Here is a 72,089-nt window from a genome sequence, read left to right on the forward strand (position 1 = left end):
AAAAAATACCAGTTTTAATATTAAGGTTCACACGAACGTCCCGTTTGCAGTGTCACGCAAAAAGCCGATCCGTTCGAATTTGTAATTTTAATTTCAAACACAAAGGCTGGATTCAGGATTGCACCATTTTACTTTAACAGTAGGTAACTATAAGTAAAACCGGTGTTTTTCATATGAAATTTGATAGGTTTTTGTCGTTTGTTAAAGTCTAAGGCTGAGTTGCATCATCTTACTTTAACTTTGACAAACGTGAAAAATGTGTCAAACTCAAACTCCATACAAAAAGCACCGGTTATTGTTATTGTTACGGTTAAAATAAGGTGGTGCAATTCAGACATAATGTGTGTGCTTACGCGATAGTCTAGTTTTGCTGGTTCCTGCATTACTAGACGCAAAATTGTATTTCCATAGGAACGATCCCTAATACTGCGTGAGCGCAAGAATAAACAGTCATAATCCTTTAGACAAGCAGGCGCATAGCATTAAGCAAATCCTTCAAATAACCCACTAAGAAAAGCCGACATGTCTCTGTCAACACTCAAGAACGCGATTTCCTTCGAGCGAAGTTCCCTGCGTATTTACATTTTCGCACATAAAGTAAATTCCGCGTATCCACAACTTGGAGTGCGGGTAAACGAAAATAGCGATTCATCACAAGTTTTAATCTGTTCCAGAGTTTGGCCCACTTGGTGGTGGGTTGAGGTAGACGGGCGGCTGAACCGCAGACCGCAACTGCAGCGACTTGCGGACGGAACGCGACAACAGTAAGTAAAATAATCTTTAATTACTTCGGAATATGTTAGCCAGTTGCGAACCTTCCAATTTACTCTTCTATCCACTCACCGTCTTCTGCATTAATTAAATAAATAAATCTTTAGACAATTTCACACAGCGCCAGCTAGCCCCAAAGTAAGCAACTTAAATATATGCTTGTGTTATGGGCTTTGTTCTAGCTTAAAGTAAGCAACTTAAATATATGCTTGTGTTATGGGCTTTGTTCTAGCTTAACGGATATACTACTTAAACATTTTTTAAATACGTACATAGTAACATTGCTTAATAATTGTCCTAATTAAACAGTCTAACTTACTCGGTCTGCTAAAAAGTACACAATATTAGAAGTTACATACCTCTAATACTCTAACATACCTTACTGAAATATCAATAAAATCAAACGTTTTTTAGCAATATTACAATAGGCAGCCGCCTTTATAAAGTTCGACATATTTGTTACAAAGTTAGTTTATTGTATTACAGCTGCTTTAAAAAAAAATTGTGTCTCCATACATTTTAGTTACAATTGCGCATTCCAGGACACTATCAGCTTTGCAACTCTGTTACAGATACTTAAGCTCCATTAGAGAGCACTGAATGTCACTACCGTTCTATGGCGCCGTATAAATGTCAAAATATTGTTATGTCTACCAGTTAACGTGGGATGCAATCTTGGTTTTACTATTCAGTTGATAACTCTATGGAACTCGTTCAGTGTTTAGTGGTTCTTGAAAATGTGTATAGATTGTTGATTAGACAAAATGTAACTGTAAATTAGTTTATTTAAGTAAATTAGTCTTTAGTCTTTCTTCTAGGGTGTAAAAGACATGCTAACAAACAAATAATTAGTTTAGATTAGTGTGCCTTACTTGAGGAAATAATACACTAGACCGCAAAGAAAGATCGAAAGAAAGAAAGGTCGGTTAGAAAATCTTCCGACATTTAGTTGGCCCATTGTGTCGGGCTGTTAATCAGTATGGAGATGTATGAAAGTGCGCACATTACACCGATTGATTGTTCATACAAATTAGAATCAGGCCTAGACTTTGATACGGTCCTATTCCCACCTCTCGTTCCCACCACTGCAACTCCTGTGTAGCCAGGATCTACAGCTTGACCGTCATAAAAACCCAACCAATGAAGGTCAAGTTTGTCCCGAGGGAAAGTTAAACTGTCATTGGACCCGCAACGAAATTAATCAGAAGAACATAGTAGGAGTTCGAAATTAAGGTTCGACTTCCCTCCATTGCAAAGCGGACTTACTTTGATCATAAATTGAAGATTTTCTAACCGAAATTTTTTCTTAGCCATCCAGCAATGATTATCAAAAAACCGCTCGTCTGTCCTGCCAGGGCCCCGCAATATTCGGACTCCGTGGTTGCTGTGGCTCACCTATGAAACAGTAAGTACAAACATATTTCACCTCACTGCACCAAAGAAGAAAACAACTTGGATTCATTTAAATTTATTAGTGCGCAAAACATATTCAAGTGGGATATTAAATTGTAGCAGGTTTTGAATATAGTGTTAATTCTTTTACTTTAGACATACCTAGTATGATATTGAGTATTGCTTTAGTGTTGGATGTAACAACTGATGTCAGACTCATGGGCCCTTTATTGGCGTCTGATTATATCTGACAGATTCATTATGACTCGATCAAATCGATGACGTCACCACGTTCCAATCATGTAATATTATCCTGAAAAGGTTTTGAATACTTAATTCATACTGGCCATTTTTATCTAGTTGAGAATATTTTAAATGGGGTAAATGGGGAGTAACATGGAAAGCATTGGGGGAGGCCCATGTTCAGCAGTGGACGTCCTATGGCTGAGATGATGAATATTTTAAATATTAATTATTTGGCAGAAAAAGTAACCCACCCAGTCCGTCCTGAATGGTTCTATTATTTTTTATACAAGGAAATCACGAAAAATCTTTTTGACAAAATATTTTTTCCACATTAACAGTAAACTATTTGTACACAGTAATAGTCGCAACAACAGCGTTAAAATTCCAAAGGTGTGAAATTACTATTTTGGTCTACTATAAAAAAATATTGAACTGTTTACTAAAACTAAATATTTTCCACTTTGCGTGACGCCGTGCTGGCACGCAACGGAGTATTATAAATGTGACGCATTTTTAAGTCAGGTATTTGTTGTATTTTGCAGGTTGGCCACCTAATTAGGATTATGAATTCTGGTTTGTTGTTTAATCAATGTGTAACTTTAGTTATTTATGTAGCTATACTTGTTAGTACAATGGAAAATGTGTATTTTTTTTTTCGCCATTTAAGTATATTACAGACTTTACATTAAGTACATCATTCATAATAACATCATAACCTATCTTCTGTTTTTCTTTTTTGTTTAACAATGTATTTTCGCCAGTAACACAAATAGGTGAAACAAATGACGAATCCGAGCTTCTTTCGAGTAGAAATCAAATAATCAAAAGGTACGAGTATCTTGATAAGTGCCCGATCGAAATGAATACTTTTTTGTCTATTTCAACTAATTCAAAACGTATTCGAGTTCGCTATTTGCCCCCTAGGTACGAATAATTTCACTGGAAACTGGACTTTTAGTTGCTTTCATAGAAACTGAACTGACCAGTCCTACCATATTATCATTATAGAGCACGTTCAAGATAACTATCGCACAGTAAACACATAACATGCTATCAGATTTTGTTTACTCAAACTAACGTTAACATAAAATCGGAGGCGGTCTATAGCAAACAATTTTCTTAGGCTGGGTTGCACCATCTTACTTTAACTTTGACAAACGTCAAAATCTGTCAAATTTAATACAAAAAGCATCGGTTATCGTTAAAGTTACGGTCAAAGTTAGGTGGTGCAACTCACCCTTAGTTTCGCATACGAGAAACCACGTAATGACTATGTTTACGCTTATTCAAACTGGAACTTAGTAATAGCTCTAAATAATGTTTCATGTGTTGAAATATAAACAGTTTTGTTGAAACTGTGCTGACGGGAACATGGGTAGTTGGTGTAAGCTGGTAGGTGTTGGAATATGAAGTTGTTTACGGATTTGCATTAAGTACTTAATATAATAGTTAAGTAAATAACGTAATTTATGTAAATAAGTGTAAGTAGGTATGCTTGGAAACAGTGTCAGTTGGGATTAGTCTATCTACAAAATTATTAATTAATTTAATTACTCACGCCGTAATCTTAGAAGAAACATTTTATACTTTGAACTGGTATTACGAAAATGTTTCTCTCCATAGGAAGGTAACAAAAATGCAGGTATGTTATGTTAAAGGAGCGATATCAATAAATTCAAAGGCAGAGAATATGTCTGACACTAATTCTCCAAGACCCATACAAAGAAACAAAAGACAATCGCCCAAAATGGATAAGCTTCGAAACTGACTGACGTCACAATCAATTTACGCTGCTCAAAATAACGTTAATTTCCCATAGCACGCGCCTTAAAAATGCCTCATTTAATATTAATAGTCCATTACTGTAAGCTTCCATCGGCTCTTTGTAATACGACACCGCCCGACAACTTTTAATTGATCCCGTCAGTCAATATGAGATGCTTTAACAATAACTCAGGGTATCCGTTTGATAGTCCCTTGAGAATGCGCCGGGTCGATTAGACTCACTTTCGCTCAGCCATGCCCTTTACAATATTGTAGCGTTAAAATCAATGGGATAGAAAGGCCATCGGAAAGTTTCCAATTGTTTTCTTTTGTTGTTGACCCCAGATGGCCAGTTTGTAATTGGAAATCGAACATGATTTGGTTATAGTTCCAAAATACTGGACTGTCCTGTCGATGACATTGACAGTGGGGCGCCACCGTCAATACCGGATCGCTGGTTCAGATTTTTGCCATGTTAGAAACCATATAGTTGAACGATGGTAGCGCCCCCCTGTCATTGAGTTTGGCGGGACAGTTCAGCGTGGGTCATCTATAGCAAATCTGCATCCAAATAAATTACCAAATAACTGTCATTCTTTCTTTCTTTCTTGGTAAAAACTTCCGTGGTCTTGTGATTAAGAAATTCTCTTGGCTTTGAGTATCTGGTTTTGATTCCTAAGTTAGACACACAAAGTGACAAGTAACTTTCAAATCATAGGCTGCGTTGCGAAAGTACTAAATTATTTCTTGGAAGTCTTCAATAGGAATAGTTAAAGCTCGTAAAATAATAAATAGAAATACTCAATAGTCATTTCCCGCTATTGTTTTAGACGTGGTTTTCTAACAAAAATGCCTCGAGAAATTATGAGAAAGAATTTTCTAATTCCCAAAAAGAAACAAAAGAAAACGTTTACGTTCATCAAAGATATAAAAGAAAAGTCCTCTGGGCATGAAACTACTGGGCCTTGGATCTGTCTTAATCCCTTATTTGCCGGTCAATTAAACTTGTGATTTATTACAAATCGAAAAGACTGTTGTTCTGTCTTATTCTGATAGGGGTGCTTGTCTGTAGTCTCTTGTTTTACGATATGGCCTGTTAAAGTTTGTGAGCATTTTTTTCGGATTTAGAAGTTTCAGATTATTCGCCAACTGTTTTGGCGATTGTCTTTTGTTTTTGTTTTAGGAAATAATTGGATCGTTTAACTTATCTTGATCCTTTAATGATGATGATGACTTTGATGGTGTCTTAACTCTTAGGCTGAGTTGCATTACTTAAACTTTAACCGTAATTATAACCAGTGTTTCGTATGGATTTTGATACACTTTTGACGTTTGTTATAGTTCATGTAAAATGGTGCAACCCAGGTAGCAGAATTTAATCAAAGCTAAATGTTGATCAGAATTTTTGTCCCTTGACCACTCAATACTTTTGTGTGTGTAGTTGTAGCTGACATGATTGGTCATCTAGTTTCGAAGTAGGCACTCCTTATTTCTTCTGGTAATGACATTTCGAGTCCAATGACAGATTAACTTTCCATTGGACCTAACATAATACTTATCCTTCAAATAAGCCTTGTGCTGTACGTGTTTTATTGTATTTATTCTCTATTTTGTTACATAAAGTAAATTCCAAATATTTTGGATTTTAACTCCCAATCCTGAAGGTATCCAATTTGAACGTTTTATTACCGAAATAAAACCAGCCTGTTTACACATCGGGCTCTCTACTAATAATGGCATTAAAATGTACGAATATAACAAGGCACCATACAAACGGCGTAACGATGTATGTTTTCAAACACCGGGGTCATATAATTTTATAATACCATGACGACAACATTCTGATGCGGCTACAAAAGTGTACCCATGAAAAAAGGTTTCAATCTTGAACTTTATTGTAAAGGTAATAAAGTAGTATGCAATGCAATGTAGAGTCAGTAACAGTAATGTTAAGTTTGTAAAATTTAGACAGTGGCTCAGCCATCTTTGTCAAAACCCAATCAACTAATCCTCTCCACAGTTTAAATGGACACGCACTTGTGCTATAAAACATCGGCATTCGTGTGCTTTAAAATCCATAATAAAATATTTATTATCCGTTTAAATTTGATATCAAAAGCGATAAAATTAAAGAAAGGCATGTGTTATAAATGAATGTATCTGTAGTAAAAAATGTAGTTTTGTATGTTTTTGCAAGCGTGTATGTATACGTTTCAAATAATGAAACAGGCTAAGTTGCACCACCTTATTTTAACCGTGACTTTAACCATAACCGGAGTTTTTTGTACAGAGTTTGAAAGACGTTTGTTAAAGTCAAAGTAAGTTGGTGCAACCCAGCCTTAATAGGCAAATATGTAGTCTACTAGAATACTCTAACATAGGGGATCCCAAACTGTGCGTCGCAATGTCCTGCGTCGCCAAAAAGGGCAAATCCCCAAGGGCATCACAGTAAAAAAACTTTGGGAAGCCCTGCTTTAACTAGTTAAGCATCATTACTTATAGGAATGATCCCAAGAAGATGATGTGCATACAAATTATGTACTCTGATCTCTCTCTAATTCCCAAAATCTTAAATGTATTTCATAATCCCCATATTTGTACAAAAAATAAACACTCACAGTAAATTGGATAGTTATATCCTTTAAAAAGAAAAAAAAACAAAATTAATATTCATTATTATAAAAGGCATTGTATAATTTACAAACAGACGAATTTCAATGGCTTAGCCATAATCAAGGCTCTTAAAATTTCCTTTCATAAAAGTAATAATAGTTATTTATTATAAAGGCGAGTGCATACACGGCATCAAGACGCAGCGTGTCGTCCGCGTGACAAATCCATAATCGCTGTGGACGAGTATGCTTTACACAGCCCAAAAAGAACAGTCAGGTCATAAACGGTTTACGACTATATTTATGAATTTTGATTCATAAATATAGTCGTAAACCGTTTATGTATTATTTATATAAATATAGTTATAAATGCACGTTAAGAATCTATAAAGTACTAACTTTTGTCCGCGGCTTCACCAGCGTGAAATTTCGTATCACAGATCGTCATAAATTATAGCCTATATGTTATTCTGGGTTATCTTCTATACTTATAATAAATCTGTAGAGAGGTCAATTCTGTACATTAAATATATTTTCAAAATAACTATCAGGGGGTGATTAGTGATCGATACTGATGCCAAAAATGTAATCAGTAAAATTTTTGTCTGTCTGTCTGTCTGTCTGTATGTTCCTTATAGAAACAAAAACTACTCGACGGATTTTAACGAAACTTGGTACAATTATTCTTCATACTCCTGGGCAGGTTATAGTATACTTAAGAATTCCCAAGGGAACGGGAATTAGCGGGAAAATCCTTTTGTATGAAAAATCTCAACCACTTAAGTTAGACGCTTGAAATTTGGCATGCAGGTACCTTAGTAAACTTAAAGCTTAGTTACAACAGGATATTGCATAATTCCCACGGAAATGGGAGTTAGCGGGAAAAACATTTGTATGAAAAAATCTAAACCGCGTAAGATAGATGAAGAGGGTAAAACGGGATCCACGCGTACGAAGTCGCGGGCGGCCGCTAGTAAACAATAATACTGTAAAGTTTCATCAAAATCCGTTCAGTAATTTTTGCGTGAAAGAGTAACAAACATCCAGACATCCAAACTTTCGCATTTATAATATTAGTAGGATATTTTATATTTTATCTTACCAACGACTTCATAAAGGTAGCAGGAAAGCGCTGGATGCAGACCCACAGGTCATTATGGAAATCACTGGGGGAGGCCTATGTTCAGCAGTGGACGTCCTGTGACTGAAATGATGATGATACTACATCTTTGTATTGAATCTGGACTCCATTATTACGAAACTCAAACATTCAAGAACGTTCACAGTTTTCATGATAAATGTAATAGCATTTTGCATATTTTGTTTACCAGGTCAGTACTGTGACCGACTTAATATCAGAGAGACCATTAGTTACACCTTCATATTAGATATTTGTTAACGTACGTTACTGCTTAAAACTTGTCTGATGTGGCTCATACCCACGAGCTGTGTCTTCGTATTAAGTATGGAATTTATGAGCGTCTAATCGTGCGTTTGCCGTCGAAACATCTCAATTAGGGGCCGATACACGCATGTGTATTTAAATGCGATTTTTACGACTGTGTGTAAGCTCCTTAGCGCTGGCATAATACGGGCCAAGTACACTTCAGTGCATGTGGTGCCGTAAAATCTGGGATAAAGTAAAGTTAATCTTTACTACCCACGACATCCGTACCATCAGGTCTTTAGATGCTTATAAAAGTTAGTAAACATAACCGCTAGAGGAACAGGATATTGCTTTAATTCACTCAGTAAATAGATGGAAGGAATAAAAATTAAATGTCATTGGTAAGATTACTTTCAATAATTTACTGGTCCGCTTAAATGCGAGTTTTTTTTAGTAATAAGTAAATGCATGTTTCTTAATTGAAGTAAATACATTTCTACTAACTTGTAAGAGGAAAGTTAAATCGTGTCAAGGTGTAATATTACACACAGAACAAAACCTCGGACAGACAGACAGACTGACAGACATCTCGAAACTATAAGGGTTCCTTGTCAGGACTACGGAACCCTAAAAAAGAGTCACATAGAGTCATCATATTGAAAATTTATAGAACTATGTACTACTTAGGGCTGATTTTTCAACAGTCAATTCATCTTTCAACTGCAGAATAAACTTGTCATTTTGACATTTATTTGCCATACTGAAACTGTCAATGTGCCAAACTTATCTGCAGTTAAAAGTTATCCGACGATTAAAAAAGCAGCCCTTAGTAGCTTTCATTTTCCTAGTGCTTCCTCATGGTGTGAATCATACAGACCATTTTATTAGTACAGCCTACGCCATAAATGTAACTGGTACATTTTATATCTTATCTAAGAACTTATCTAAAATAAAACCCGCTGTTTACGACGTAGTCACTACGTAAGTATCATTTGACGTCATATTTCCCGGTAAGATCATGAAGTCGTTAGCATTTTTAGTGTTCATTTTGTACCTAATGACACCGAGCTTGCGAATCAGCCCATGCCGACGTTAGGACTGTGTTTATACACAAGCGGAGCGTGGAGCGTAGGCGGAACACGTGATATAAACTGTGACAACTTCTTCTTCTTCTTGTCGTGTCGACAAAAACCTATACAATGTCAGCCCAAAACTCCGCTACAAGAGTGGCGTTGTCAGTAACAATCATTAATTCTTCCTTCGTGCAGTTATTTGGGCATGCAGGGCACGACAACATGTGCTTCATAGACTGGGGAACAAAACTGCACTTGCACTCCAATAATTTTACTTAAAAACGCCTCAAGCCCCCCGCCTATGCCTGTCAGTGAACGTAGCCTAAAACGATATCATGCTAAGTGCTTTTTTATTGGCACCACGAAGCTTGCCCGTTGATACACTAATTATCTTTTAACTTCGTTACTGGTATGTTTTTAATTCGTTAATGTTGGTTTAGGGCGAAATAAAATGTGAGGATGTAAATGCCTTGTGCATAATCCTTTTGAAGATTTTAATGTGCTGCTGTAGTACAATTAAGGCTGAGTTGCACCACCTAACTTTGACCGTGACTATAACGATAACCGACGTTTTTCGTATGGAGTTTGACAGATGTTTGACGTTTGTCAAAGTTAAAGTAAGTGATACAACCCAGCCTTAATGGTATGTTTCATCATAATATTTTATAAAAGGAGGGAATTTCTTAAACTCTAACTTGATGTGACGAAAACATTTTGTAATATTTGAAAAAAGGTTTTAAGGTATTAAGACGGGGAATCAAATGGGTACCTAATGTATTGTCTCAGCAGTTTTGACCATTTTATTATAAAAAAAACTGCTCCGATTGCTCCAAATAATAGAGTTCGGTAAAAAAAAAATAACTAGATTATTTTTACTTTCTAGAATAATCGTTTGACATGCTCGTAATCTTGTCAAGCGATTATTCTAGAAAAGAAAAATAATTTAGCTAATTATTTTTATGGACATTTTACAAGTGATTTGTTTTCTACCGAACTCCAATATTTACTATTTTTGGACCACAATTATTATCTGCCGCATTGACTGGTGGGCAAACCAAATCATCTAGATTTGTGTTTAATATAAAATTGGATTCTCTTTGTTTTGAAATATCTATAAAAAATATTACCAACTTACATACTTGTATAGTTATTAAGCCTTGCTTACGAGCTGGTTCTCATCGCTTAAAATATTTTCTGATGGGTGTTACTTGTTTTATGATCGAATAAAAGGTGATTGTACATAAAACGTCCGTCTTCAATCAGTGTGAACTATCAGTGGGTGAGTGATGCTGACGCGCGTCGCCTTTGACTCCGAGTCGCTCAAACGCCAGCCAGTACGGATCGGGCGGTATGTATAGACCGAGTTTCGTTTTATTGCAGATTGAATAAATTATTCGTGTACCACGATCTGGTGAAGGTAACCCAGCAGTAGACGTCATTTGGCTGAAACGAACGAACAAATAATAACATTTGGTATTTCATAATTAATACACTGCTAATCTGGAAATCATTGGGGGAGGCCTATGCTCAGCAGTGAACGTCCTGCGGCTGAAATAATGATGATGATGATACCCTGAAACTTTTAAACTACACTCGAGTATTTTTTCATTTGCGGGCTTCGTCTAATCAATCATATCAGGCAATTTTCAGTGCATTCATTGGCTCCAATTAATAAATGAGTGCTGCAAAATCACCTGTTTGGTGGTATTTTGTGGGGTTTACCTCGGTGACTGTACAGTACAAGCTCATAGCGCTCGTCATCACCATTACCCACTCAAACCGCGAAACTAACTATTTATAGCTTAGATCACGTCTCCTACATCTCTTGAGCGACATTTTAATTAATAGAACGTCAATATGAAAATAGTATTGGCGTAATTACTTACCTGCACAACTGCCTACGTAGTTGTAATAATTTCCCGATTGCGAGCAATGAAAGCCCGCGCTATGAATACGGGTCCATCACCCGTCGGGCAGCGCGCCGCCAGTAATGATTCATTAAGTGCCTCCCCGGGATTAGCTTTTTGTAATTGACCGATGATGCGAGAGTATCACTGCTTTTGTGAGTACAAGTTATGAGAAATTGATGGACAAAAATGCAGGTTTTTTGAAGGCTGATGGTGGAATATGGAAGTACTGTCAAAGCTACATGTTCATAATTCGTTTCAGCCAAATGACGTCCAATGCTGAAAAAAAGGCCTTCTCCAAGAAATTCCAATGCGCTGCATTCAGGCACTTCTCACGACCTTCACCAGATCTTCGGTCCACCTAGTGGGTGCCTGCCCACACTACGTCTTCTGGCCCGTGACTGCCATTAAAGAGCTTTCTGCCCCAGCGAGTATCAGTTCAGTTTCAGCTATGTTCCCCCTATATCGGTCGATTTGGAAACATCCTCGTTTAGTTTTACATACATTAATTGAGATCCTCTTACGCTTCTCACTTACGCCAATTATCTATATGCCTATCATAGCGTTCGTTGACCTTTCGTAAACTGCCTTGTATTAAAGTTCATTTTATTAAGGAAACATGTAGGTAATAAATAATAAATTGCAATAGGATATACTTATTTTTTGTCAAGTTGGAAAGTGTTTGGTATCCCTAACGTATCAAAAATATCAAAGACCCTGAACAAATTGATTATTAAACGCCCGTTTTCTCAAACGATACTTGCTTAAGTGAAGCAGCAAATCGAACGTTGAATAGAGCTCTGTGATTGGTTCCTGTGTCACCCTGTGCGTCCACACGCACTGTGAGACCTCATAGTAATGTTTGTGATTACGGGCGAAAATCATCTGATAATCGTCACCTGTGGGAATCAAATTCAGCACTTTTTCGGGTGTAAAGAATGGACAACGAAGATTCAATGAATCAATATAACCGCCTCTGTGGTCTAGTGGTAAGACCACCTGCTTCAGACGCAGAGGTCCCGGGTTCGATTCCCAGTGGGGGCAGATTTTTCTGTTCGGTTTGGTTGGTGGTAGGGCTTGTTCTAAGTCCGCCTGGCTAGCTACCACCATCTTACCTAAGTCTGTCGCCATAACAACAATGTTCACAGCATTATTGTGTTCCGGCAGTTAGAGGTAAGATAGCCAGTTCCTCCGTGGTTGAGGATTCCGGGTGAAGCTCGCTTCCACCTTCGGCCTGATCGTCACTTACCATCAGGTGAGATACAGGCCAAGAGCTTCCTCGTTGTGGATAAAAAAAAAAAAAATATTCTTAATATTATGTTGAACAAGACGTGTCACCCACATTCTTTTCTTTCTACAAAAAATATCTTAAAAGAAATATAGTTTCTTCTATCAGAACCGTTAAATGGCAATAAAATCCCGACAAAAGCAAAAAACAAAGAACTTGCTCGGCGTTGTTCACATAATAATTTTCATTTAACACATTTGTGAAACAAAATAAATCCATTTCACTTGCTTGCTGTATAAATTGATATATCAAACACTCTTAATCTGAACACAGCAATGCTTTTTATTTCACAAGCGGTACACGGGCGTAAGTAACAAATGCAGTAAAATTAGATAGAGTAGGCTTTCATACTTATTTCTCAACAGGTTTTACTATATTTTGAAACATTCGTGAAATGAAATAATATTTGTTTTATCTACTTACTCGTAAGTATAGAGATTGCAGAACTAATCTCTAAAACCTAGATCTTCATAAATAATGTTGCATAAGTACACACAACCTAATGTCACCCACTGCTGGACAAAGACCTTCCTCATGGATTTTTACAACGACCGATCCTGTGCTACTGTTCAAAAAGATTCTAAACGATTGGTGGTTTGTGCTGTTGCGTTTTTAATCATAATTCTGTCAGAACGAGAGTTTTGGTAAAGTTACTGGTATGTCTGAATTAATTTACAAGAGACGCTTATAACTACAGCTACTTATCATGCAAATTATTACCGTACACAGAAATTACATACAAGTATCAAGCACAGACTAAGTAATTGTTTCCATACTTATGACACTATATTTTAAAGTTTGATAGAGTCGAGTTAGCTTTTCTCTCAAAATTAGTATGACGTGTGGCACGAATCTTGAATGCTCGAATGCAAAGAGTTAGGAATGATGTACTTGATAAAAAATATAATTAATTGCTTCTGTAGTCTAGTAATCTTCTTACCCAGAGTTACCGGATTCGATTCTCACCAGGGGCAAAATTTTCTATGCGGATTCGGCTTAGTTGCTAGTAAAAAGACTATCTATATTAGCTAATGGAAACAGCATCAAAACATGCTACGCTTGTTTCCTCGGTACTCAAGATCCAAGTCTGGTGAAAATGACCCGGAACCCTTATATGGTTCCTCAAGAAAAGGGTTACAGGTCATTTTATGTCTAAGATGCGCGACTAACCCTAGGGTATAAAGGGTGTGCCACCGTCACATCTCGTGTCAATACCTACTATGGTCTCATCATAGAAACTACCGTGAAAGCTGGAGTAGCAGCGGCTCAAAATGGTAACCGGCACAAATGTAGGTATCAAGCCCTTTGGCGAAGAAACCTTCGACACTGTGGTACCAAATTCTAAAGGTTCGTGAATCTGGCAAAGATTGAACATTAATATATTGAATAAAATGGTCACAGGAATTGTTATTCTTTTGTTTTGTGCTGAAAAAGTTCCTTAAAGGCCTGCATAGAATTTTACCTACTTTACTGATTAGCAGTTAATTTTGTTTTCTAACGACGCCATCATTCATTTAAAATAAGCGTTACAGATTACTTAAATACCGAGATCTGCAAAAATGTTAAGTATACGAGAAATGTAAAAATAAAAACATTTTTCATCTCGCATCACGAAATTGCTTTGAATATTTATTTGCTAAGTAGAGCGCTACGGATCACGTTAATTCTTCGCTAAGCTGCGAGCCAAGGAGTTCAGAAAATCGTCGTGTAATTAATAATTTATCAAGCTTTTAAAGAAACGAACGACAGAGGTAATGAGCGTTTTTAAAACTCTCCAGCTCCTGTGGACGCGGGAGTAGACTTAAGAGCCCTTGTAATTCAGAGTAAACGTTCTCCGAAAGCCATTTTGTAAAAATATTTACTAACTTAACCAGCTCATGCAACGTAACGCGAAAAATCTACGCAAATTTCAACTTTGTGTCTTAAGAAATAAGGTCATTAGCTGAACGCGAGTTGTATCATACTTTTGCGCAAGAGCAGTAGCCTAAGGGTGTAAGCAAAACAGTCCAACGCATACTTTAAACGACGTTGTTATAAAACGATTAACTGAAAATCGTGTTCGTATGTCGGGAAGGAATAATATTATGAAAATTAGTTACACATACTGCTCATATTTCAGTTGCAACTTACGTGCTTTAAGTAATTTTGTGTTGAAGACACTTTGCATATGACACGACGCGTTGGTACAAATTTGAACCGTACATCTTCGAGATAGGGTCCAAAGAAGATTCTGAAACTTAGTAGTCATCATCTAAATTGCAAATTTATAATTTCACCGATCAGTTCAAGTCATGTAAGGTGTTGTCTTGAAATATCACTTATTTATGGGTTTAATTTATGTTTTTTTTTGGGTGCATATTTTTACCGCAGCGCCGTCATATTTTTTTCATATTTCGGCGTTTTGTGCATAACTTTATCATTTATTTCGTAATGAATAATGCACACAAACACGTTTTTGATAATTAGGTAGTTTGGTAACAGCTTTCTTTTTTTAATTAAGAATCAAACGAACTTACCTGGTAAAGTTTGATTCCAATTATGCGAGGGTCTCAACCGAAGACGATTAATAATTACTTGCAGCATTACATGAGATGATGCTATCTTCGTCACACCTTTAGAGTTATAATGTAAGAAAGCATTTTCTGTCCTACTCCCACCTTGCACCGACTGGCAGCCCCGCGTCACCTGATTTCATTATTTCAAAGTTTGTGTTATTACAAATATATTTTTTATTTTTGTTTATCTGTTTGGGTTGGGTGGGATAGGGCTGTAATCGTCTTCGGTTGAGACCCTCGCATAATTGGAATCAAACTTTACCAGGTAAGTTCGTTTGATTCTTAATTATACTTCGGGTCTCAACCGAAGACGATTAATAATTACTTGCAGATGTTTAGAGCAAAGTAATGTAAGAGATAAGAAAAATAAAAAATGTATGTGAGAAAAAGACGTGAAATTATTTAATTTCTCAATTTACCAAACAAGTTAAACAACCTTATTCTTAAATCATATTAAAGATAATGTTACATTTATCGTTCTCTTAACGATGTTAATAAAATAAATGCAATTAACCTTTTGTTTTATTTAACAAATCATGTACCAAATATGGCATTAACAAAATCATTTTCATTTGTATCGATTACTTCTCTTCGATAGTACTTAATAAAAACATTAGAGGAATTACTCCAACCCGCTGCCTTGCGAACCACTTCCAGACTAACCCCGGATCTGTGAGCGGCGGATGTAGATGCCGAGCGAGTACTATGTGCTCCAAATATAGAAATATCTAAACTATCTAGCAACACCTTTTTCACCCAATGTGCTAATGTTTGAGAACCAACTTTTTTGTGATGTTTTCGCACAGCAATAAAAAGATGTTCCTCCGCAGGGATCTGTCTCAAAGAAGAGGTGTTTGCTATGTAAGTTTCAACAGCCAACGCGGGACAAATACTGGGATTTTCACGGATATATGGCAATCTGATGAGTGGTTGGCAAGAACCGGGCCTCGATGTTTTTATCAAGTCGGTGATCTTAATAACAATGGCATTGACTTGTTTTGATATATTATTCAATTTGATTAAACTGATAGTTTGCATTCTTTGAGCGGAAGCAATAGCCAAAAGTGTGCAAGTTTTATGTGACAAATCAGCTAATGGGATATTATCGTAAGGATACATATTATGTTTGTGTCCCATGTTGAATTATATTTCGGATTTGGGGGAGCAAGTCTATAAACACCTTTAAGGAAACGGTTAATGTAATAATTAACAGTTACTTCCGTACCTAAAATTAGTGACAAAGCTGATCTATGAGTGTTTAAACTGCTGTAACTAGTATATTGCTCTTCAAATTTTGTGGTAAGGAATGATAATACTGTTGAACTATTAGCCTCGTAAACGTCTAAGTTATTCTCTTTGTAAAAATGCCACCAGGATTTTATGGAACTATTGTATTGATTCAATGTGTTTTTTGCAAGAGAAGCCATCATTATATTTAAGGATTCTTGAGGTACACCGCGTTTAATCATTGATTCCCTGATAATTTGGCTGCCACCAGGATAAGACTCGCGTGAAGAGGATGGCAGGTTCTGAAAGGAGAATATAATAGGAATTCATCAGGGCCAAAGAACAACTTTTCCGATAATACAAGCTTGGACCACAATGGATACCAAGGTTGTGATGGCCAGTAAGGCACCACTACTATCCCCGTTGCTTTGTCTGACAAAATTTTTTCCCAGGACTCTAGTAATTAAACAGAATGGGGGAAAGGCATAAAAGTTTATATTTCGCCAGCCAAATGTGAATGCATCTACAACTTCAGAATATGGATCGAGTTTCCATGAAGCATATCTACTACATTTATAGTTTTGAACGCTAGCGAAAAGGTCAAATTCGGGTTTTCCTAATGATGTGCTAATTCGCAAAAAGGCATTATCTGAGATTTCCCACTCTGTATCTATATTGATTCGTCGAGACTCGCGATCTGCTTTTATATTATCACAAGATCTAACGTAGGATGCGAACACAAAAATATTTCGGGACTCACACCACTGCCAAATCTTTCGTGCAAGATCATTCAAATGAGGATGTTGGACACCACCCATTTTATTTATGTATGATATGGCAGTGGTGTTGTCTATTCGTAGTAAAATATTACAATTCCGTAAATCAGTTGTAAATATTTTTAGTCCATAAAATGCGGCTTTTAATTCAAGTTCGTTAATATGAAGCACAAGTTCTGTCTCTGTCCAGTTTCCGTTGGCACTTTTACCACTGCATGCAGCGCCCCAGCCGGTATTTGAAGCATCAGTAAAAACTTCAAGTGAATACTCGTTATTTTTACGGATGTTAGCAAATGACGTCATTATGTTATCTCGCCACCATAAAAATTCATTTTTTAAATTTTGTCTTAATTTCATTTGTTTACTGTAATTCTCAGAGTAATTTAGGGCCAAAAACTTCTCTCTTTCAAACAGTTTAGTGTACATCTAACCGTAACTGACAGCTGGGCATGCGGCGGTCAAAAGTCCGATAAATTCAGCAAAAAATCTTATAGTACATTTGGTTTTACACATAAGCTCTGTAGCTCGACTTTTTATTCGTTGTTTCTTTTCCTCTGGTAGGGTAATTATCATGTTTCTAGTGTCAAACATAAATCCTAAAAACTTGCAAAGTTGACTTGGTATCATTACACTTTTATTTGTGTTTATTATGAACCCTAATGATTCTAAAAGGGATCTTGTAGTGTTAACATTTGACAGGCACTCGTTATATGAACTACCTAGGCATAAAAAATCGTCAAGATAATTTACTGATAAAAAACCTGACGTGCGTAAGTTTTCCAGAACGGGTTTTAGTAGTTTTGTAAAAACAAATGGGGCAGTGCAAAGGCCGAACGGAAGAACGTTAAATTCATATAATTGTGACCTCCAGCGAAACCGTAACTTTTTTCGGTCACCCTCATTTATAGAAATCAAAAAGTATGCGTCTTTAATATCAATAGTTGACATAAAATAGTCTTGGCTTAATAATCTAAGTGCAGTGCGATAATCTTCCATTTTAAAATGATCTGTTTTAACAAATTTATTGAGCTCTTTTAGGTTTAATATGAATCTATGTGTTCCGTTAGGCTTTGGCACTGTNGGCACTGTAAATATTGGTGAGACAAATTGTCCTTCACAAGATGTACAAGGTGATATAAATTTAAACTGTATTAATTCCAGGATACATTCATCAATAATCTCAATTTGAGACTGTGTGTTACACGCATTATTTTGAGGTTCATTTATTTGTACAGGCTCCTCGATAAAGGGGATTTTGTATCCTTGAACCCAATTTAAAATTGTACGATCATTAGTGAGCTCACACCATCTGTCATAAAAGTGAGTCAATCGACCAGCAACGCATACCTGAGGACTTTCTCCTATCGTCTCCTCGTCTGCTGCCGCGCGTGGTTGGTGGAGCGGCGGCCTCGCGGCGCTTCCAGGCGGCGATCCCTCGGCGGTCGGCGCGGTGCAGGGGTCGTCCGCGGCTCGACCGCTGCTGCTACGCGCGGCGGCGCCCCCCTCGAGTTTAAAGCGCCCCGAGGCTGTGTTGTTGTTGTCGGGGCCCTATACGTAGGACGTTGAATCTTTTGTTTGATTTCCGACCCCGTCTTGCTTATTGCCTTCGAAGACTTAATGTGATCTGATAATGCGGAACCAAAAAGATGTTCGTCAATAGTTGTATTTTTGACAGTATCTCTTATGTCCTTATTAAGAGTGCTCAGTGCCGCATAACGCCTGGATTGGGATTCTTTATAGTGGCTGTCGCATATGAGTCTGCCGGCGTCACTCAATGCCTTTATTATATCTTGAGGAACAGTACTATTTGATGCCAGGGCCCAATTCAAAACTCGTCCTATAGCAGAGAGACTACTAGCAAGTTGATTTTGCTTGCTTTGGCTGTATAAATCTTTTTTAATGTTCGTTTCCAACAGAGCTGCTTTGATTTCCAAATTGAAAGTCCTTGGGTTTTAATACAGTAACACATTTAAATTTTGTCCGACGTGTGTGCCTCAATTCCGTGATTTTTACTTTTGTGCTCCTATATCACTAACAACGCACAATACAAACACCCACGCCTGATTCCCATAAACTAGCAGTTGCACTCGAGTGGTCGAGCAGCATAAAAGAGGGATCAGTCGCTTTGAGGAGCATTTTTCAGAGGTTTGAAATCACTCAGAATTTTTGGTCACTGGTCATTTCTCAAAACGGTGTGCGACATTAATAATGTTCATTAAGTATTTATTGAGATTACTGCTGAATTAATTAAGTATTTAACTGATATCTGCCATTACGTTTGGTAGAAATCGTTGTAATTTATAATATTTTCGAGTAATTTGATGAAATGTGATTTTTCCTCAATTCCGTGGATCTCAATTCCGCGGAATATGGGGCATCGAATTGAGAAAACACGTACACCGAATTGATATTAAATGAAAATAGATACTTTTATTGTGCTATAAATTGTTTGTGTAACTTAAAATAATAATGAAATCAATAGAGCATAATAATAGGGTGAACTACCAATCATTGGACCGTACCAGTCATTGGACAGAAGACAATAAAACTAACTTTTTGAGGTTTCATTAAAAAAAATACACTGCTATTGCTATCTTATTAAAATAATTCTTCCAGGTTCTTCCCTCGACCTTCATCAGATCGTCGGTCTACCTAGTGGGGGCCTGCTCACTGGTCTGTGGTTTCCACTCGACAACTTTTCAGTCCCAACAGACATTATATCTGTACGAGCTATATGCCCCGCCCACTGCTACTTGATTTATCCAATTTTACGGGCTATGCCGGTCACTTTGGTTCTCTTGCCGATATTCACTTTTCTGATTCTTATCAGGCTCATAGTAAGCGACCAAGTTTCACATCCATACACCATCACTGGCAACTCACACTGGTAGAAGACTTTTGTCTTAAGACGCTGCGGTATTTCAGACGTAATAGCGAAGCTTCCCGATCGATGCTTAGCTGAGTTGAATTCAGCGATAGACCTCTTTCTCAAAGTTGGACCTAACTATCTGGACTCTTGTCCCAGGTATACACAATTGTCAACAACTTCGAGTGTAGTCTCCAACCTTCAGAGGAGTGGGTGCAACACGGACATTTGACATGGTTTTTGTCTTGTCCATGTTCATTTTGAGACCCACTTGTTGAAAGGCTCTACGGAGGCCATGACTCCGATATCATCCCCGATATCGCGACTCCTTGGTCTTCTGAATAATCTGCCGTAGCGTACCTGTGTGTGTACCATAATACTAAAGCCTTTTCGGAAACAAGCTTGTTCGGAAGACTGGAAGTCGTCGAGTCTGCGAGCGTGATGATTAGTAAGGACTCTAAAAATAGCTTGTAAACACGCCTCATAAGTGAGATGACTATAATGCTATAACCACACTTCTGTGCCATGCCGAAGGCGTTTTTTCTTCGAGAATGACGGAATTGAACTGCTTCTGTAGAGCCTTTAGTACCGGCGAAGCTCAGCTATAATGCCGTAACACCTGGTGCCTTGTTGTATTTCAGCTATTTGAGTGCCATTTTAATCGTGTACAAACTGACGTCTGATATAATATCTTCGGTATAGTGTCAGGTCAATCTAGCTCTTGGGTTTTGCAATATTTGTTTAATTTTTAAGGTTAAGGTTAAGAATAAATAAACAAAGAGACCCTGTGTTATGTATTTATTTGTTTTATTTAAATAAAATTAAAATAATATATAACAATTAAGAATTTATTATAGTTCCTTATTAAAAAATTAAACATATTGATTAGGATTTTTGTTTTATTCCATTGGTATTTCAGACACATAAACCTAAAATGAACCATCTAACTAATAGACCAGCAATCAGATATCAAAACGTTTTAAGTATTTATTATATTAATTATTGAAATACATTAGGTATTTCTTCATAATGTCATCAATTCTTAGTTTGCGGAACGATTTTTATGTTTGGAGATTCATTTCTCAATTCCGTGATTCATTTTCTCAATTCGGTGCTCTCTCAATTCGATGCTTAACATTTCTCATAAACCACTTCACAATATTTAGTGACAATGCTATTTTGACATTCAGAATGGAGTAACATTTATTTTTTTGTATTGAAACTACTTAAAAAACTAAATATAAATTTTAGCACCGAATTGAGAAAAAATACACCGTACAGTAGAAATGCCCTTATGATCATTATCATCATCATCATGTTATTTTGTATTCACAACCCTCTATAATTAAAGAAATAAGGCAGATGGAGGATGGGAGAGTAGGCCAGATCGTCTCTGGCCGGATTGCCACTACCCTGATGTTCCCATGTTAGGAGTCCATTTGTCCAAACTTCACAGGAGAAAATAAAAGCTGTTTATTTTTCACAGTTAAGGTACTAATTGAAATATAATGATGTAGGTACTAATAGAAATACAATGATTGATTAGATTTCAATTAGTAGGTACCTTAAAATTAAATATGAAAAATAAACAGTTTTTATTTCCTTCCTCCTGTAAAGTTTGCACAAATGGCCATAAGCAGTTTGAAAATTAGAGTGACGACATGTTTAGCAAGCAGCAGCTACTTCGCCCGGGTAAAAAAGTATTGCTTGTAGTACAAGTTATGAGCTGTTGGCTTAATCTAAAATAAATGGCGGAACAAAATTTAAACGACACAAATTGCGACATTGCGTGAGTAAATGTTACTTAATAGTGTTATTACTATAAAGTGTGTTAAAACAAACATACTGTATAAATAAACCTGAATCGTAAGTACACCCTTAGATTACAAGTACATATAGATGAGGTTTTATTTCTGCGTGTGTGTGTATGTATGCGATTGTCTACTTTTGAATAGGTAAATACCTTTTATATTTTATTTAATGAGTTGATATGAGTTTAACAGTTATTGAATTTTTAAGATATTCTCTGTTTGGGTAAAGTGCTAACAAACTTTTATTTTCTTTTAGTTTTGAGACGTGCCTTATTTAATTGAACAAATTGATATAAATCATTAAATTATAGAGGTACGGGCCCATGTAGGATAATTGAAGCCTACCGAATACAGTGTCTATAGTTTTAACTGGAGTTCTATGAAACAATCTAGCAAAAACTAACAATAATATTGGCAGATGACGCCGCAGTAATTAGCCAGTTTAAAATGAAAACGATAAGAGATACTTTAGTACTTTTGCTGTTCAACAGAAACTATTATCATCTAAAAAAGTGAGGTCACCCTTATCACGAATGTATAAAACTTTCGGACTTAGAGTTTGAGGTACAGTTGTCTTTCGTCGTCAACACGATGAGGACTGTCTTAGTTTTGGCGGCCCTTGTGGCCCTTTCTCTGGCCGGCACCGTCCCTAAGAAATTCGTGAAGACAAAACCTGGTAAGTTAAAGTACACTCTCTATCACAGCAATTAATATTAGTGGGTTATTTCTTCCCATTCCCTGAAAAGGTTCAACTGTCCTTGAAGACAATAGAGTCTTGATCTTCAGTCGTTAATGAGTTTGATGATGTGTTGTTAATTCTTTAAGATCACTTTTACTTTCCCCTGGGACGAGCTAGACCTTCACTGGTTGGGCTTTTATTGCCTGTCAAGATGTAGGTCCTAGACACATGGGAATTGATGCCATGGGAACGGGAATTGGAAATAGTTCCATTCTGAGTCGGTGAAGACTTATGTAAAGTCTTACTTCAAGTACTTACATAAGACCCAAACAACCTATGGACCCTGAACACTTTGTGGTACTATTGTTGTTTCATAGTACATATGTATAAGTTCGGTTTTCTTTAAATAACCGTTTGCTACCAATACACTTAAAATGTTATCTACTTAGTGAAAATTAACTAACGTCAAACATTTCCTTTACAGTGGATAAGGTGACTGTGGAACGCCAGTACAAAATCTTGGAGCTCTTCGAAGCCATCAAGCAAGTCAACCCTCACGCCGAATACTACAAAGTTGGCAAGGAATACGACATTCAAGCCCACGCTGCCAATTATGTAAGTAATATAAAATTACCTACTATCCGTAATATCATGCCTGTCTGTAATTTGCCAAAAAAAAAAAACTAAGCCTAGTCCCTACGAGTACATTAAACATTCAAACCATAAATAAAAATAACCGCAAAATAGAATTAAAACTCGATTTTCGAGATTTTTTCTAATCTGCTGTATTTCATTACATTACAGGAAAACCAAGCGGTTGAAACATTCTACCACTACTACAACAATGGTTACTACAAGAATCAATTTAGCTTCACCATCTTCAACGAGGAGATGAAGGAAGAAGCTAAGGCTCTCTATGATCTCTTCTTCTACGCTAAGGACTTCGAAACCTTCTACAACACAGCCGCTTGGGCTAGATTCCACGTGAACAAGAGCTTGTTCGCTTACACCTTCTACATTGCTGTCATTCAGCGAATTGACGCTGCTGGATTAGTTGTGCCTCCTTTCTACGAAGTTTGGCCCCAGTTCTTCGCCAACACCGATGTATTCGAGAAAATGTACTACACGAAGGCCAAAGGATTACCCTATGAGGAGTACCCCGAATACGGCATGTATGTGGAAGGTGACAACTACGTTGTTTATGCTAACTACTCAGACTACACTTACGGATACGGCAATGACGAATTCAAACTGTCGTACTTTACTGAGGACATTGGCTGGAACACATACTACAACTACTTCCACTCCGTCTTCCCCTTCTGGCAGAAGAGCGACAACATCGCTATGGGACCTTTAAAGGAAAGGCGCGGTGAAATATACTATTCCTTCTACCAGCAGCTGTTGGCCCGTTACTACCTGGAGAGACTTTCAAATGGTATGGGTAAAATCCCAACATTCTCATGGTACCAGCCCTTCAAGTACGGATACTACCCTCATATGGGCTACTACTACTACCCATTCGTCCAAAGGAGCGACCAGTACATTATGCAGACTGAGCAGAACCTGGATGACTTGAGATTCGTCCGCAACTACGAAAGCATGTTCTTGACTTTCCTTGAAAAGGGCAAGTTCGAAGCTGTAAGTAGCTAAGATATTACTTAATTTTTTTTTAGTCATCAAGCTTGAGTGATATTTATGAAGTTATTTTTACATTTCCAGTACAAGTACCAAGTCGACTTCCGTAACTCCAAGTCCATCAACTTCGTCGGAAACTTCTGGCAGACCAACGCCGACCTCTACGAGAAGATCCCCCACAGCAACTACTACCGCTCATACGAACAGGCGGCTCGCCGCATCTTGGGTGGATCGTCATGGTCATACAACAAGTGAGTTCAATATTATGTATTTTGAAGTTTAGTTCAGGCATCTGTTTAGTTGTAATAGACGCTATTTTGCTAGGCGCTAAAAATGTAGTCTGATGCCTGTCGACTATACTAACAATCATTATATACTAAAACCATGCTAACCACTATGGTGTTTGACACTACTGTTGCGATATTAGATATCTTATTCCAATAGTTAACTGGTAGAAAATGCTCTATGGCACTAAGTTAGCATCATCTACAAAAATTAAAGTGACAGTGAAGACTAGGACATGCATAGACTATATACATGTTCTAGCATAGACATGCACTAGAGAATCGTCTTTTGAAGGTGAACATACCCAGATTCAAAATAGACCAGGAATCGAACCTGAAACTTTATTTAATTTTACTTTTTTTTACTTTACAGTACCGTATTCAAGCCTTCGGCCCTGGACTTCTACCAGACGTCGCTGCGTGACCCAGCTTTCTACCAAATCTACAACAAGATCTTCAGCTTCATTTACAAGTACAAGCAGTATGTGCCCGCCTACACTCAGGACAATCTTCATTACGTTGGCGTTAAAGTCAAGGATGTCCAAGTTAGCAAGCTGACCACCTTCTTCGACTACTTCAAATTCAACGCATCCAACGCCGTCTACTATTCCGACGCTGAATTCACCGCTCCTAAGAAATCATTCTTGGTTGCTCAGCCACGTCTGAATCACGAACCCTTCACCTTCAAGATCACCGTTAAGTCTGACGTTGAAGAAGAAGCTACTTTCAAGATCTTCGTTGGACCTAAATACGATGAGAAGGGCTACCCTATCAACCTGAAAGACAACTGGTACAACTTTGTTGAATTAGACTGGTTCAAATACAAGCTTACAAAGGGCGAGACCGTTGTTGAGCGTAGCTCTGACGACTTCTTCCACTTCAAGGAAGATTCTTGCTCGATTCAGCAAATCTACAACCACTTGGCTAAGGGTGAGCTGCCATACGACATGATGGAGAAGTATGACGATCTCCCCAAGAGGCTTATGCTGCCTAAGGGTACAAAGTCTGGTTTCCCTCTGCAGTTCTTCGTCTTTATTTACAAGAGCGAGGCCCTTCCTAAGGAATGGGAGCCTATTAAGGACTACATGCTGGATGACAAGCCTTTTGGTTATCCATTCGACCGTCCCGTACCCTGGTATTTCGTGCAGCCTAACATGTACTTCAAGGATGTTGAGGTCTACCATGCCAACGAACAATACCCGTGGTACAACCATGTAGCTTACAAAAACTGAACTCGATAATTTTATAATTAAGTGATGCCAAAACTACAAACTATTAAATAAGTTACTTAAAAATATTCATTTGCAAGTTTAATTTACCTGACCCTAAATCTATTAATATGTTAGTTAATAGTCGTAGTAGGTATAAATAAAAATAGGTAACTATTATTATTTCATTCACAAGTACCTAAATATTCAATTAGGTAGCAAGTTGTAGCACTTAACTGCAGCACTTAGCTATTGGATTGGTTAACAATTTACTGTATCTCCAAAGTCCATATCGATGCAATCCCTACTGGTTTTATGAACACATTATACTTTTAAAGAGTGCAGCAAGGTTAACATACGTAGGTGGTGCCATTAGAAAATAATACCTTTGGTCAACAGTCAACACAAATGGTGAAGTGTATTACAGTAGACATTTAATACTCGTAAAATCCAGTAATCCATACAACTTAATATTTAATCAAATGGGCATGAAAACAAATAACAACTAAAATTTAAATAAAAACAATAACACACAATAGGTAGGTATTTAGTGTACCTATTTCTTAACATCATTTTATTTTTTCTTAAGCCAATTTGAAAACTAAACTGAAAGTGGAAACTTGGCAATCTTGCAAACTAAAAAACATTTCATAGTGAAATACTGTTGAGAATGTTGAGATCACTAAAACAGTTTATGTTTCCTTACAGTCACATTTACTTTACAAGACTGCCAAATCCTGTAGGCAAAGATTTTTCATTATCTAAGTTCAACTAGATGTTAAAATGTTCCTAAATTATAAAAATTTACAAATATATTTGAAATCAATATAAATGAGGCGAAAAGTAGCCATTAAAGTCAACATCTAAAGTCTTCATGTGATAAACAGTAACATTGAAAAATCTATAATTAGGTGCAGAGTCACTGTATGATTCAGCGTGTTTATGGAAAGGAAATCCTAATGGCTTACTATCGATCTCACTAGAGAATTGGTGATAAAGTACAGGAGTTATAGTTGCATCTTTTTCAGTCAAATTGTCGTCCTCAGTTATCATTACAAATACAGTCAAATTAAGACCAACCTCTGATCCTTTCGGTAGCACTAAGTTTCTGGGGAATTTATAAATGTTGTAACCATTCTCGTTATCATTTTCAAAATCATTTGCACTATAGTAGACATATCGCTCAGATGACTCAGGGTCCCAGATAATGTTGTTGATTCCTTCTGTCAAAGTGTAACGATAACTATCAAGTTCGAAAAATCTAGAATGTGAATCCCAGCAGCTGTATTTACAATGAGGTCCTAAGAACAATCTTATAATTACGTCTTTAGTAGCTGTTGATACTACTGTAAAATTAAAATTGAAAGGCAAATGGTTTAATTTTCTCTGCCGTGAATAAATGTTATTGTTAGAGATTCCATTATGGTTAGATGTGTCTCCCTGTAGAGCTTTGTTTAAGTTTATTAAATTATAGTCAAAAATTGTAACCAACTTGGAGGATTCAAATTGAAGAATTTCAAACTCATTAGTTTCGTACTTAGAAATATCAAGAGGTTCTGAGTTATTTGTGAATTCTGAGAAATAATCAAGTCCTCTTTCAATCAAGGACCAATAAACTGGATCTCTTAGCGTTGTTTGAGGGTGGTGAAGTAATGATGGAGTAGGGTTGTATCTGTAAAAAATAAAAAAGATGTACCATATTTATAATTTACCTGTGAAAAATTGGTTAAAGTAGAATTTGATAACTCACCTGTATAATGGGTATCCGTTGTTTCCATAGCCAAATATGGATCGCACAATTTTAGCTGACTTGACTCCATCCAAATTAGCTCTTATTAGTTTTGTCATTAAGCCTATGTAATTGTCACTGGACATTTTTATGAACGTCCCATTCTGCTGAAACAAATAAATCAGTTGAATAGAAATAAAAAGGTATTTAAATAAAGAAAGGAACTCTCAAGTTGTTGTGTTGATGTAAAAATTACAATCCCATAGGAAAATAATGATAAGATCAAAGGTAACGTACCAAAAATACAAGTCCTCTGTAAATACATTCTTTTATAGCAATATCAATGGATTTCAAATAGGTAATGTTTTCTTGCATATCACCAAGTATAGATGACCTCGTTGGAAAGGCTAGACCATTTTCGTAATATAAATATGGATTGTATTCTGGTTCACAGGTTTGTTTTGACGACTTTACGAATGCAGTTCCAAGGTGTTCTTTTTCCAAGCGGTATCTCGCCAATAGTTGTTGATGAATGTAGTAAAAATGCTCAGGGTGCTTCGGATTTATCTCATCTAGCTCTTCATTTGGCATCCAATATGGGTGACGAAGGTGAACTCCGTAATAATAGCTATTTAGAGTGGCATCATCTTTGAAATAGCTAATTTTTTCGTCACAGCCGTTCAGTGGAATGTTCCATCCAGAATAATTGCTGTTGATAATAATCCTCTTATCAATTCTGAATACTTGGTTTTTCAAGTTACTGTCACTAAATTGGCCATTATTATTTTTGATAAACATCGCTTTCATGATAGTTTCACCGTTGACGAAGTAGTTTGGTTTGAATATGAAAGGAGGCAGTAAAGTTTCTTCCGATCCACGACTGATGCTATACAACGATGTCAGGCGTTTTGCGTAGTCATACATATCGCTGTTTATATTTGCATTGGCCCATTTCTTTATTTTTTCATAGTCCACTCTATTGTATATTCTAGTATCACGAAGAAGACGAAACAAAGCGATTGCAGCATTTCTCATGTCATCATCGTAGATGTTGAATGTGAGTCCTTTTTCAGTCACACCTTTTTCTACGTAATCGTTGAATGTTATAAAGTGTTCGTTGTCCTGAAATTCAATAAAATCGTTATGATAATTTTCAACAATTACGACAGTAAAGAGTAATTTAAATAAAAAAGCTCAAAATTTTACCTTATTATCTATGTTTGGTATATGGGAGTCTGTGTTTTCATTTATGATTTGCGGCGAATATCCTGAAGGAATGATTTGTTTGAGCAATAAATCTGGAGAAAGGTCTGGAATAATAAATATTTATGCTGTGAATATTATAAAAATGTTGGTATGTACAATTTCAAATTATTCTCCAGACTACACTAGTTTTAATAATTGTACAAGTAGCAAGAATGTTTTCTTATGAACCGAATGAATTTAATAAAACTATAGCAGATAATTTATACTTTTCGTTTTTTTACTTAGATATTTTAACGCCATAAGCGCCTGATGTAGATAATCTATATTATTGCAAAATGTTACACCACACTCAAGCCAAACTACACCTTCATTGACATAAAAATACAAACGTACCTCCTTCATGAACAATCGCTCGAAATTCGTCCGTGGGGACCGCCAAAACAGTCCCCAAGTACAATAAACAAATCCACATTCTGTTTTGCAACAACACACTGACCGAGCTGGTCAACTAACAACAATGATTAGCAAACGTGGCTTATATCTGGATGAAACGTAGCTCTGTTTCTCCTTATCCAATTGAGATCCTGGTCCAATCGTTTAGAATGGGGATAACTTTGGATATTCGCATACAAAAGTACACTAATAATGAAAAATTTGCATATTGAATTATATAAAATAAAAACTAATGTTTATAGAAGAAGCTACCTTTCTAGAAAATGATATCGAAATTATATTAAATACAAATAAAGGTAACGAAACATAGATGACAGTAACTGCTGAGCTTTTCAATGCTACTGTAGAGGCTACAGTAAACATAGAAATTAATTCCTTCAAGAATATTCAACCAGTAACAAACGATTAGGAATTTTGAGCATAATAGTACCATATAATCTCAGGAAACAAAATGCAATTGGTCAATTTTCCAATTGCGCGCGGTACTAATTTTGGTTGGGATGAGCGGCGCTACGAATACTCGTACTTAGTACAGCTAAGAGACAATAAACATTCTCTGCATGAACAAAATAGATGATTCGCTTAATCCGGTCTTGTTAGTGTCTCTGTCATCCACATTAACTGCCTAGTAACTGATGACTTTAGCTTTAGAAAGCTGTGGTTTGTAGGCATATTTTGTAATGAATTTGAAGATAAGTTTTCAGGTAAGTTCTCCAAATTCAGAGTATTAGTCTTTGTTCGTGCTGACTCTGACATTGTATATGTGCTACAATCAAAGAAAAAATGTACATTTGATTAAACACAAAAACCTTTATTAGACACAGTGAGTTTGTACTCAACAGTTGCAGCAAAATATGAAAATAGGTTGGTCAACATTGCACCAACAGGCCCGCAATTATCGTGAGATGTTCTCAAAGAGCATGATATGTCAAGTCACTCTGGTGTTCCGCGGATACCCTTAATTGTTGGCATTGCGCATAATTTTTCGAGGGGACACCGACTTCAATTTTGAGTGTTTTATAGTAACTATTATGTAACCACGTTTGTTGGCTAGCTAGTGTACATGATTCCTTAACAAACTTACGTAACTATGCGGTTGCGGTGCACTGGGGTCTAGATTGTCGTATCCGTCTCGAAGCGTAAACTAATCATGCAGATACGAGAATAGACTTCGCAATTGAAAAAAATTGCTTCAGATTTGTTCTTGATTGTCTTTTCCTTAAAATTTTCCTCTGGCATGCACGTGTGAGGGACCCATGTATATTTATACAATAGTGCGGTCATTAGCTTCGAAAATGTCTTGATTTGGACAGTGGCAAGTGTTAACACCTGGTGCAGGTATTTCACAAAAAGAGGTATGTTTATGCCTGCTATCTATCTGATAGTAGATATCTATAGAAGTTTTGTTTAGTTTTCGAACTGTGTATGTTTTTACTCTCCGTGAAATTATGGTGTTCCACAAAATAAGAGATTATGATGTTGAATGAAGTGTCTCCCACAAAATCAAGCATAGTGTAAAACAAGAGAATCCCATGTTATAATACAAAAGGTACGCTCCTATTAAGTCATAGAAATAAAAAGCTATGTTATAAAATATTGCATTTAATGTAGAGTATAGTAAATTAATAAGTACTTTTATGGTTTTTTTAAGTGCAATGCGTTATAAATATTAGCATAAAATTGCGTACAAAAGAATCCGTTAAGTGTGAATTATTTGGCTAATAATTCATTGAAACGAACTCAAAAAGACCCTGGCCTCCTCAGGCTTATAACGAGATTATTTTAACAAGTCCCTATCTATAAGATAGATAACAATAGTAATAAAATTTCATTTTACAACCATGCTAATACCGCATTCAATTGTTTGTACTAATACTGAAGTCATAAAACTCCTTCAAAAGGTATACAATACAAAAATTAAATAATCTCTATCATAATACTAAAGTAGTATCGACAATGTGTTTAGTCTCCAGTCATCATCTCCATGAATTCTGAAAGGAAAGAAAAAATGTGGTCACAATATGGAAAATATGCATACAAAATTGAAACCATGTTCATTAATTGTTTTAGATAAATTATTTTTCTTGAAAAACACGCTTAATGCAATTTATTTCAATTGATTGATCAAACTAATCGAAACACTTTCAGTTTCAAATGCGTTCGGTAATAAAGCAATATACAAATTGTTATTGAAGAAAAATAATTGAATTTAGTTGAACTAGATTAGGTATGAACTAAGAAGACGCATTTTTAAAAATCTAACTCGCTCTATCATTCGTTGGGTTTGATTGGAGGCCAAACTGTAGATCCTGGCTACACAGGAAGTTGTGGAAACGAAAGCTTAAGCCCGTATTCACAAACATTACTATGAGGTCTCACAGTGCGCGTGGACGCACAGGGTGACACACGAACCAATCACAGAGCTCTTCTATTCAACTCTGTGCGTTCGATTTGCTGCTTCACTTATGCAAGCATCGTTTGTGAATACGGGCGTTAGTCCCGCAAGCGATCACGATCCGTGCAAGGGATGAAACCTCTGTTTTTTGTGCCAATGTCAAGTGGAAAGTCTTCTTTATTTTTATGGTCAAAGTATAAAATCAAATTACCATCGAAGTCGACGGTGCCGGAGCCGTCAGTGTCAATCTCAGCGATGATGCCGTCGAGGTCGGCGTTGCTGAGCTTGTCGTCCAGCGCGGCCAGGATCTCTTTGAGGGTGGAAGTGGTGATGTAGCCGTTACCTTCACGGTCGTATAACCTGGAATTGGAGAGAGACATGATGTTGAAAGAATGTTGGAAATACATCTGTCACATTTTAGAATAATAATCTCATCTCATTCGTAATGTGGGGTTACTTTCATTTTAATAACAATATTAAATATTTTGGTATCTACACTAAATATTGTATTAATATTAATTATTTATATTAATTGAGAAGGTTTTACTTTCAGCACAGTTTTGCCATGACACAATAAGATAATCATGAAAGTTCAAAACAATACCAATATTATTAAAATGTATTATACTTTTTGTATTCGTCAATGATTATGGTCTCATTTTATTTAAACCTCTATTCTTATACCACATCTTGGGACTGGTTCACTTTTATTTGTCAATTCAGTTAGACCTATTCAATGTCTTGTTTTTGTTGGTAATTGATGTGTTATTAATTCATTACCAACCTGAAAGCTTCTTTCAGTTCCTGTTGCATTGCCTCAGCGTCCTCTTCTTCCAAGAAGTGGGAGGCGATGTTGCAGAATCCGTCAAAGTTGATTTTGCCGGAATCTAGAATTAAGGAAAAAGTCATAGTATTAAACATCTGGAATATTAAGTAAAACAAAATCCAATTCCAATCAACTGGTAAATAAACTGCCAATGCCAGTGCAAAAGCACGTGTCAGTAATATCTATCAACATTTTCATGAAACGTTTCATGAATAGCCTTTACTCGAATAAAAGCACATCACAACCTCGCGCGTTGAAACTGTATAATCGCTGTAAACCTTGGCATTCCCTTATGCGATCGTTCCTTCTTTCAACGGTTTCTTCACAAATAGCTAAATCAAGGCAACTGACGCGACTCAAACACCGAGGGGAGACACGGTACGGAAATAACTTCATAAGCGCTTAGTGTGTCGCGAGAAAATATTTCAGAATATCCAGAAGTGTTTTGACGTGGCACGTGTATTTCACACTTTTATCGCCAATTCTCTTCAGTTTTATGTGTCGCGATGATCGATATACACTGAGCTGCGGGTACGAGCTTTTCTTGTTTTACGAGTGTTTAAACATTCAACGGAAAGGTCACATTATAAACAAGACGCATCTTCCCATCATCTTTAAAATATAGCACTTGACATACATCATACAGCCACTTCAAGAGTTTCTAGATTGACAGGCTTCAAAACGTTCAATGAAGATGCAACACTGTGATTTGCATCGGCACCGTAATGGAACCAGTTAGCCGTTATTGATGTTGCCTAGCCGTTTCATGTCTGAATATGATTGAGGATCCACATTCCTGCAGTTTTATACGAGCGGCATATTTAGCCTGATGAATTAGAGAAACGTCATTTTTTTTAAATTATTTTATGAATGCCGTTCTTTGAAGTGAATGCTTTGCGTTTGCATTTTGGAATCTCGGATTTCTATATTTGACACGCCAAAAAGCATGCATTACGCGTAAATGATTGTAATAATTAAAAATAGATGAAAAAGGAATCAGTCAGTACAAATCAATGACGCAAAATTTATTTAGGAAAAATTCGTATGAATTTCAATGAACTCTCTTTTTTTAGTTTCTTTTGATTAAAGCACTTTATAATTGTTAAGGTTAGTTTAATATTTTCTATTACTATTTATATCAATAAAGCCTATAATAAGAGAATGTTGTCTTACTTTCTGGGTCATTTTCATCGATTAGGGCCTGGAGTTCTGAGTCATCGAACAGCTGTCCCATGGTGTTGAGGATCGTGGAGATCTTCAATACGTCGATGTAGCCCGACTTGGTGGTGTCGAACATCTGGAAGGCTTTGCGGAGCATCGCCATCTTCTGATCGTCATCTGTGTCCTATGAACATGGGATGATGGTCAGTAATTGCCTTTTGAATTATTTTTCTAGGTATGGTATCCCAAATATCCTAGAGAGACGTGAATTATCATCTTAGCCACAAATAAAAAACTTAATTAAAGTGTTTCATTTTAAAGTTATTATAGTAAATTAATTATTAAACTGTAAGACACATTTTTACAGCACAAAAAGACTGGCACATTTCAATCTTTTCAAAATAAATTACTGGAGAAATAAAATTGAAAGAAACAAGCATTAAAATCCTTCAGATGAAAAAATCCTCATGAAGAGCTATTGTGTAGTCCTCAAATTTTACATCCATTTTCCGTCAACAATTTCACTTCACTTCACTTAAACTTAATCACTTAACACTGTTCCTCACCATTTTGGTTGTGTAGGGGTGGCAGTTGTAACAAGAACTGAACCTGAGTGCGAGTGCTGTTACACTGGATTTTGCGTTGGTTTGGCACCCTTATTTATAGAGCTTCCCGACGAAACGTGGGATTACAAAAATAAGTGAAAACAATCTCTCTCCATTCCGCCTGTGAGGTGACGACGTTTTGTCATCAGGACCTGTGTAGAACTTTTGCCAGAACTTGCCGTATTATTTACAGCATGCGTCGATAGATTTACTAAGTAATTGTTTGGGTGATCAACACCATGTTAATTTGGTCTAATATTGGGTAAATTAACGCGACATAGTAAGCACGTGGTATGCAAAGAAATAAATAAATAATATTTATTTGCTTTTGTAACCAACTAGTAAAAAAAGTTTTGTTTTGAAAAAGAAGTCACACTCTGTATCTTAATTTTTCAGTGTTTTTGTTTGTCTATTTGGTAAAAAATAAGACACAGTATCTGCAAAAGATGCATAATCTGCTAAACTCTTAATAGCTGAGCTATATTATTATTTATAAACTCGAGTTGGTCTTTATCTTGGATCTTAATTTGATCTAATTAACCGTAGACTATCCGGCGCCGAGGTGTCTTTCTTTTGCTACGATTAATATCGTTCACTAACCTCTTCGTCTAATTATAGCCACATTATACCGAGTATTAAGTAATTATGAGTTTTCAGTACGTAAAATATAGCTTTAGCAAAAGAATCATTCAAGAATTTTGTTAAATATTTTACAAATAATTTAAGAGAAAGTAAAGTATACTACGCTTATGTAACTACAGTCGAAGAAAGACCGAAGTGAAATAATCGTGCTAAATATTTGGCTGATAAGATGCAATGGTAATTACTAGTGCATCGCTACGTGGAGGTAGTTTATTTTGGGGTTCCTTAATGCTTTTTTGTTTTAATTATGAATACAAAAGTCATGATAACTAATTACCTATTTAAAATATTATATTTGCGTATCACGGTACCTAATTAAAAAAAAACATGGCTATGTCCTTAGACTATGTCGTTATTAATGTAATTTTACTCATCGTAGTGACAGAAAAAAGTTGTATTCCCTCAAATATGATTTTAGTTAGAAATATAATTTGTAGTAGAATGCCCGCCTTATCTGTCTCATTCAAACATCAATGCTTTAGATATTTTTAAAACCAGAAGCATTTTCGTATTACATCAATTTTGAGCCCTATTTTCACCACGTGGAATAGTTGGTATATAGATCAGTAGCACCAGGAAACCTCCATCGCCTGCTAACACGTGTAGAGTAGATACAGACTTGGCGATAATAGTTAATGTAAATACAAATAACATAAGGTATTTAGCATTGAATAAACATCAAATCAGCCAAATCGGAACCAATGACATGAAACGGAACATCTCTGAAACGTCCAATGTTATACTCTCCAGAAGCGCACGCGCGTTTAAGGCTCCTTGATTAAGAGCAGGAAATTCCTTTGAAGCGGCCGATTCACAACAATCCAGTGAAAATATTACGCGTGAGCACGTCACGGGCAGGGGTTGGCAGCATTTGGCTGCTCTGTGATTGTAAAATACTAATTTGTTCCTGATCTACTGCTGAATTATGTTAGAGTTTATCTTCTAGGTTTCATCTTTGTTCAAAGTAAAAAAGGTAATTAAGAAAAATAGGCAAACATTTATCATATTGTACACTTTTTTAAATATATTGAAAAAATTTAAGGTTCATACCAAAAGCATTATTCATGCAAATTGGCTTACAATTCGTCATAATAATAACGATACCTTTAGTGATGATGCTGACGATAGTGGCCTAGTAGGAATAGTAATAAAATAACTTATAGTCTAAATAATGTAATATTGAAAATGAACGGAATTCGTTAATTCGCTCTAAAATCCGTAACTCAACACTAATCTTAACATCAAAGCGAAACAACGACGTAAATAACAAAGTGTCTTAATAGGACAGACGTTAAGTTTCCGTCTAAACAGCATTAGTGGATCGCGAAACGCAAACGCGTCATCGATTGGCGACCACTGGCGCGTGAAACGGGTTATACGGCGCCCGCGCAGATATAGAATGTCGGTGATCGACTATAAATTTTTGTGTTCTCAACGAATGCCACAATGAGTGAAACGTCCGAACTGAGATTCTGACGATGTGTTGTCGAGCGGACGATCCGGAAATTGGGTCATATGTTAATTTAATTACGTAGTGATCCATTTGCAGTTTCTGCAGGTGGATTTTTGCTCGTAATATTGTAATTTTCAGTTTTGCTTTTCTCATTATTTTCCCGAAACTATGGAAGAGTTAATGTTAATAAAGTTTCGCTAGAACGCTTTTTAAAGCTACAAAAATAAATTTTCGTCCGTAGATATTTGTAACACTTGAATCTTGAGTATTAAATTTGATTCTTACTACAAGTATCTAGATAATTAATTTAACACTCATTACAATTTACTCTCGTTATGGTTTATAGATGACATATTGGCTCGTTATGTCATCTATCAAACATGCATTATGGCTGTGACATACAGGATAGAAGAAGAAGTAGACTCATTTCTATTATTCAGAAAAACTAGATGAATCACCACTACAGCTAGTTTTAAAGCAAGATCGTGAAAATGGGTCTTAAATAGCTGTATTTTCAAATAAATGTCACCTTTACAATAACAATTGCCTTGGTCTCTATGAAGAAAGCAGCAATTTACGACATGGGTGGTGTTAGTGGTTATGGTCACTCTTAATGACCAATAGTTAATAACGTGTACTAGGCTATAGTTTCTACACGTATTAAGCACGTGGTGTGAGTCATGGTCATACTCACAATTTATTTCTAACATGATATACGGTTCATTTGTTTTCAATAAAAACATCATAAAATGTAGTACAAGTAGAGTAACGTCATGGTATCTTGTATGTTTCCTCTACCGAAGTTTAGTGTAGGAAGCGTCCGTCAGAAACCTGCCTCGCTTTACGCGCAACTCGGAAACTGGCGGAGTCATCTAGTCGATGCTTTATTAGCATCTCAAAATACAAATTCCAGCGGTTTCAACTCCAATCGCTCGGAGCTGATTAAATTTATTCGTCGAACGGTGACCAGCGGGATTTACAGCGACTCGGAATTCCTTGATCAAAATAATTGGCCGCAACAGCCAAAAGCAATGTTTGGATAGTTCGCAATACGGTACCCAACAAACTGTGAATCATCGATGTCAATGAAGTAGAAATATAACTTCATTTTGGCACTGAACCGGCCGTTTTCTCTGCAGAATTCGCTAGTGATATCTGGACGCCAAATGGTAATGAATCTTTAAATAGGACATTATTTATTAATGTCTTTAACGCGTAAATGCAATAACTCGTGAAGATCCTATTTACGTTATTGCCTTACATTTTATTGACACTAATTGTGCGAGCGATCCACGTGCTGCAATTTCTGTTGTGATAATTTGCATGTTTAAGTGCTGCAGGAATTTTAATGAATGAAAAATTGGATCGGTACTTTACATTTAGAATTTTATCAGCACAGATTTTTAAATTCCTAAATCTTCAATGGAAGTCTAAGCCGAAATTACTGTTGGAGTTAAAAAGGCATAACGCGTTTTTTTATAAACAAATTGTTGTCTGATAGGTATCTTTAAAACTTAAAAGTGAAGAATGGTATGCTAATGAAACATCTGAACTGTCCGACTTTACGACAACTCGTAAAGTTTTATTTACACAAACACACACAACTGACAGCACATGCGGAAAACGATATGTTAGGAATTTACGAATCCAATGAAACAGTTATGTTACTATTGATTATAAAATGTTAGTTGTGTTTCATTTTTTTTGCGCCTATTCCAATAAATATATGGAAATCACTTGTCATTTAAGATTGTTTGGAAAAACCTTGTAATCGACTATAAAAATATTTCTATTTGTATTCTAGCCGTTGTCACAGTGGTGACCGATGGTTTTTAAATTTTCTGAGATGAAAATAGGGAAAGCGTAGCGTTTGTTGTAAAACATTTGGAACTTGTCCAAAAATAATGATAGAAACCGCTTGAAAGAGCATCAATGTGCATTGGTTTTTGTGGCTTCATCCACAGGCTTTGTTTTATAGTTGTTTGAAATGAAATATGACACTAATTTCGACGGAAAATGTAGTTGAATAGGTTAACTAAACTTGTAAGACAGGACGGTAAATGCCAAGTGTTTTTAGTTACAAATATAACTTTTCCCTTCTTTTGGAGAGATTATTATGACGTCATTCTTTCACGAGTTTCCTTCAATCTTAGTGAAGCAGATGCAGATTAGGTGCCATTTCTACATAATTATACTCGTTTAATAATCTTTAATAATCTTTGATTGTCAAATGAAAAAGTAATCACCAGACTCATTATTCTTTCTTCTAATTTTCATATCGTTGGAAATTGCATAAAGTCAAGCCAATCCATGATGTTCTATTTTCAAGTGTGTAGTAAGGATTTTGTTTCTTTTTCTCAGGATGACGGATAGAGATCTTATAACTATGAAAATAACAAAATAAGTGTACACAATTGTAAAATTAATTTATTTGCCTTTGTTATGTTGTTATTAACAATAACAACATAACAAAGGCTAAAAATCTAAAACTATATCATACAATTGGTAATTCCTTATTCGTAAACTCGCGAATCTTTGTCATCATAATTTATGGGGTTAAATATGAAATCGTACACACTTACACGCTTCTTGGTTCTCTCTGTAGTTACCGCAGGTGCATAAGGATTTAAATTTTCTCCGTATTTTTCGTATGGCATCTTTGATATATCTTTATTTTTATTATCCTTGTAAACAGTCTTGTCGTTTGATTCGTCCACTGTAATTGAAAAATGTTTGTTTTCGACAGAATCTGAATTATCCGTATCAATGTCGATTGTTGTATGCGTGTTTGGATCATATACATTAAAATGAACTTCTCGGGAGTCTTCCTTTGATTTTGAATCATGTTTTTTATTTTTCATATTAACGTCTTTGTTTTTATTTATAGTTTTATCGATCGTCTTAGATACTTGATCATAATTACGTAAATATGAGTCTATAGAGTCATCATCCTTTGAAGATGGGACCTTAATAATATCTTTATTTTTCACAATATCTTTATTGATTTTCTTGTTTCCATTAATGGACACATCTTTATAATCAGCATCACTACCAGTTCGTGTGTTACTGCCAATGTCTTTAAATATGGACTTGTTGTTCAAATCTTTAATAACTTTATCAACGCCAACATCCTTGTTAATCGTTTTGTTCATATTTTTTATGATTTTGTTTTCTAATACTTTATAATTGTCCGCTTTTTCTTCGTCACTATCGACGATCCTATCTTGGTAGGTGAAAGTAGAATCTTCTGGTTTCTCAAGTAATGAATAATCAAGAACTCCTGTTTCTTTAGCTTTTTTCTCAAAAGCTTTTTTACGATAGTCAATTTTTTTTGTTTCTGCTTTTTTGATATAGTTGTCCTTCTTTATTTCGTATTTGTTTTTCTGAGCGGTATAATCATCAGTACTTTTTCCTAGCAAACCGTGTACTGCTATTTTATTATTATTAAGTAAGTCGTCAGTCATGCTATCTTCATAATCTGTCACAACCTGGTCTGAGTTTTTGGAAGAATGTATTTTATTATAAGAATTCTTAGGATCACTTATATTATTGACATTGTTATTCTTATATTCTTTATCTTTTTTGTCCTTTTCTATTTTATCAGTCACTGTTTGGTAATCTACTTTTTTGTACTCGACTTTTTTATAGGCATAATCTCCTTTATTCCTGTATTGATTTTTATTTTCCGTAAAACTTGAATCTTTGTTCTTATAAGTAAAAGCTGGCCTTTCACCTAAAAGTCCGTGTACTTTGTCAACAGTGCTATTAATTTTGTCCGAAACAGTATCCAAATTGGTTTGTACATCTTTGTTAACATCCAAACCTGCAACTTGAGATAAAGGTTCAGGTTGTTTATCAGTGCCGATATTACCATAGTCTTTTTTTCTAAAGTCGGTCCTCTTATTAGCATAGTCTTCTTTTGTTCTGTATTGACTATTTTGGGCGGTATAATCGTTATTGTTAGGTTTTTTGTAAGTGAAGTCGGGTCTTTCACCTACTAATCCATGTACTAACAATGAATCATCATAATTGTACATATCCATGTCTATTTCTTGGGGAACTTCATCGTAATTGTCTTTGTTTACGTTGAATTCTGTTTGTGAATAGTCATAAGGTCGGCTTGGGCTAGGCCTTCCTCCATAGCCTCCATTTGGTTTGGATTCACTCTTATGTGTGATAACTATGTCCTTTACAAACGCATTTGGTAGGCCAAATAATTGTTTAGTTCCTATTGCCAAATCCAAAGGATAACCAGGTGACAATATTGCTGTATTTAGTTCCACGTTAGCCATAGACGATGATGCGCCAATCGTACTTTTAGAGAAGGGAGCTACAAATACAAACATTTGTAACGGAAGTCCCGTAGGTAAGCCTTTAGGTAGAATCAGCCTTGAGGGGTATCCAATTTGCGATTCAACCGTCTTTAACGGCAAAGCATCCAACCCAAATTCAGCGTCTTCTATTTTCTTTTTGAGATCTCTCAAAGATATGAAATCATCAGAAAAGCTTGTCATTTGATCTGAAGACCTCGTCACTCCATTAGCACCTCTCTTGAGATTCAGTTCAAACATGTCTAATAAGACAAACAAGTGTTTTTTCGATGCTAATTCACCTGGCATCATTTTTGGTCCTAGGTATATTTTGACAAAAGCTTTCTTAGTTACTAATGATGATATATTAAGCTTGATACTGAATGGTTTGTGGTTAAGTCGTGGTTGCGCTACTTTTACTTGGAAAGTGGTGTTGGTAGTTGTTGTCTTCAAGGAATTAGTGACATCAAATTCGAAGCTGTCAAAGCTAGTCATCATCTTCTTTATGTCTACACTGAGTACCTCGACTCCTGGGAAATACAGCTCGTTCCTTGTGTACGTTGGAAGAACTTTAAGGGCGTTGTCAATTAATTGCACTATTTTCTTATTTATTTGCCAAAAAACTGGGTCTCTCAACTTAGTCATGTAGTGTTCTAAGACAGAGCATTGCCTGAAACATAAATAATCCAGTATGAGTTTGTGCTGCCGGATGAATGTGCGTTAGGCACAATTAAATTAAAAATAACTGGTACTATACCTTTCATTCACGTTTGAGTCGTATCCAAGTAATTTCCGAGCGACTGTTTCATAGTTTCTTTCCGACGTCACAAGTAATTCAATGAGTTGATTTAATATCTGGGATTTATTGTGGCCAGCTTGTCTCTGAAAAAATTAACACACGTTTTTATTAACATATAGCTAAGATGTATGACACTAGATTAGGTATTTTGAGTGGTAAGTAATATGCAGTATGGTTATTTATTACATCTGAACATAGACTTAATAACTTACCAAGTGTGTCACAACAGATGCTAGATTGTTCTCAATGGTTTTCAAAAATGTTATATCTTCATTTTCATTTAGTACTCCAGCAAATGATCTATGAACAAACTCATTTCCATTTGAGTAAATCAGCATAGGGTCATAAGAACCAATTGGAGAATCCCAAGTGAACCCTTCTAATTCTGGCAACTCAAGCGAGTATCTTTCTAAATCGTATCTAGCTGAAAACTGTTTCATCATTTGGAACATTTTTTCACCATAAAAATCATTAGTGTTAGATGGTGTGTCAAACCAAGGAGAATTTCTCAGTTTCCTTAAAAAGTAGAAGGTGTTTAACCCGACATCTTCTCTAAAATACGCAAGTTTTGCTTCATCGTCACTGTCGTCAAGTTCTGATGTGTATTTAGCATCGAGGATGTAAGAGTTTCCTTCAATCCTAACGTCCTCTGAAGGAGTCTGATCATCACCGGTTAGTAGAAATGACGCCTTTATTACGACGTCTCGGTTGATGAAGTAGTTAGGCAAAAGCTCGTAAGGTGGCGGTACAGATATCTTTTCAGTATCTCTTCTATTTAGAATAGCTAAATATAAAGCATCAATAAACAGTCCACAGTTGATGTTTTGCCGAGCCCACGCCGCCGCTCTGTAGAAAGCGTCAAAGTCTCTGGCATAATAGAAAAGTTCGAATAAACCCTTCAATTCATCAACATGGTCTTTGTTGTATTCAGTAAATATTTCGCCTTTTGGCAAGAATCCTTTACTCGTTTTAAGGTTGCGAAGATATTCCACGACCCCCGCTTTCTGTAAAAAGAAATAAAAAGTCAGACACCGTTAAACAAATTAATAATAATATCTGCCTGATAACTATCGGAAATAAGATATATTCAAAGTTCTGATATAACTGAATAAGACATTCCTGCCCACTGCGTGTATAGCCTAATCAAAAAGCAGGTAAGTATTCAGCTCACACAATTATGTAGTTAACATTAGTGTTAATAATAATTAGGTACCTACTGCATAATTACTTTCACACTCACCGTATAATTTCCATTGGCTGCGTCCAGAGAGAAATCCTTGGCCAGTTGCACGACCATCGCGTTAGTGCTATCCTCACAAACGTTTTCTACGAGTGGGAGCATCAGCTTCTGAATGTGGACCCATCCTATTGGTGCTGTAAGTAATAAGAAAAATAAGAAAATGCAATTATTTTAACATGGAAAGCTCAAACTCACTTGACTACAATCTCAGATCTATTTATCTATAGGTACCTACATAAAAAGTGCAGGTTTCATCTCTATGTTTGATGGGTCTTGAGTTCGATTTCCAAATAGGGTCATCAAGTTAATATTATTATTTAAAAAAGCAGAAAAGAGTTCCTATTCTAAGAACATTAGATGGTTTGGCTGGAACCAACTCCATTTTCTGATAAATAATCCGGAACTTGAAGCGTGACGCTCCTATATTGTCACTACGTACAGCTAATAAAGTCCTGTCTTTTCCACCACTGCAACTCCTGTATAGCCAAGATCATAGCTGGGCACCGTTAATCAAATAGTTAACTTCGTTAATCGTTAAACCGTTAATAAAAAAATTAACTTCGTTAAACGTTAAAACGTTACATTTAGCAAGATTTAACGCAAGTTAACGTTAATCGTTAATCCGTTAACACATGATAATAAAACAAAAAAGTAATTGTGCAAGGTTCAAATAATTTCGAAAGCTTGTATCGCGCACTGAATTTATTCCTCTTTTATGTTTGCGCTAGGAGTATGAAGAATAATTGTACCAAGTTTTGTTAAAATCCGTCTAGTAGTTTTTGTTTCTATAAGGAACATACAGACAGACAGACAGACAAACATTTTACTGATTGCATTTTTGGCATCAGTATCGATCACTAATCACCCCCTGATAGTTATTTTTAAAATATATTTCATGTATAGAATTGACCTCTCTACAGATTTATTATAGGTAAGTACAGATATTTGGGCAATGATAAGAAGTTGTTTCGACATCAGCCACACAGTTTTGACAGTTCCAACTCCTTTCCAGACAGTTTTATTAGGATAGCTGCCAAAGCAACGATAACCCAAACTTCACAATCCACCAACATTCTAACCTATATTGGGAGCATACGCTGACAAACTTTCAGTTTTTAAAAAATGACGTAGGTCTGGCGTTCACCAGCTCTTAGTCTATAGTATCTCAATATCAGAGCCTTGGTTTAATTACAATACAGTTTAGCACCAAAGTGCTCGAAAAGACAAATCCAAAGTCGATAGGTTTCCACCGTTTCGTTTAGGAATTCCTATGGCCACCCCTGACTTCATTATCAGTACTCTGGATAGGGCTGCCAGGTCCAAAGACACAAAAGCCGCACTTTGTGCTTCATTTGGCCGGACATTTCACCCTAAAAGCTGGACATGTGAGGGGGGATGGGGGTGCAAAGCTCACGAGTGAGTACTATCATCATCGGTTGCCCAACCATCCTGATTCGTGCGCTCCATATTATTCTATGGCTCGACTTTCGCCTGGCGCGGCAGCCAAATAAAAGGCCTAACAAAAGCCGGACAGGCCGGACAAGGCAATATTTGACCGGACAAGACCGTAAAAAGCCAAACATGGCTAAAGCCGGACACCTGGCAACCCTACCTGGACTTCATCTAGTACTAAAGTGCTCGAAAAGACAAATCCAACGAACCCAAATACGATGCGATGCCGCCGTTTCATTTAGGAGTTCCTATGGCCACCTTCTGACTCCATCATCAGACCAGCTTAATGGTAGGCTATAACATTGCATTTTCATCGTAACATAAGTAACTATACCAAATTTTAGCTCAATCGGTTGAGAACTGGTCTTAAATTCAGTTGCAAGATTTGTCCCACACATACTAAAAAGTGAAATATAAAGCTTGTAAATAAATAAAAAATAACATTTTTATATCGTTTCGTTCTGGTTACAAAAACCACGGTAATACTATCTATTTATTACCGTGCAAAAACTGTTGTTTTGGGTTCTGGAAGTACTTGTCAGAACGCGTTTTTCTAGCGTTTTTCAGCGTGGCTGCTGTATCTTTTTGGTAAATAGTAGGTACTGGATTAACGATTAACGGACTTAGGATAATTTAACGGAAGTTAACGAGTCCGTTAACATTTTTTAAAGTTAACTTAAAAGTTAATCCGTTAATAGAAATGTTAACTTCGTTAATTAACGATTAACGGATTAACGAGTTAATGCCCAGCTATGGCCAAGATCTACTGTTGGTATCCATGAAACCCAACCAGTGAAGGTTGACTAGTCCCGGGGATAGCTTACTGTCTTGGAATCCACAATGAATTTAATTAGAAGACTACAGACTAACCTACTCGTATGTTGTAGATGTTCCTTTAAAACATTGACTGATAAAAATTACATAATTACTTACCGATCTTCGCCTGTCTTGGTAACGTAGGGACCCTGATGAGGTAGCCTGAACTAAACCCCACTGTAATACACAATAAAAATAATGTTAACGCCTTCATTTTGTCCCTAACACTGTTGAATTTTCCCAAAGACCCGTATTTATAAGGACTGTTCTATAAGTTCATAGACACTGTCTCGACAAAATTAAGATAATAGTTGAATGCACCTATTATGCAGAGTTACAGAGATGACATAAAGTCATTGGGTTATTAAACTATTACGAGCAAATAAGTGAATCATTAAGATTAGTTTAACCTTTGGGTGAAAATAAAGTTAAATAAGTAATTCCGTTTCGTTATAATCGCTCTATAAAATAGGTAAAGTATGTACCTACAGTCATAATAATATAGTTTTTAGTGGAAGTCAATCAGTATACTGAATAATACTGTGTGCCTACCATGAGTTTACGTTAGGTGTGCTCGCTAGCGACTGCGTAAAAAAATGACATTTAAATGTATGACATATTGTGCAGCGCCCCTAGCGGCTACTTTCAAGAAATAAAATCTTCATATAATTTTTTGACGTATTCGCTAGCGAGCTCACCTAACGTAAACTCATGGTAGGCACACTGATATCTAATTGACTTTCACTGAAAACTTTTGGATACTTAGATCAAATGATCATTTTTTGTTGATGCTTGCATTTCAAACACTTGTTTTTCAAGCATACAGGTTTTTCCCGTGTTCGATTCCCGGTGTGGGCAAGATGTTTTTCTCGGTTTAGTTGGTGGTTTGGCTTATTCTATGTTCGCCTGACTACGTAGCTACCACCATCTTACACCCTGTCTGTCGCCGTTACAATAAAAATAAAGGTTTTTAAAATAAAAAATACAGATTTTTGTGTCTCAGCAGTTAGAGATAAGATAGCCACATTATCTGTGGTATTCTGGAGCATTTGCATTCCGTTGTAGGTAAAAACTGGTCCAATTGGGAATCGATTGGGACCTCTCGAGTAGAATCATAAAGTTATTAGTACCTATCATAAAGGAAGGAGCTGGATACAAACCGCTACCAAACGGCCATTATGGAAATCATTGGGGGAGGCCTATGTTCAGCAGTGGATGTCCTATGGCTGAAATGATGATGATGAGCAGATTAGTTAGATATTGAAATGATTAGGTTCAGAATTTTTTATGAAAATCTGCTATTGATAGGTACGTAACGTAACTCATTTTGCTACTGAGGAGGTTGACCTAAATGGAAAATTTGTGTCACCATGTTAGTAGGTACTTTCAAATTACAAAATATGCACGTTCTCACCGACCTTTTCACCTCTTGTAACTATCTTTCAAGTTGAAAGTCAAGCAAATAATGATTATTTCGCACGTAAATAAACATCGCCCGTTTTTTGATAAGTCCTATCTCGTTTGAACCCCAAGTCTGGTAATAATCAAAGTGACCTTTAGCAATAATAATAACAATATTTTTAAACGTGAGGCGATCGGGTCTTATCAGCGTTTAGCCGTTTACCTACCGGTTTAATGTTAAGCTGTTGCTAAGCTTTGCCCGTGACTTTGTTTGCGTGGATTTCGGTTTATAAAAAAAGCTTACTTGCTTGGAAATCTTTTTGTTCCTCGTAAGGGTCAATAATCTTTTTTAACATTATGAGATTTCTTGATCTTCTGTACAATTTAATACAATAGGGAATCTTAGGGTCTTTAGGATATCTCAAATACAATGAATCTATACTTCTATACTAATCTACTTATAATATTATAAATGCGAAAGTAACTCTGTTTGTCTGTCTGTCTTGCTTTTACGCCTAAACCACTGAACCGATTTTGATGAAATTTATCCCGGTTTTTGAAACAGGGACGCGCGCGATAAGGATTTTCTGTGACAGACAAAATTCAACACGGGCGTAGTAGTAGTAGTAACTAATAAATAATATTCTATTAACTTTAATAAGCTTTATCATGTCCTCGAGCATAACTATTAGAAAATATTATTTTCAAGATTTTTATTATTAACACTACTTGCATTATGTTTCATGTGGGAATCAAATGCAAAACCTTAGAGAGTCGTACAATCAACACCATCATAAAAAAATATATTAATAGGTAGGTATAAAAAAACCCTAGTGGCCACACCCATTAGGAGCATAGCTTTTATAAGATACCTACTAGTTGTGGTTTCAGTTTTATGTTTATTATTGTCAGTTTTATCGAATTCAACTGTGTTGATAAACCATGGAACATTCTTGACAAATCTCTTTATCTCTTCGATACGACTTTTTTCGTTTTACGTGGTAGTTATTATTTATTTATTTATCATTTTAACTTGTTATAGGGTATCAAGAAAATTAGGCTCTAAATAGTTAGTCGTTGTTGTGTGCCTGACGTGCTTCTAAGGCTGGGTTGTACCATCTTTTTTTTTTTAATGGCAACCAAACCTCTCTGGGAGGTTTATTTCTGCCAATGTCGAGTGAAAAATAATTGACAAAGTTATCAATAGAACGTGGGTGTTTCAGTTCTATTGATTTTTCATGGATTCCGTGGTGTTAAGTATGCCCGTAAGCAGGTTTCGAGACGCCACCGGGTCCAAAGCGGGTTGTTCATACGACAACCCACTCGACACTCGATGCGCGCTCAAATTCGAAGTATTTCAAGGTTTTTTATAATTTATCACTTCACTGCACTTTAGAACACAAAATAACACCAAATTTGTACACTAAAGTCCATTAAATAATAAATTGAAACCATTAAAACAGATCGACCATGCTTCCCGTTCAACTACCCTCCACGGAATCTCTTGCACCATCTTATTTTAACTTTGACAAATGTCAAAAATCTGTCATACCTACTCCATACAAAAAACGCCGGTTATCGTTATAGTTACGGTCAAACTTAGATGGTGCCAATCAGCCTAAGTATAGTCATTTTATTAGATGTCGAATGCCCGTTTTCACCATCAATCCCTAAGGACAATGACCAAAAGTGGTCCAAATGTCCACCACTAATGAGACCTATATTGGCTTATAGTCCATTAAATAGAGATTAATTTTTAGTATAGGACGAAAAAAAAATAAGCTGTCAGTAAAAAGTTATGACTGTTTGAAAAATTGTAGTAGTTTACGCGCTAATCTCTGGAACTACTGGTCCGATTTGAAAAAATATTTTTGTTATAGATAGCCCATTTATCAAGGATGGTTTTAGGATAAATAACATCACCCTACAACCAATAGGGGCGGAGCAGTAAAGACAAATGATGTAAAAATGGGAAATATTATTCAAACTATTTTCACGCGTACAAAGTCGTAGGCACAGCTAGTATAATATTTAATAAAATTTGTCTATAGCCCCGCGCCACATGCGACATGACATAACATGCGTAGATTAGTCCAAAATGTGCAATGGATAGAATGATATCAAGAACATTTTTCGGATGAAAAGGTAAAAAACAGACTTTTCTTTCAGTCATAACTTTTTACTGACAGCATATTTTTGATTGCTGTTTAGTTATAATGAATCAGTATTTAGTAGACTATTTTACTACATAGGTCTCGTTAGTGGTGGACATTTGGACCACACTCCATACATTTTTGGTCATTGTCCTTTTTAAGGGATCCCTTTTGTGGTGATCCGGCTCGAAGGACCAGGAAAATGTGGTGTCACAAAATTCCCAAAATTGGCGAAGTTATTGACAAAAAACCTAAAACGGCTCTCTTTACGGTATTGCCTCGCGCAACGGACCATCCGTGCAAGACAAGGACAAAACATATTGCTATCTCACGCTCTAGAATGTTCGAAGCGAGAGGTCCGATATTTCCGTCTCGTTTCTTCTCTATTTTTTCCTGAACATTCCAGATTTTCCAGAAAAGTGTGAAAGAGAAGCTATTTTGTGGAAGTGAGAGATCAGACAATGCAAGAAAGAGGCCTACCGAGTGAGTAAGCGAGAGAGCCTGATGGTTTTCGCTACGGTATTGCCTTTTTGGCGAAAATTTCATGTTCATTTTCTTAACTACGAAACAGATTAATTACTTAATTTCAACTAATTGACATGATGTTGCTAACATTAATTCTGACTATTCTTGACGTCGCTAACACCTTTGAAAACAAAATCCCTGTTATGTGTTACCATAGCATAGGGGTTACTTAAAAATTAGGGATCGATGGTGAAAACGGGCATATCTAAGGATATTAGAAAATTAGAATTTAAATGCATTTACGCTCAAACTTATCAACTAACTTATACCTACCTACTCGAAGATAACAATCCATAATATTTTGTATTAGGTAGGTAGGCACTAGGCATCAACATCAATCACCGCTTTCCCTTTTTATCGTAAACAACTGCCCTCTCGTTGTTTGGCTGGAAGAGATCGCCGCAATAAGACCTGCTAAAATGTGCCGTTTAGTAACTTGCGCTGGATGCAGGATGCTAGGTAGGTACCAACCGGCTAATCTAGAAATAATTGGGGGAAGCCCATCAGCAGTGAACGTCCTGTGGCTGAAGTGCCAATAATGATGATGATCAATTATTATTTTACTATTAGGTACCTAGGTATATTGTGTGTTTCATAATATAAATAAAAGAGTAATTATTTTTATTAGGAGATATTGAAAGCATTAAAGAGAAGCACCACAAGTAAGCAAATGAATGAAAGAAGATAGATAGTAGTTATTTTTTATTTTTTAAATGCTTATTAATTTTATTTTGTAAAGCTTGTAAAAGTTTTCATAAATGCTGTAACGCCATCTAGCGTCGGGAAGAGTTATTCACAGCGCCATCTTGTGTTGAAAAGTTTACTACGTGGTCATATTATAACGTCACTTTTAAAACGTTCGCTAGATGGCACTAACTAGAATTGTTGAAATTAAATCAGACAAAAATATAAGTTAGTCAAAATATTGTTTTTACAAAAGCATTAAGTTTAACAAACGTTTGTATTGGCCACAGGCTAGTAAGGTCCTATTTGCTTGTTGTAGCTAAAACAGTGGCGCCACTGGTGAGTGCAATAATAATTGAGGAAACTATCATAATAAAATTTCGCTACCTACCAAAATGTATGAACTAACCCCCGTGGGTATTCATTTAGAAGTACAACCCTCATTGTAGTTGATTTCCGAAGATAACTGCAATAGACTATGCAATCCTTTTTTTCATTTGGAATAGAGTTAGTATACTTAGTTAGGGTTTGATTCCTAAAGCCACTTCTTGATGCTTATCGGTTAGATTGAATTACAGTACAATCAGCGCCAAAACACCCAAAGCGGCCAATAAATTGGCAACAAGGCTTATTCCATTGCAACAAAGACGTGTTGTGAACTTTTTGGCTACTTTGGGTGTCACAAACTATTTGATGCTGACTGTAAGACTATGTTTGGTTCCTAGATTGTAAGTGTGTTGGTAAGACTATTACCTACTACTACAACTAGTATCAAACATACTGTAATAATATTTACGTTTATTTATTTGTAGGCACACCTGGAAATCGAACTCAGGGCAATGTTTGGAATCGAAGTCCAATTCTATGATTGGTAAATTAACAAAGTGTTGCTAGTGTGTGTGTGTTTCAGGTAATATTAGGTAGGTACCTATAGTAGTCTATCCAATATAGCTTGATTAGAATGACAGCTATCAAACGAATGTGACTAGTGCTGGGTATGTTTCGTACGGTTCACATAGATGTATCGATAAGTTTTCGAAAAAATGATATAAAAAATGCACCCAATTTTTCTTCATATCTTTATTCATAAAAATGACAATTATAATTTAAATTTAAAGACAGTAAAATTTAAAATTCATGTCAAGGGTGTACAACCTAAGTCGTAGTCATTATCATCAGTGTTCTTCAGTGGTTTTTTCCTCTCGCTAGAGGGCGGTGGGCATCTCTTCTAGAGCAACGGTGCTATTAACCTTTAACTGGTGACATGGTTTTTGTATAACGTAACTGGTGACGTACGGTCTGAGAGGCCGCTACCGTATCAAGACTGTAGCATAGAAACTAGGTAAGGTAGCATACCATAATCTTTAAAAACAGATTATTAGCATATAGAAGAATTAAATTAAAATGAAATAATAAACTCTAAATATCATTTTTAATGCAGAACTTGCTGTTAAATTATATGTAGTAATAAAAATCAAAAAACTAGAGATGAGATCGATAATCGCAAACAAATAAATTTAAATCAACAAATTATAACAAAATTTGTATTTTTTATTATAGTTTAAATAATAACCAATTTAAAAAAACCTATCACTCGTAGGTAACCTATCATTTTAGAAAACTGGCAGTGGTGAAACTTTTGTATTTTTTATTGGCTGTCAGGGCATTTATTGTTTGGCATAAAGGTGGTCCATCATTTTCACTTTCTGACTGATTCTCGTCAATTGGTCCTTTATCTTCAAAAACACTTTCTTCGGCTTCCGAATCATGGTCACTTTGCTCCAGAACGATGTTTTCAGGAACATATTCGGCTTCCGACCCAATTGCGTCTTCCTTTTTCAAATATTTTTCAGATATTTTTCAAATCGCGAATTTTCAAGTTGTTTCATAAAGTATGGCACTATATTCTCAACTAATGATCCTACGCTTCTTTTTTGGAGTTATTTAAGTATAAATTGCAAGTAAAAACTGTAAAAATACGAAAAAACTGTATGAAAAAAATGTCACGTAACTGGTGACATGCGGTCTGAGAGACCGCTGATGAACTTTACATCGATGTAACTTGTCGATTTGGAGCTGAATGATGCAAATATCCTTATCTACGGCGTAGACACAACTAAACTCGAAGCTACTGAAGCGGTGAAACATAGGAAGTACGGGGAAGGGGGTGAAACGATGTTTCACTGACGCCGCCCGGCCTGTGAGACCGCTTGTCACCAGTTAAAGGTTAAATACCCAAAAAAAATACCGATGATTGATTTCCAATGTTTGATTATTTAAGAATGAAATGTTTTTTGGTTTTTAATAGTGAACATTTAGAAAAACGTATAACTTGAATTGACTTAAATATGTTAAAAAATTAGTTAAAAAAAATTAGTAAATATGTTAAAAAATTAGTTTTAATTTAATATGACATTTATTTTGTCGATATGTCCCATCACTAACATTTTTGTAACTCGAGATAACCTTGTAGAGACGTCGTTAATACTCTAGCTTTATTTTTATAATTTCGAATTACTACTTATTGATGTAATTTAACGCTGCATTTACACGAAATTAACATTTTTATTGGAAGCACTGTCGTCGAAAATATTGATTGTAGGTCAGACGTGAATTATTTCTTGTCTGACAATATTTAGCTCTCATTGATCGCTACTACAAAGTTATGTCGTTACTTTTGATGGCAGCTGTCATTCTAATCAAGCTATATTGGATAGACTATAATAATATTAATCTAGCAGAAAGTGTCAAAGTTAATGATATCATTATTTTATGGGCCCTAAATTAACATTAAAAATACAGTCTGTTTATTAAATTATTTATTTTTATTTTTTTACATTTTTAAACTTGCTGTAAATCTAGCCTCAGTCATCATTCTTTGAACTATAATCTAGGAATATTATTACCATTTAGTAATTGTCGAACACGTTGACGTCATGGTCTACCATTGACTTCGTGTGGATGTCGGTGTCGACGAAGGAGGTGTCATCGGTGATCATGGTCCTGTCATACATGTCGTAGTTCTTCAACACGTATTTGTTCCAGCGAGTCTTCATGTCGCAGACCTGCTTCTTGTGGAAGATCATAATATCGACAAACTTCATGTTAGGAGTGAAGAACTTCACTACATCAATGCGACGGTCGAATGGGAAACCAAGAGGCCTCTTGTCCAAAAGAACAGTCGACCTGAAGTCCATCATGAAGTCTTTGCGGTTGGTGTCCAGAATGTTGAGGTCAACGTTGTCGACCAACTTCAGAGGAGTCACGATGACGTACAGCATCATCTTCATACCTCCAACCTTACCTCTGGGCAGAAGCAACCTGGTGGGGAAACCAGTGTGGAAGTTTCTGAGGTCCTTGACAAGGAGATCTCTGAAGTCAGTGATGGTGTCAACCTTCTTCCAGAGGTCGCGGGTCATAATGCGGTCGCGGACCAGGTTGTGCATGTCGAAGGAGTTCCTGACAATAGTGTTCTTGCCATTGACCAGTTTGTAGAGGAAGCTGTCGAGTTCGACGAAGTTCATGCGGTTCTTGTTGATGTCAATGAGACGGCCGTGGTGGTCCTCTTTCGGTCCCAGGAAGATCCTGATGACGCAGTCAGCGGCTTTGTCTGAGAGAACATCGACGGTCACCTTGAAGGGCTGGTGATTCAGACGGCGTTTGCGGACGAAGAATTTCATGTCGGAAGTGGTCTTCTTGAGTTCATCTTCAGTGAGCATAACGGCGTTGGTCATGTCCATCAGGTAGTCATCGAAGTAAGTGACGAGCTTGTCAACCACGACGTTGTCGATCTTCACGCCAGGGAAGTAGAGGTCGTCCTTGTTGTAGCAAGGCAGACGCAATTTGAAGAGGAAGACCAAGTCAATGAGACGTTTCTGGAGTTTGTAGAAGACTGGGTCACGGAGAGCGGTCTGGTAGCTGTCCAAGACAGAAGGAACGACGAAGTATCTGAAAAGAAAGTAGAATCAGTAAAGCTAATAATAAAGTATGACAATTATGCCATACAACAACAGTTTTCATGGTATTTGGTGGAATGTAGACCAAATCCTCAATATGCTTCTGGTAAATTAGAGAGGGTCTTCTTCCTGCAATGGATACTATATGACCTAATGGTGATGATTCGGTGAAATAGCGTGTATAGAAATAGAACTTACTTGTCAGATTTCAACGTGTTCAGTCCAAGAATCGATTTCATGATGATGAGCAGGTATCTGTAAGCATCAATGTGGTATTTGTCCACGTCCACCTTGTCAATCTTTCCGTAGATGAGTCTTCCAAGAGTCTCGATATCATCAGTCTTGGTCAGTTCCAGTCTTAAGCCATTGACCTGTAAGAATGAATAAGTATGTTAAGCTTCGGATAACCATTTTCTATACAAAACAAAGAAAAGAACATTTCAATATACGTACTTCAACGAATCCCTTGACAATAGCTTCCTTGATGATCATTTCGTATGCGTCTGCAAGACGGAGATTCTCAATAACGTCATCACGGATGACAACATAGTTGTTCTGCCTCTTAGGGAATTGAACACCGTTGTGCAACATCATCCAGGGCCAGTATCCGTTCTTGATCGGTTTGTTGTATGTAAGAGTTTTAATCTCACCAAGACCATTAGACAGACGCTCCAGGTAGTATCTGGCAAGAATTTGCTGGTACATGTACAGAGTAAGTTCGAAACGCCTGATCCTGATCTTGTCGAAGCATTCGTCTCTCATCCAGAACGGATAGTCGACGTGGAAGTAGTAGTAGTAGGTGTTAAGGTCAATGTCCTCGGTGAAGTAGCGAAGCTTGTCATCGTAATTGAGAGTTGTTCTTCTGTCGTATGTGTTCTCATCGATGATGTAGACATCCTTGTCAGTCTTCTTGATTCCGTAGAAGTCGCACAGCTTGTGGTCAAGGAGTCCTCGTCTCATCTTGAGTAAGTAAGCCTTCTGGATAACATCGGCGCGCAAGAAGTAGTATGGGTAGATTTCGTATGGGGGAGGAAGAATGATACCCTTGCAGTCTTCACGGTGTCTGACGGCTACAGTGAGAGCATAGACGAACATGCCTTCGTTAAGGTAAAGGCGCATCCAGCATGCGGTCTTGATGAAGGTGACGAAGTCTTTGGCGTAGTAGAGCATGTGGAACATGGAGACGACTTCCTTCAGCTGGCGGTCCATGTGGATGGTGAAGATCTCACCACGAGGAAGCATACCAAGCTTGTAGTAGTAGATAAACTTCTTCACTACTTCAGTCCTCTGTAAAGATAGTAAAATAATTAGCCTTTTGGTTTGATAAGAGGTATAATTTCTAATCTAGTTTCTTTTAAATGCTATACTCACGGTAAACAGCTGAATGTTCTCTTCAATGTTGAAGTTCTTGCCAATATCTTCGATTTCCTTGTACATGACGGGCTCCAGAACGTGGTTAAGTAATTTCAAGATGAACATTTGCCTCTCCTTGATGTCCATCGTGACTAGAAGTAACAAAACAGATAATACAGATCATATGGACTTATACTGTGGTGGTGTTTTAAAATAAATGTTTAATAGCAGGGTCCAGTAAGTTTAAGTTTAACTATCAGTGCCACCGATTTCGTGTGCGTGAAAATAGTTTGAATAATTTTCCCGTTTTCGCAAGATTTTTCATTGCTGTTCTGCTTCTATTGGTGGTAGCGTGATGGTAGAATAGTTTTCCTCTGTACATGGGCTATCCAACACAGACATATTTTCAAATTCCCGAGATTAGCGCGCGCAAACAAACTCTTCAGATACACATAAGTATAGATTTGCTTCATTTAACTTCAAATAATATTCGCCATAAGCCATTTGCACTTTCCTCAAAGTGAACTGTGTTTGTTATCAAATAACGCGTTTAAATAAGAAAAATAAAATTGTTTTGGATCCTTACCGATGTCTTTACCGAGCATGGTATCGTCGACTTGCCGGCCAGCGGCCAAAGCCGCAATGGCCAAAACCAATAGTACTACAGCCCTCATACTGCAGCCGACTCGTTGAAGCTCAACTGTGATGCATCCAGCTTCGCTCACACCTTTTATACTGTTTATTGTGGCAGGTTATGATCGGCTTGTTTACAGTTAGTCTTGGGTTATCGGCAAAACTGCAGTAGAAAGGTTGTAAAAATATAAAATGCAGATAAAAGGGTTGAATATCGTTATTTATTGAGGTCCATATTGTTTCTAATTAATAAAAGAGAATTTATTGTGACATTAGAACTCATTATATCCTTATTTTGCGCATTATGTTTTGATGCAGCATATTTATTTGTTTATTTGTAAATTTTTTTGTGTTACTTTGCAAAGGAAAAAGAAAGCAAGACAGCTTTACGATGCCTTTTTCACTTAGAAAAGAATACATTTATTTTAAATAGTTTGATGATGATGTTAAGGCTTTTATTACATTATTACCTTGTGATTAGGATTATTATCCTAATAAAATAAAGACAACACACACAACACAGGAGGGCATCATTTTGGCAGACTTTTGTCGAAAAAGGATAACACAACCTTTTACCATGTTGACGTAGAGATGTTGAAGTGACATTATAACATTTTTCTGAGGCCACGAGGGTTCGACATCCAGTCTGCTCATGGTGTGTGCTTCGGTGTCATCTATAAGCAAGGATGTAGCTACCTACTGTAGTACTACCATAAGGATTAAAATAAAAATTATTAATAACAGTACAAAGTACGACGTTCATGCAAATTATGATATCGCCCTGTTAACTTTTGACTAGAAATAAATTTGACGAGGTTTATGCAATAAAAAATAGTCTACAAGAACTACTTAAACCAACCTGATTGTTAGCAGAAGTATGCCATCATATTTCCACCTGAGCCAAGTAAGACTGAGTAAGACCCATTGCGCGGAAAGGTACTTTCCTTTCCTATCCTTTTTGCCACTATGGGAACTTAGTTATAAGCACCACACTCGGCAGAAGAAAAACAACGATAAATCGTAAAGCATAGCCCAAACATTTGTAAGTATCAAATTCTTTGTGTCAAATTAAATAATCCACATACACGTATGTTATGGCTCTCCACTCCATTGCACATAACAAATAATTATGTGCATGTGGATTGAGTGATCCTTGCTTCAATCTTAACAAAAATCGAGAAAGTTTTACTTAAAATATGTTAAAACATTGCGATGAAGTTTAAAAATTTGTTAAACCTAAGATAAAAATGTTATGGCCAATAAATAGGAGCACTCATACCGCACGCTTTAAGAAAACGTCAACATGTTTATTTCAGAAAATAAAGCCTTTCCACTTCTTTTTATAGTATTGAAAAATTGTTAAGAATATGTTAAAACTATTAACAAATTCAGAAATTCCTTGCACGTCCCGTTCCAAAGTTATGACGATTATTTAGGATCACTCACACCGCACACGGGCCGTATGAGTGCTCTTCAAAATAATGACTTTTTATTAATAAATACGTTTTATTTCTGTTGGGAAATGTGTGCAAACTGACGAGCGAATTTGTTAAAGAATAAGTGTGACAAAACTTAAAAGCTGAAGGAAGAAATTAACCTTTATTCTTTCCTCCAATATGCCGTGTGAGTGATCCTTACTTTTACCTCTATCTGCTCATATGTAGTTCGTAGGCAGACTGAGATAGTATCTAAAATTGTTAATTGTTTTTAACAATTATTTGGCATATATTTTGCTTTTATTAAGGTCATAATTTAAGAAATATCAGGCTTAGATGATTCCTAAAGGAAAATGTTGATTAGGGTACATATGATTTTTTATTTTGTGAGACTGTTCCGATTCGTCAGACGTGACAATGCAAAACCAATGCAATCTAATATGTAGTAGGTTTAGGGGCCTCCGCTAAAACTCGCGGGGGGCGTCCGTCGCCGCGGTCGGCAGTAGCGCGAGTTTTAGTGGTTTACCCCTACATCTTGAATGATAGAAATAAAGAAACATTACAATTGTTTATAGGATTGAATTCAAATTTGACTTGTAATATGAATTGAGAAAGATACTCACGGTTTTATTTAAATAAATTACAAATTTCTCAACAAAACTGTTTTTTTTTGGTTGGACTATAAAATACGATAAAATAATATTATTAAATCTCACATGTAAACTTCTGATGAATCGAAACAGTCTCTCAAAATAAAAAATCATACGTACCCTAATCAACATTTTCCTTTAGGAATCATCTAAGCCTGATATTTCTTAAATTATGACCTTAATAAAAGCAAAATATATGCCAAATAATTGTTAAAAACAATTAACAATTTTAGATACTATCTCAGTCTGCCTACGAACTACATATGAGCAGATAGAGGTAAAAGTAAGGATCACTCACACGGCATATTGGAGGAAAGAATAAAGGTTAATTTCTTCCTTCAGCTTTTAAGTTTTGTCACACTTATTCTTTAACAAATTCGCTCGTCAGTTTGCACACATTTCCCAACAGAAATAAAACGTATTTATTAATAAAAAGTCATTATTTTGAAGAGCACTCATACGGCCCGTGTGCGGTGTGAGTGATCCTAAATAATCGTCATAACTTTGGAACGGGACGTGCAAGGAATTTCTGAATTTGTTAATAGTTTTAACATATTCTTAACAATTTTTCAATACTATAAAAAGAAGTGGAAAGGCTTTATTTTCTGAAATAAACATGTTGACGTTTTCTTAAAGCGTGCGGTATGAGTGCTCCTATTTATTGGCCATAACATTTTTATCTTAGGTTTAACAAATTTTTAAACTTCATCGCAATGTTTTAACATATTTTAAGTAAAACTTCCTCGATTTTTGTTAAGATTGAAGCAAGGATCACTCAATCCACATGCACATCAAATAATTGAGACTAATTGACTTTTAATTTAGTGTCCAACCTGGGGATTAAACTCAGAACCCTGATGAGGACAATCTAATCATTTTTTTCATTATAAATTATTTACTTACTAGCTTTCCGCCGGCGGCTTCGCCCGCGAGGAATTTTGTCTGTCACAGAAAAACTTTATCGCGCGCGTCCCTGTTTCAAAAACCGGAATAAAACTATCCTATGTCCTTTCCCGGGACTCAAACTATGTCTATGCCAAATTTCATCAAAATCGGTTCAGTGGTTTAGGCGTGAAAGAGATACACAAGTTATTTTTGTAGGTATACCTATTTTTCTATAAGTACCTTTTGTTTAAGAGTTGGACATGAACTTTAATTTTTTATCATTTTTGTTTGTTTATACCTACATACTCGTAATATTATTTACGAATACATGTAACGTCGAAGTGTCTGTCCATCCAAAAACTTACAAGCCACAAGGCAGTGAATAAATGATCATTTCTATCAGGACAAAAGCTGTCAAAGGTGAGATATCTCGAATCCACGACTGGCGTTGTGGTCTGGAAATCGCTAGGCCATGCAAATAGGGTTATATTGTATCTGCCAAAGAAAATTAAACCTTAGATACGTACCACAACAGGGCATAAGCTTGTTTGTTTGTGGTGGTGGACAGGTGACCCATACTACTTATATCCCACCACGCAGGTCTAGTATAGTTTGGTTGAAGATCTAAAGTGTAAGAGTTAGGTAAAGGCACCTTTATTATGAGATGTGAGATGACTAACACATGTCCTGGGCATGATCAAGGTAAGAATAAAAGGTTCTTAGTGCAGTAAGATTCCATGGACACTCTGGATATCCAATAAAACAGACTACAGACTTTTTTTAATGGAACTATGCCCACATCACGTTCCCACCACTGCAACTACTGTGTAGCCAGGATCTACAGCTTGACCGCCAATAAAAACCCAACCAGTGAAGATCAATTTTGTCCCGGGGGAAAGTTAAACAGTCATTGGACCCGCAACGAAATTAATCAAAAACTAACAAAAAAGACCTGTAAAAAATTAAGCTGATTGAATACCTACTTGATTTTAAAAGGGGGCTAAGATTATTTAATCTAAGTTTGCAGGCAAAGTCAGGCAAAAACTTGTATAAAACATAGTGTCCTCAACCACACTAGAACACGAGTTTACTGACCCCGTCAACAATGTATTAAATTATCAATTTAATGTTATTAAAAAGTTCTCTTATCGAAGCAATTACTCGTGCAGTTACTAACTGTAAATATGAGTTTGTCTATAAAAATATGATAAAGGCAATAATATTGGTTGCAATTATGTATTGTTTTAATAGGAAGTCTGGAACAATACCGGAATATTTTGCAAAATATGTCGTTTTTCTTCTCTCCTATAAAGTTACGAAAATGCAGTTTCGCGGTGTTGAAGTATAAGGGACAATTGTCAAATGTTTCGGTCAACAAACTTTTATATCCAGTTTTATTTTTAGATCTTTATCATAATCATCAGATCATTTCCTCAATGTAGGAGCAGGAGTCTCTCTAATTTGACAAAGGATTACGAAGATTTGGCATTAACTCCCCATGATGGGCAAACGGATTGGGGAAGCCGGCTGATCGCATAATCGTCACTGATAATGGTGTGATTATCAGTGACGCTGAGGCCGCGTACTGGAAAACGCAACGTGGAAGACGTCCACCCACAAGGTGGACCGACGACATCATAAAAGTAACAGGAAGGCACTGGACGCAGGCCGCTACCAACTAGGCATCATGGAAAGCATTGGGGGAGGCCTTTGTTCAGCAGTGGACGTCCTATGGCTGAGAGGATGATGATGATGATGATGATGATGATGAATGGTATTCGGAATTGATGGTGAAAACGGGCATTAGTCGCCTTTTACGACATTATAATCCACAATTCTTCATAAGCTCTATCATTTAATTGCACGAATATTCCAAAATGATTTTTTAGCTTCCACCAATCCCACACTTTTTGCACGCACAAACAACAAAGGTACTAATGTTTATTTTCTTAGGAATTGTAGGTATTACTACTGATCTTCCCCGAACACTATAAAGTACCTATCCTAAAGGCATGAGTGAGACATTAATAGTGCCTTTTAGCAAAACATACACCTATTACCGTTTTATTTTTCGAGGAAACTCCCAAAGGAAAATATGCGGGCCAGTTTTTGTCAGAATTGGTAAGGATTTCTACAATGTAAAGACTTAGGTCAAAAATATAATTTCATAAAAGTTAGATGCTGAATGTTGTAGATCGTCGGTCTACCTAGTAGGAGGCCTGCCCACGCTACCTAATTCATACTTAATCAATGACGTAGTTTTTATGAGCTGATACCACAGTTCTTTAGATTTTTGAGTCTTGAAACGATTGGTTAATGGCGTCGACATTATTGTTCATAGACGCGTATTTTGCTTCGTATGTTGAACAAAGTTACATAAAAATTTCACTAAGGAGACGGAATAGCCAATAACTGTAAAATTATGGAGCTGTTTCAGAACGTAATGGTATGCTTATATCTCGCTCTATCTGTCTTAATGTTTAAAGATAGAGAGGGACAGAAAGATCTTTATAATTTCAGGAATACTGCAGAGAAATCTGAGGGTTTTAGTTTTAAGTCGCTCTAGAGAATATCAAAGAGAGTAATGCTTGTACTTTATATGAAACATTAACTTATAAACTTGCCGTATTCAAGTTCAAAATATTTTAATATCATAAGCACTCTAGTGTATTACGATATTTTGTTTTAGACTTGGCGGCAAAAATATTACTTTAATAACTTTGTATTCTACGCCTTAATTTTGTCGCTAGAGACAATTACACTTCTCGTGAAATACTAACTTATATTGGACATTATTTTGGGGCTGTTAAAATGTTAAATGGAACCTAATTCTTGAATGAATACTCAGATGAGCATACAAAATGTAAGCTAGATGGTTAGAGCATGGTGGAGTCTAGGCGAAATCATCAAACCCTTGCTACATTTTAGAAAGTCGTGCTCCTGAAGTGAAGAATAGATTAATGATGATGGGAAAATGTTGAATGTATTTACTCAATAATGTAAGTTTTAGTTCTTGTTGTTACTATTAGCAGGCCTGTTCATCTCCGCGAGTTTACATCGTAAACAAAACACGCACGATGGCCCACCTACAGGATACTATTCGACAAGGCCTCACATACGAGCGAACATTGACTCACGCACGCGTATTCTTGTGTATGATGGAAGAAAATATAGAAAATGGTGTACTAAATACTGTGCAGTATTTAACTGCCTAAATAATAATAAAAACACAGAATGTACTTTTTTAAGTTGCCTCAAGACACTGAGAGGTAAATAAGTAGTTAATATTATTCATGATAATTCATGCTAAATCTGGGGGCACGGCAGTGCCCCCACCAAGTCGAGCAAAAAAGCGGCACGGCCGTACCATCCTTTTCTCGAAGCAATTCAGGCCATTTTCGACTGCCTGTAACTTCGTTGTGGATAAAACTAGAAGGCTGAATTTTCATTAGCTATGCAGGCATTGTAAAGACACGGTATATTTAAAATTTCATTCAAATTGAACCAGTAGTTTAGGAATTATAACGGGTCAAAGTTACTTAATTTTGTCACTCACTGACTCACTGACTCACTGACTCACTGACTGACTCACCGATCATCAAAATTCTAAGGCACTTCTAGCAGACCTAGAAGCTTCAAATTTGGAATATAAGTAGTGTTTGGTGTATGAATCAAGGAAAAACTAAAATATTTGGGGGCACGGTAGTGCAACCGCCAAGTCGAGTAAAATTTTTCAATTTCGGTCCAGTTTTCTAGATACATAACTGCTGTCTACAAAATACAAAAAGAAATGAGATTTGGGGGCACGGTAGTGCAACCGCCAAGTCGAGTAAAATTTTTCAATTTCGGTCCAGTTTTCTAGATACATAACTGCTGTCTACAAAATACAAAAAGAAATGAGATCCCATCAAAAACAATACTTGTCAAAAAAACCAAGTCTCGCAACTCAGTTGTTCTACGGTAAAAAGTTGTGAGATCCATGTAATACCAAGTCCAGGCCAGGAAATCTTTAACGTTTTACATAAATATATTGACTTGGCCATCGCATGAAAACACGTGTAAATTAAATTATTTAGTGCGATGGCCAAGTCAGTATATTTATGTAAAACGTTAAAGATTTCCTGGCCTGGACTTGGTATTACATGGATCTCACAACTTTTTACCGTAGAACAACTGAGTTGCGAGACTTGGTTTTTTTGACAAGTATTGTTTTTGATGGGATCATGTATTTTCTCCGCCATTTTCCGCAGTTTGGCACTTCACGTCAAATCATTTTACCGAAGACAGCCCTATAGCTTCGGCGCAGTGCCGATCACTGACGTTTGTCAACAAAATGGTGCTTGACTCTTGAGACAGGCTAAATTACACCATATTGATAATAACATTGAGCATACATTTTTTAAACACCTTCGCGAAGTAAAACTTCTGTACGTAGTACTTATTATTATTCTGTGCTATTAGGCTAAAAGAATACTCCTTCCTCGAAGTTATATTTTGCCAGTGTCAGTGTCTCCAAGTTCATCAACCTCAGTGCTTTGAAGCCAAAGTAAATATAGGCTTCTTCTGCGTAAACTTACTTTTGAGATTGTAAAAGCCCACATAAAACTCCATTCTGGTTGCTAACTGAATCACAAAAAAAATAATATCTATCCAATGATGTTTTCTCTAAAAATACAGGCTAAGATTTTTCTTCGACGATTCAGTCTATGCAAACATAGGTACGTAGAATAAATAAAAAATCTGTGGGTTCATCTTGAATTATTGAAATGACGAGGGTTCGCTGACGTCAGACTGATTACGTGACAGCCCTGCGAATGACAATCCGAACCAACGTGATCGAGTGGCTCACGTGGAATTGTTTGTTTAATGGTCACATAAAAAGCTGGATTGATACTGATAGAAAGCTGTATCCTTTGAATAACTTTTACATAGTATTGCTTATTTATTTTTAGTTTAATAGGTAGCATAAAAGGATGAATTTATCCTTTGGTTGAAAGCTATAATTAAAGTTTATGTACCTACACATTTTTTTTTATTTATTAACACTTTCTTTAATATGAAGCCTAGACTGTAAACTGTTTGTATAACTATTACAAATAAATAAAGATCTAGATAGTTGTGTTATTATTTGAACATTTACAGTTACGGGGCGTCCATTAATTACGTGAGACAATTTTGGCTATTTTTCAACCCCCCGCCCCTCTTGGTGTGATTTGGTGAGATTTTGCCTGACCCCCTCCCCCACCCCCTAATCTCACGTGATATTTTAAAAAATCCGAAATTTTATAGTTCTGGAGTAATTTCACTAAGAAAGATTTTTTTCTGTGTGCTTAGTGCGAGTTGTAGTGCGACTGTGCGAGGTTGCTTTATAATTTTCTTAATTTCGTCATTTATTATGCATTTTAGTGTTCACAAATGCAGACGGGGGCATTTTTGTTTTATATGTTAAGACGGTAAAGAATAAAATGTCATTATCATCATAAAAAATATTTTTTTTTTACTGAAGATAACCCAGTTTTCTGGCAATTTTACTCTATTTCTTGCGGAAAAAATTACATGATATTTCCCGAGACCCCCCTCTCTCCCCCACGTGAGATTTAGTGAGGTTTATGTTGACCCCCTCCCCCCCTAAAAGTCTCACGTAATTAATGGACGCCCCCTTATCTATATTTATTATTTATCGGCAATTAAGATCGGTCCTGCCACACCCTTTTCCAAAATTGTATTTAATTGTTCTTTATACCAATATAGCTTTTACCCGCGGCTTCGTCCACGTTTTTAAACAATATATTGACAATGTAAATACCTCAACCTTCCTAATGATTAACTTTATCTATTGGTAAAAACCGCATGAAAATTCGTTCAGTAGTTTCTAAGTTTATTGCGAACATTAAGAGTAGGCGCACACCGTTGATTTTTAGTTGGCCGATAGTTGTGCCCGATTTTAAATTGTATGAAGAATCGGCCAAATCGAATCGGCGTAGTGTACGCACTCCCATACATGCCCATACTGATCAACTGCCCGACTAAACTATCGGCCGACGAAAAATCAACGGTGTGCGCCTACTCTAAGACAGACAGAGACGCGGTAAAGGCAAAGAAGTTTATAATGTGAAGAGGATATCAACGAAAAACTATTACCTACATAAAGTTAGGTTTGATTCAAAAATCAAATCTGATAGCCAATTGAAGGAAGTAACAAATTATAAAATTTAAATCCCTAGTGCTATAAAATGCAAATTCACTCTGTTTTTCCCATTCGCATGATCTTAAATATGAATATGCCGTGAAAGTGTAAGGTTACTTTAAGTTTCCAACTTTATGACGTTTGAGTTCTGAAAATATATGAAATTGTACTCCTCCGGGAAAAGTCCCGGGAATCGAGGGCATATGCTTTCAGTACGTGATATACAGCGCCACTTTTACCTACGTCAAAGTTAGGTTTCAATAATATTAAAAGTTTTTCAGTGTTATTTTTTGTAGTTTTGAAGTTTGCTGATATTTATATTCTAACATCAGATATTTCAGATCATATTTTTTCGGCTCCAAAAGGAGATTTACGAAATAATAGAACCTGATTAATGGTCATCCGACCGCCTGTCTCTGCTAGGACCATTGAGGTATGGAATGGAAGTTTTATCAAGTATAAAACTTACCGCCAAGTTTTTATTCTCGGATTAAGAAAGAATTTTCAGTACAGTATCTTTGCTCTGCCTGAAGAATAAGCAGGCTGTATAGACGTGAATTTACTCTGTGTCTCTAGGTAGTAGTTACTTTCAGATGTGGGATCTCATACTAATAATTTGCTTGACACGGCTACATTGCATCCTGTAGACCAACTTTATTTACATTTCAGGATTGTGTGAAGTGATCTTTAAAATCCTTGTTCTTGAAGGTAGATGTAACTATAGCGCTGTATTTATTGCAGGCAGGCTTGCCCTTAAGTATGTGAGTATTCTTTATTTTTTAATGACACGCAAAAATGTTTTTACTGAAAAATTTTCCGTACCTAGGTAGTCTTCATAAAAACGGTTAGTTTAATCGTGTAAAAAAAACCTTTATGAATATATCATTTATTAATACTTGAAGCAGATACGAATGTGTATTATTTATCTATGACAGGAAATCATGTCACAAGCACAATACATTATGTATTGTGTCGCAGGTCCGTACGTAACATGACCGAATTTCATGACACTAGTGATAATGATAATGCGTCGACCTCAGCTGTTTCATGTACCACTCGCTACAAATAATGTCTCAGTAAATCACCCTATTTACAGAATGTGCAGGGCCTACAATAGTCTTGACGTTGACAGGGACATATTCCAGCATACATTTCGGGTTTTTAAAAATAAATTAAGATGCTCATTGTTTGTTGGATTAGTTGCTGTTGTAGCTAACATTAGTTTTTGTTGTTGTATCTAAGCTCTTAAGTTATTAGGCATAATTGTGTGCAGTTTTAATTGGTCCATAGATTTCTAAGTGATTTGTAGCTGTATTTTTACTAAATAAATAGTATTCTATGTACTGTAACTGTACCTATTAATAAATTAATAAATAAATAAGTGTACCCGACTAAGTGATGATACGCATCATTGTTTTATTTTCACTTATTTTTGAAACACCTTATTGCACGATTAACGTACAAAAGGTGGACTTTTAATGCTAAAAGCATTATCCGCCAATCAATCTTTGGGTCATGCAGAAAGCTGTGAGTGCTAGTCAAGTAAAACTTCAGCCAAACCAAAGCGTACAGATTGCGTCGCGGCAATGGCGATCACTGCGCGTGCATATTATGCCAATGACAGGACGCGAGTCCTGTCATTGACCTAGGCACGCACAGTGATCGCCATAGTCGACCAGATTTGCACGCGTTGGTTTGGCTGAAGTTTAAGTTTAAAGTGCCTTTTCTCGTTCTTACTATTTAGAAAGTTTGTCCGTTTTCCGTCGATCAAGTAATCGATACCAGGCCTGGCTCACTCCGCGCGGTACATCCGATAATTACCTACAGCGAAGCGCCCCGCCGGCGGGTATTATATCAGTCGAGTGTCACGCGCGCGCCCGTCAGGACGCTGGCGTGCGTTGTAGTACCTAATTCTATGATCGTAGTATTATTTAAAAATGGACATAAAGAGAAAGAAATATTATTGTGCGGCGTTCGGGTGTTTAAATTCGAAAAGAAATCTACCGGATTTATCTTTTTTTTCGCTTCCCAAAGATGCTGAAAGGTATGTTGGCCATGTAGGTAATCAATAATTCTTAGGATAGTATAGGAACCTAACCTACCATGACTAGGTACTGCTCAGAATGCGTTCGTTCGTTTCAGCCAAAAATGACGTCCAGTGCTGGACAAAGGCCACTCCCAAGGTTTTCCATAATGAATGCGTACTTACGTACGTACCTCATTACAAATAAGTAGATTAAATATTTTTTTACTAGACACTACTAGACAGCAACCCTAACAGCCTAAGAAGAGTTCAGAGGTACGCGATAGAAAGAGACAAAACTTGTAGGTGAATAAAATTGTAGGTACGTAGTGCTGTGCGAGCTGAATTCCACTGTATCGCGTCGTAGCAAGACTCGCATTTATTTAAATCGTCTTGCGGAGTAATCCTTCTGTACCTGTACTATTACTTATTCTGTGTCGATACCTACCCGCAACTCACTTGATTGATAACGAAAGTTAACCTATGCTCTCCTCCCGGCTGTAGATAGCAACAATGTTGATGTGTTAATTATTTTGTTATCTTTATACATACCTGTAATAAAGTTTTAATATATTTGTTTATGTTTCGGTACATATTAACGTGACCTCTGACATGTGATGACGCAGTGCCAGATAGGTATGTACCTACTCAATTTTGTGACATAACCCAAAATTATGCACAGCACTTTATTATTACTCAGGTAGAGTTGGTATAGGTACGTCTGCTATTTTTGATGGAAATAACCATTGAAAATGTATCTTTGTAAATTGTTCTCATTTGAAGAAAAGAAGGCTTTCTCATAGTAGGTACGAGTATATTAATGAATGTTGCTTTATAATTTTATATAAAAATAAACCAGCGTTTGTAAAGATTCTGTAATTTTAGTGGAAAAGGTTCATCTAACCATATTTTTGTTGTAAACTTTTTTATTATTAAATAAGTACTAAGCGCTTAAATTAAGTACAAAGAACCTTTCAAAGTTTTTAAACTCCATAAGTAGGTAGGTACTTGTTTCTGCAGTTTCGTATTAATGTAAGTTGTTTAACCCAAGTTGTTNATTTTGACAGTTCCAACTCCTTGCCAGACAGTTTTTTTAGGGTAGCTCCCAAAGCCACCACGACCCAAACTTCATAATTAACCAACATTATATCCTATATTGGGAGCATACGCTGACAAACTTTCAGCTTTTATAAAATGACGTAAGTCTGGCGTTCACTAGCTCTTAGTCTATTATGTAAATATTGAAATAATATTTTGTGCTTGTTTCCTTAAAATAGAGTTCGTAATATTTTAGGACGAAAACCACAGCTGGGAGGCGTATTTTGGACCTTAAGGACTTATCTACTCGGAAAGGGATCGTAACCATATCAACTCGAGGCGGTCAGCATTCTTTGTATGAAACTCCATATTGCATCGCACACTTACTAGGGCACTATTTAAGTTGTGAGCCTCGACAACATAACGTGTTGTTAGACGACATCTGATACTTTTAATGAAAAGTTTGACATTTTTGACTACAACCTTATTCAAAACTTTTTATCATTTGAGCACGTTTTGTATTATTAACATTGAATTGAAAATTATCTAGACTACAAAAACATGGAATTGACTTGCGCAAATTTTCGCGCAAAGATTTATTATGACTTTCGACGTGGTTAATCAATACAAAACTGAAGCGGTCAGCTAAATTTCACTTTTGGTGATAAAGATCTGTCCTTTACCATTGTAAAACGATAGTTTAAGAGGTATAATATTGTATAGCATTGGCTCACCAATGAACTTTGCGAAAGTCGTCTAAAATTACTAATAGTGGCGGAAAACATTGATGTTGTCAGAAAAATGGAAGAGAAACCTCGTCATGTGTGTGTAGGATTGAGATAATCCTAGGTATTAATTCCACTAGCAGTAATAAAATATAGTATGACCATATTATGGTTAATTAATACGTTTTTTTCTCGCTGGATGTCACAAAAGTTTTCAAACGCTCAATAGGACGCTTGTGTCGTTAAGTCCTTGGAAATGTTTGATAAATACGTTTAAAAAGCTTTAAAAGCCGTTTTTAAAATTGTGACAGTTGACGAATTAAGGATCTATGCATAATGATCCTGAAAATAAACAGCTATCGACTATGGAGGTGTTTTAAGATGAACCAATTCCAACAAAAGTCCTATGCGCTCGGAACACTTTGAAACTTACGGTCGCCTATTTTTCCGAAATATCCCATTATATGACAGAAACGTCACTAGAGAAATTTAGAATACATAATAAAACCTAGTAAACAGCCACTTTTTTTCCAAAAGTCTTCAGTTTAATAAGGGAAACTGGCCAGCATAGTCGAATCGCCATTCGTGACGAAAATGTGAGCTTTTACACGTCTCGTCAAACAACTGACTATTTGAACACTCAAAATATGAAATAAACAGGTCCAACGCTACAAAATTCTTGCTTGGAATCTAAACACTTCTTTTGGTACCCATTATATTAAAATTAAATGCGTGAACAGCGATTTATGTAACCAGAAGCAACTGTCGGTGCGGTCAAAAACCATGCTTTGGAGGTGCCTCAAGCTGAGTGGAAAAAATGCTATGAAAAGTGTTTCGGACACATTAAAAAGTACATAAATCATGAAAGACAATACCAATAAACGCAATCAATACCATTTTAATAAATACTACTTTGTTTTCATAGTTAGGCTCACAACTTAAATAGTGTCCCATATTAATGTAAATTACAAGTACGTAGTACCTAACTACCTACAAAATAAGTATATCTTGATGACAATAAGTGGCAGATTATTTAAAAACGTACTTATATCAAAATTTAGTAAAGCTTAGAAATTATTATTTTCTGCAACGTTTCGTTATTAACTTTTCTAGAAATAAGACCTCAAGAAAAGGCATTTAACAACTGAACTAGATAAAAGCTAAGTTCATTTAGGGTTGCAGCAAAGACTAACGGTACAAACGGTTCAAAGTTTAAAGGAACTAACAATCTCCAATGCTCTAAAGGAAAATAAACGTGATTCCATAATGTTCACTTTGTGTTTAATCAGATGGCTCATTTATTTTAGATGTTAAAAGAAGGAGAAATAAGAAATAAGACTTTTTGCTGGCGTGGTGGCGAATTTCTGGTTAAATCAATTTAGGATGCGGATTACTAGCTTGGAAAAAGTTTCGAAAACTTGTTGTGGGGTGTGTCTTATTAAACTAAATTAAATTGCATTTTTGTGGCCTCTAGTTGAACTGAAATAGTTTATTCAGTACATAAATCCTTTCCAGGGCACTTATACACGTCCCAAATGTAGCTTGCCCTACCACGACTTTTGGACAACATATGAGCTGGTGCTTAGTACCTTTGCTAGCTTAATGATAGTTATTAAGACAAATACATTTTATCGCATTACGTCGTTTATATAATTTGAACATTGAGTCGGTGATATTTTATAAGTATTTTAATAAACCCATGTCTTTCAAAGAAAGAAAGATTTTTTTTTTCAGTCAAATGGCTCTTGACAAGCGCACAACGCTCTTGGGGGAGGAGTAGTACCTCCAGCAGAGTGTCAGCATTAATTCCCTAAACAAGGCCTACATACTAATAAATAAGTTACGTGGCTGCATTGGTGGTAAAGATGTAGTCTAGAGAGTTATCAATAGATAATGGGATTTGCTTCCAAGTGTAACCATCAATATTCATGATGATCGTCTAATAGACTCTCAATTACATTTGGAAGAACTATCAAGTTTCATGACCTTTATGAAAATTGAAATTTTCCCTAAACAAATGTTTAGGAGAATCAAACCAATTTCAACTTGCTGAAGTTCTTCAACCAAAAACAATTTTCTCACAGAAAACAAATAGGTAATGCAGAAACTTCCATAACTTCGCGTAAATTTCCGTGAGTGAAGTTTCAGGATCCGCAAGAAAACAATTTTGAATAGGAACATACTCAACTCTTACTTGAATAGAATGTGGAGATTGTTATAGAAATAGTTGTGCAACTAATTATGTTGCGAGCACCAAGTTTATAATAACGCCTACATAATAAACGCTAAAGTTGAAACAAGTTGAAAGTTTAGTAGATTCACCCCTACCAAGTGGATCAATCGGTTTTATTTTATAAGTTTATTAATTAATGGTATAGTTTTTTCCTCTTCTTGTCTTTTGCTATTTTACTTTAATATATTAATTTTGTTTTAATTAATAAATATTTGTTATTACATTTAGTCGCTGTTAGTTTATATTTTAACTAGTTGGTTGTATTTTTATCGGTCACTTTCAGGATGAAGATTAATCCACTAGTGAGATCAAGATTCAAAATCTAAAACAACAGAAACCTGTAACGTAGACCACACGATATCCATTCTAAGCTTGTTTTTTCAGCGTCCTTTCTTTCACTCATGGAAAAGTGGGTCAATGCTGTCTTTTAAATTACTTTTAAATTTTCCTGTGTTATAAATAAAGTCACTTTTTTCCTTACTTCCTTTCCGAGTACAGGTCTAAATTTCATTAACAAATTATTTCAAATTCCGACGTTAAAGTCGCTAATGGCATTTAAAATTGCTAAGTTAACTTCCTCGACCGTACATATCTGTTCACCTTCCATCAAAGCAAACTTCTCGCAGATAGTGGTACGAATTATAACATCAAAGGGCCGGCCTTTACAAAGGTCCACGTGCCCACGCAATTTGCCCAAGGTACAGACATCACATCAAGCAACACTGGGACATTTTAAATCTTAAGTAGTTGGAATAGGAGCGAATTTGCAACAAAATTCTAGTCTGATATGCTGTTGACTGTACACAAATACTCGTAGGTGACATCGTATATGGTATTATGTCCACTATATGTAGATCTAACGAGCTGCTTATTATCACAATGAGAGCCCTTGCAAGACGTATAAAAGGATAACATTTACTATACAAAATTATTTTGCTTAAAAGAAGCCTCATTAAATGACCAACAGGTGTCGAGAACCGGTGTGTAATTGGGGTAGAATTATTGATACTTTTTTGTCCAATCTTTTCGGCACCTATTTATAACTTATTCGTGCTTCACTCACCAAGTTACTTTATTTCGTAGATAGAGAAAGAATGGCCTTTTATACTTACAGTAAAAAAAAACGAAGAAAAAAGTCGAGAAAATAGTTTGTTTATAGTGGAATATTGATGAAGTTTTCACATTTTCCAGTTGCTAAATTATTATTAGTTAAAGCGTCTGGTTTCATTAATTAGTCCTTGTAAACATTAGAACACTTAACACCAGATGCGATTGCGGTCAAATACCTAGGTGTCTTGTTCTGCATAAAAAACAACTAATTTATATTGATGGGATAAGTCCCATTAAGAATTCAATCAACCACATCACTAGCAGACATTAGATCTACCTTTTCTATAATTCATTTACTGATCATAATTCGACAGAATAACAATAACCTAACAACGTTAATAAACATGAGGACTGCTAAGTACAACAAGATTCTTTTGTGCTACTAATGTAGCTGTAAATACAATCCCACCAAAAACATTCTGTAAAAAACTAGCCAAGTCTCGATGGAGCTGCTTGTTTATCTCTAAAAAGTAATGAAATCTAGACATAGTCGTGCCAAGTCTATGGTTCCTTACTGCGATTTCTTTAT

General features: G+C 36.2%; 4 protein-coding genes and 1 pseudogene across 4 annotated transcripts; 1 reads left to right on the forward strand and 4 right to left on the reverse strand.

Moving 5' to 3' along the window:
• The first annotated feature begins 22,225 nt into the window (after nucleotides 1-22,225).
• On the forward strand, nucleotides 22,226-25,572 carry LOC114359672 (arylphorin subunit alpha-like; annotated as a pseudogene).
• A 449-nt stretch (nucleotides 25,573-26,021) lies between these two features.
• On the reverse strand, nucleotides 26,022-28,924 carry LOC114359673 (basic juvenile hormone-suppressible protein 2). Its single transcript, XM_028314147.1, has 5 exons — nucleotides 28,810-28,924; nucleotides 28,417-28,520; nucleotides 27,508-28,332; nucleotides 27,232-27,374; nucleotides 26,022-27,153 (listed from the first exon to the last, which is right to left on the reverse strand). The coding sequence occupies exons 1-5, from the start codon at nucleotides 28,886-28,888 to the stop codon at nucleotides 26,304-26,306; spliced, it is 2,001 nt and encodes a 666-aa protein (XP_028169948.1). The 5' UTR covers nucleotides 28,889-28,924; the 3' UTR covers nucleotides 26,022-26,303.
• A 1,586-nt stretch (nucleotides 28,925-30,510) lies between these two features.
• On the reverse strand, nucleotides 30,511-33,977 carry TpnC25D (Troponin C at 25D). Its single transcript, XM_028314148.1, has 5 exons — nucleotides 33,818-33,977; nucleotides 33,264-33,435; nucleotides 32,049-32,151; nucleotides 31,476-31,624; nucleotides 30,511-30,860 (listed from the first exon to the last, which is right to left on the reverse strand). Exons 1-5 carry the CDS (start codon nucleotides 33,818-33,820, stop codon nucleotides 30,832-30,834), a joined length of 456 nt encoding a protein of 151 aa, XP_028169949.1. The 5' UTR covers nucleotides 33,821-33,977; the 3' UTR covers nucleotides 30,511-30,831.
• Nucleotides 33,978-34,849: 872 nt separating this feature from the next.
• LOC114359671 (arylphorin subunit alpha) lies at nucleotides 34,850-44,783 on the reverse strand. The gene is made up of 5 exons (XM_028314146.1): nucleotides 44,686-44,783; nucleotides 42,301-42,434; nucleotides 41,273-42,064; nucleotides 41,019-41,143; nucleotides 34,850-40,931 (listed from the first exon to the last, which is right to left on the reverse strand). Exons 1-5 carry the CDS (start codon nucleotides 44,780-44,782, stop codon nucleotides 38,465-38,467), a joined length of 3,615 nt encoding a protein of 1,204 aa, XP_028169947.1. The 5' UTR covers nucleotide 44,783; the 3' UTR covers nucleotides 34,850-38,464.
• A 7,352-nt stretch (nucleotides 44,784-52,135) lies between these two features.
• On the reverse strand, nucleotides 52,136-55,354 carry LOC114359670 (basic juvenile hormone-suppressible protein 2). The gene is made up of 5 exons (XM_028314144.1): nucleotides 55,227-55,354; nucleotides 54,659-54,792; nucleotides 53,741-54,574; nucleotides 53,486-53,658; nucleotides 52,136-53,279 (listed from the first exon to the last, which is right to left on the reverse strand). Exons 1-5 carry the CDS (start codon nucleotides 55,312-55,314, stop codon nucleotides 52,241-52,243), a joined length of 2,268 nt encoding a protein of 755 aa, XP_028169945.1. The 5' UTR covers nucleotides 55,315-55,354; the 3' UTR covers nucleotides 52,136-52,240.
• Nucleotides 55,355-72,089: the final 16,735 nt, after the last annotated feature.

Source organism: Ostrinia furnacalis, unplaced genomic scaffold (genome assembly GCF_004193835.3).
Source record: "Ostrinia furnacalis isolate ACB-3 unplaced genomic scaffold, ASM419383v2 OfSCF4557, whole genome shotgun sequence".
Taxonomy (NCBI): Eukaryota; Metazoa; Arthropoda; class Insecta; order Lepidoptera; family Crambidae; genus Ostrinia; species Ostrinia furnacalis.

Bases quoted from the DNA above. Each gene is read 5' to 3' on its own strand.
- LOC114359673 (XM_028314147.1), bottom strand. From the start codon at position 28,888: ATGTGGATTTGTTTATTGTACTTGGGGACTGTTTTGGCGGTCCCCACG. The intron at 28,333-28,416 runs GTAAAATTTTGA...ATTGAATTTCAG, and splicing joins TACCAAACATAGATAATAAG to GACAACGAACACTTTATAAC. The intron at 27,375-27,507 runs GTACGTTACCTT...TTGTTTCAGCAG, and splicing joins ACAGAGGACTTGTATTTTTG to AATGGGACGTTCATAAAAAT.
- TpnC25D (XM_028314148.1), bottom strand. The intron at 32,152-33,263 runs GTAAGACAACAT...CCTTAATTCTAG, and splicing joins CGATGAAAATGACCCAGAAA to ATTCCGGCAAAATCAACTTT. The intron at 31,625-32,048 runs GTTGGTAATGAA...CTCCAATTCCAG, and splicing joins GAACTGAAAGAAGCTTTCAG to GTTATACGACCGTGAAGGTA.
- LOC114359671 (XM_028314146.1), bottom strand. From the start codon at position 44,782: ATGAAGGCGTTAACATTATTTTTATTGTGTATTACAGTGGGGTTTAGT. The intron at 41,144-41,272 runs GTAAGTTATTAA...TAATTTTTTCAG, and splicing joins CATCTGTTGTGACACACTTG to AGACAAGCTGGCCACAATAA. The intron at 40,932-41,018 runs GTATAGTACCAG...TTTATGTTTCAG, and splicing joins GACTCAAACGTGAATGAAAG to GCAATGCTCTGTCTTAGAAC.
- LOC114359670 (XM_028314144.1), bottom strand. From the start codon at position 55,314: ATGAGGGCTGTAGTACTATTGGTTTTGGCCATTGCGGCTTTGGCCGCT. The intron at 54,793-55,226 runs GTAAGGATCCAA...TGTTACTTCTAG, and splicing joins CATGCTCGGTAAAGACATCG to TCACGATGGACATCAAGGAG. The intron at 53,659-53,740 runs GTACGTATATTG...TCATTCTTACAG, and splicing joins TTGTCAAGGGATTCGTTGAA to GTCAATGGCTTAAGACTGGA.